The 72,089-nt window shown below is 44.5% G+C and overlaps 1 protein-coding gene across 2 annotated transcripts; it reads right to left on the bottom strand.

Annotated features, from left to right (window-relative positions):
* Positions 1 to 50,154: 50,154 nt before the first annotated feature.
* Positions 50,155 to 69,727, bottom strand: LOC138740778 (cathepsin L-like). 2 transcript variants are annotated; one of them, XM_069893859.1, is made up of 12 exons: positions 69,631 to 69,727; positions 68,830 to 68,980; positions 67,374 to 67,440; positions 66,875 to 66,988; positions 66,326 to 66,489; positions 65,009 to 65,105; positions 64,837 to 64,917; positions 63,409 to 63,528; positions 62,741 to 62,805; positions 58,744 to 58,864; positions 58,206 to 58,264; positions 50,155 to 50,855 (listed from the first exon to the last, which is right to left on the bottom strand). In XM_069893859.1, exons 2-12 carry the CDS (start codon positions 68,941 to 68,943, stop codon positions 50,784 to 50,786), a joined length of 1,074 nt encoding a protein of 357 aa, XP_069749960.1. In that variant the 5' UTR covers positions 68,944 to 68,980; positions 69,631 to 69,727; the 3' UTR covers positions 50,155 to 50,783. The 2 variants fall into 2 exon arrangements, with proteins under 2 accessions (XP_069749960.1, XP_069749961.1); XM_069893860.1 differs by having other exon boundaries at positions 58,774 to 58,864.
* Positions 69,728 to 72,089: the final 2,362 nt, after the last annotated feature.

Below are 72,089 nucleotides of genomic sequence, written 5' to 3'. Positions count from 1 at the left end.
AGCTGGGGTGCACCTACCCCCGTCGTCGGGCACTCTGTCAGTGGAGGGAGTGTGATCCCGGACGAGTCCCCATTTGTTAGAAATAGATGTATCTTCACAGAAATTGCTCAAGACAAAAATTGAGAACAAAGAACATTTATTAAACAACAATGCAAAGTTGGGTGCTTCCTCTTACCATGGGAATAAACACATACGCTGGGGCTCACCCAACTTTTATACAGTTAATTTCAGTATTAGAATACCCCTCCCCCTTACATTCTTCTGTCCCCTGGATGGGTTTGGCATAGGCAATTCTTCCTGCCTACGTGCAGTTTCAGTGGACTTGGAGGACCAGGGGGTATCCTGTCAGTGTCTTCTCATGTCATTATCCCCATTGTCCTTATTCACAACCTTTCCCTTGTCCCCATTCACACCTTTCCAACTCTCAGAGCTACAGTCTCTTCATATGCAGAGTTCGCTAATCCTGTCTAGGGTTTACTAATTTAATATACATAACTTGATAAATCTGTGTATGGCTTACTAATTATATATGTAGAACTTGGTACTTCTGTCTAGGGTTAGGAGACCCTTATCTCATCCAGACTATCTCAACTTCCTACATTCTATTATTCCTTAACCTCTCCTTATCTTATTCATACGGTGGACTCACTGATCCTGTGGAAAAGACTAGGATTCTTATCTTACATAGGCTGACTGTGCTTCCTGCATTCTAATTTCCATGCTTAGCCTGTTCATACTGGTTTAATCCATCACTCCACATGTCTGCACTAGTTTCCCCATCTTTCATATTTTCTGTCAGGTTTCCTCATCTCTCACAGGGCAACCGGAATCCATCCGTGCTGCCCGAGTATTTTTAGACACCAACTTGACAGGCATCAGATAGTGAGTACAAATGAAAATCAGCGGCAAAACATTTTTAGGTTGGCTGAACTCACGCAATGTGTCAGCGTCACGATGCGATTAAAAGTGCTGAATTGGGGACGGGGGAATCCCATGCTCTCACATGCGCACAGCCGGAGGCGGAGGTGGGGGGAAGGGGGTTCAACACGGGTCTCTAGTGCTGGGAGCCAGCGGTACTACCCGTTGCGCTGCAAGAGCATCTTGCCGTTGATGCTGCAACAGCATCTTCTGGGCCCCACATCGAGCTCAGCGGGGCGGGGGTGGGGGGGGGTGTGGGGGTGGTCACCAGTAGTTTCGTTCCTGGATCAGATCCACCGGGGTGGATCTGGATGGAGGGTGTTCGATGACCTGTGAACAGCCGGCGCAGCCAGACAACCCCCTCCCCCCACCCCTCCACTCCCGAAAGGAGATCAGGTTTCCCGATTCATGGTCAGAGAATGTACGTAACGTCACATCAACCCTGAGATTCCAGGCGCGGCGGAATTCCCACTTAAATAAAGTGTTATGCAGCGGAGACATGTCAACGAACAAAGAATTGGAAACGGAGAACGAATGTAAACAAACCGACTGTGTGATGCAGAAAGAACAAAAAATATAGATAAAGTGCACAAGTCAGTTATCTTAAACGAGTGAGTCCCTGATTGAGTTTGTTGTTGAGGAGCCTGATGGTGGAGGGGGAGCCGCTGTTCCTGAACCTGGGAACGCTCACCACGTGGTCACGGTGGAGATTGAGAGGCTTTGGTGTGTCAGGAATGGGACAGGGCAGCCCTTTGGAGATCAAGGTCACATCAGCCTCTGTCTCCTTCAATGAGGAGCAGTTAGGAGGAACCCCATTCTTCTCTCTCACCCCCTTCTTTTCTCCCATTCTCTCTATCTCTCTCTCATCCTCTTTTTTCATTCTCCCTCTCTCTTCTTTTCTCCCATTATCTCCCACTCTCTTTACCTCTCTCTCACCCCATTTTCTCCTCCTTTCTCTCCCCTTCTTTTTCCCATTCTTTCCTTTTCTCTCTTTCCCTTTCTTTTTCTCTCTCCCTCTCCCCCTCCCTCTCTCTTTCTATCTCCCCCTCTCCCTCTCTCTTCCCCTCCTTCCTAGCTTCTCTTTTTCTTTCTCAGCCCCTCCCTCTCCATCCACCCTCATCCTCCCACTGAGTCCAAACACCTCTGAAAAGATCAGGGGTCCTTCAGCACCCGAGGCCCCTTCAGGAGCCCTTCTTGTCATCCACAGGCCAGTGGCCTGCAGCCCGCAGCCTGGTGCCAGTCCCTAGTTGTTCCACTAGCGTAGGCCGCCGCCACACCCATAGGGGCGTTGCCCCTGCATCTCATTCTTAGCATGGGGTTGCTCCCCCGTTTCGGTCTGCTGCTCGTCCTGGAGCCTGCCATTTTGAGTGCAGACCTCCAGGCTTGCCAGATTAAGAAAAGAAAACAGTCGTTTAAAACAAAACCCAGGCCGCTGAAAGCCTGGACAGAGCAGTCGACATCAAAACCAGGTAGTAGGACCCCACAGAGCTGTGCTCTGTTCCCCCGTTCTCCCGGCTCAAAGACACCATTAAAAAATATTATTTTGTGTATTACCACAATATTCTGAGTTGTTTTATTTTCGACAAATCAGGAATAAATTCTGTTGCTTTTCTGAAAGATCCCATTAGAACTGAACTCCTCCATCGAGATCTCCTATTGAGATCACACATGGCAGATTGGAGTACAGATATCTATGCCCGGCAATATTAGCTGATGAGTTTGAGAGGAGGGACCAGGGGTGCCCTTCATGGGGGTCAGAAGGTGGTGATGGAGAGCTCTCCCTCTCTCTCAGATTGGAGGCCTATGACCAGCCATGGGCCCCCAATTTAACCCACCTCCTCCCGCCCCGTCGGGAAGAAGATTCTAGAGGATGTGATCACGCGCCACCTGAACTGGGCTGCAGCCCAGTAAATGACAATAGACGGTCAACTGTACCCTGCTCCCACCTCCGTTGATGACTCTATGCTGCTGTGCTGGGGAAGGATTGACCCATTGGACTGATCACACAACAAACTTCCTCTGACAGTAAACTGGAACGCCAATTGCTCGTAAACCCCGCAACCTCTGTTCTCCGGATTACATTCCTGGACCCCACATTCTTGTCCCATTGTGGTACTCAGCAAAAAAGGAGAGGTAGGACGGGACAGTTTATCCCCAAGCCAATCCACATCACCTCCTTAACCTTTGGGGAAGATCCAAACGTCTCCCAGGGAGACTTTAATATTTTGCCCCTCGCCTTCTCCTCCAGTTTGATGATTGCACCATTTTCAACCGACATTGCTCCAAACGTCTGTGAGTTCTTTCTTTCTTTGCCCAATCTACAGCCCTAACTGCCTTGATCCTTGATAAGATCGAATCTCAATCTTCTCATTATGATTACACGGTTGATCTTGACCCAGCTCCCAACGTAACTCTTTCAGGGCTGGAACCATTCAACTGCTCTCACATGGAGGTCAGGAGGACAAACCCCTCCCCCCCGCACCCAAACCTGATCTCCCGTTCCATAAAGTCCTGGCTAAAACCCCACGGACCAGTTTTGATGTTGGAGAGAGTTCAGAGGGAGGTTCACTGGGATAATTCCGCAAATGGAGGGGTTATCCCACAATGGGCAATTGACGGACCTTGGCAGGTACTCGTTGGATTTAAGAAAACGAGGGGGAATCATTGAAATATTTTTCATGTTGAAAGTGTGGGCAGAGAAGACGTAAAAAGGTTGTTCCACACGGTGGAACAGAGTCTGGGACAAGAGGGCACGACTTCAGGATTCAAAGGATCTGCTGAGAGCAGATATGTGGAAGAATTTCTTCACCCAGAGGGCAGTGAATCTGTGGAATTTGTTGCTGCAAGCGGGTTGAGAGACCGGGTCATTGGGTGGATTTAAGGCAGAGATTGACAGGTTCTTGATTAGCCAGGACATCAAAGGTTACGATGAGAATGATGAGCAGTGGGGCCAAGTGGGGAAATGAATCAACTCATGATGAAATGGTGGGCAAGACTCGATGGGCAGTATGGCCTATTTCTGCTCTGATATAATGCGAGTGTGTACACACACACACACACACACACACACACACACACACACACACACACACACACACTCACACACACTCACACATAGACTCACACACTCACTCACACATAGACCCACACACTCTCTCACACACACACACACATACAGGTCCATGCTGTCACACACACTCTCACATACTCACTCACACATAGGCCCACACAATCACACACACTGTCACATATAGACCCACACACTCTCACACACTCACTCACACATAGACCCACATACTCTCTCACATAGTCACTCACACTCACTCACAAACAAACACACATATATAAGCCCACACAGTCACACACACACCCACTCACACATAGACCCACACACAATATAGGCCCACACAGTTACACATTCACTCATACATAGACCCTCACACACACATAGGACAACACAGTCACACACACTGTCTCACACACACATAGGCCCATACAGTCTCACACACTCACTCACACATAGGCCCACACAGTCACACAATCTCACTCACACATAGACGCTCACACTCACACACACACACACACACACACACACACACACACTCACTCACACATAGTCCCACATACTCTCTCACATAGACCCACACACTCACTTACAAACACACACATATAATCCCACACCATCACACACATGGGTCCCACACACACACATAGGACAACACAATCACACACATTCTCTCAAAACACACACATAGGCCCACACAGTCACACAATCTCACTCACACATCGATGCTCACACTCACAGATAGATGCTCACACTTACACATAGTCCCTCACAAACTCACTCAGACATGAACTCACACACTCATTCACACAAAGACCCATACACTCTCTCACATAGAGATCCACACACTCACTCAAACACACACCCAATAGGCTCACACAGTCACACACACACTCACACCTAGATCCACACATACATATAGGCCCACACAGTCACACACTCACTCATACAGACCACACACACACATAGGACAACAAAGTCACACACACTCTCACATATAGAACCACACAATCTCTAACAAAGACCCACATACTCACTCACACACACATACACACACACACACACACACACACACACACACACACACACACACAGTCACACACACTCTCACACATTCATTCACACATAGAACCACACACTCACTCATACATCGACCCACATGGTCACACACACACACACACACCCAACACACATAGACCCACACACACACACACCCAACACACATAGACCCACACAGTCACACACACATAGACCCAGATAGTCACACACCCTCACACACACATGGACCCACACACTTTCACACATCCTCACACCTAGACCTATACACTATCACACATTCACTCACACCTTGACCCACACACTCACACCTAGAACCACACACTCGCTAACACATATACACACACACACATGCACACACATAGGATCACACACTCACTCACACATAGACCCACACAGTCACACTTAGACCCACACCACAAAGTAAGTTTACATTATGGGATGCATTGAAAGCATATTTAAGAGGACAAATTATTAGTTATACGACTAAACTTAAGAAAAAATATTTGGCGGGCAGTCATAAACTCGAGGAGGAGATTAAAGAATTGGAGAAGGATCTGCAGAGAAATGTGTCGGAAGATAAAAAGATATGACTATCTAATTTGAAAATGCGTTATAATACTTTACAGACATATCATGATGAGAAGTTCATTCAAAGATCGAAGCAATGGTATTATGAGTTGGGAGAAGGAACCCATAAAGAATTAGCTTGGCAATTGAAAACAGAACAGGTTTCTAGGATGATAAGAAGAGTTTCAAAGATCACTAATAAAGCTCAGGAAATTAATGATGAGTTTTGCTCTTTTTATCAGGATTTATATACATCAATGATTGGACAGTCTGGAAAAACAACCAACTGAAAAACCTCACAAAGATAAGCGTATACAGAGCCGTTGTCATACCCACACTCCTGTTCAGCACCGAATCATGGGTCCTCTACCGGCACCACCTACGGCTCCTAGAACGCTTCCACCAGCGTTGTCTCCGCTCCATCCTCAACATCCATTGGAGCGCTCACACCCCTAACGTCGAGGTACTCGAGATGGCAGAGGTCGACAGCATCGAGTCCACGCTGCTGAAGATCCAGCTGCGCTGGATGGGTCACGTCTCCAGAATGGAGGACCATCGCCTTCCCAAGATCGTATTATATGGCGAGCTCTCCACTGGCCACCGTGACAGAGGTGCACCAAAGAAAAGGTACAAGGACTGCCTAAAGAAATCTCTTGGTGCCTGCCACATTGACCACCGCCAGTGGGCTGATAACGCCTCAAACCGTGCATCTTGGCGCCTCACAGTTTGGCGGGCAGCAGCCTCCTTTGAAGAAGACCGCAGAGCCCACCTCACTGACAAAAGGCAAAGGAGGAAAAACCCAACACCCAACCCCAACCAACCAATTTTCCCTTGCAACCGCTGCAATCGTGTCTGCCTGTCCCGCATCGGACTGGTCAGCCACAAACGAGCCTGCAGCTGACGTGGACTTTTTTACCCCCTCCATAAATCTTCGTCCGCGAAGCCAAGCCAAAGAGAAGAAGATACTGACTGAGTAGAATCATTTTTGGCTGGATTAGATATTCTGTTTTTGAATGAATTAGATGTTCAGGAATTAGATTGTTCATTTACAGATTTGGAAATTAAAGAGGTATTACAAACTATGCCATAATAAATAATTTATTACTTCCAGTATTTCGACAGGTATTAATCCAGGCCTCTGAAACACCTTCTCTTCTGGAATCTTTTTATAGAGCCTTGATTACAGTTATTCGAAAAAAAAGATAGGGATCTTTTGAAAGTAGCATCATATAGACCAATTTCTTTGTTGTATGTAGATTATAAAATTGTGGCTAAAGTGTTGGCAAATACGATTGTAAAATATTTGCCAAAGTTGATTCATGTAGATCAAGCAGGTTTTATTAAAAATCGTTATTCAGCTGACAATATTGTTAAGTTGGTTACATTAATTAATGCATCTAAAAATCAACATGATTTACTTTTAATAGCAGCATTGGATGCTGAAAAGGCTTTTGATAGAGTTGAATGGTATTTTTTATTTAAGGTTTTCCAGCATTTTAAATTTGGTCCACTTTTTATTGGGTGGGTAAAAGCTTTATATAATTCTTCAGCTAGAATAGTGACAAATGGATTAATTTCACCATTGTTTAACTTGTCAAGGTCAACTTGACAAGGCTGCCCAGGAGTCACGTGATGGAGTAGTGGCCGGTCAGGGAATTCCAGCCCTCTCCCGAAAAGTTTAAAAAAAAACACACAAAGCACAAAGGTACAAGATTAAAATTTATAATAAAGTAAAAATAAAGGTGAGAAGAAAATGGCAGCGAAGAGAGAAAAGTCAAAAACAACGGGAAGAAAAGAAGAAAGAATGTCGGAAGAAGAAGGTGAAGGCCTTACCTGTCCGAAGAGGCCCGCCGCGGAGAGAGAAGCCCGCTCCCGCAGGTCAGTGGAAGTCCCGGGCTCGGGTCTACAAAAATGGCTCGCAGAGCCGAGTAAATCACATTCCTTTTTCCCTGAACCATGCAGTAAATATACACTTATTAATTAATCATTTATTTCATACTGTTTTAACCCCTAGATTCCAACAGTCCCCCTTTTGGTCTCATGAAAATGAGATCAACCACCTGTTACCTTATTAGACCGAGAGATCAGGAGTTATTGCAAGGACCGGCATCTCTGACCCCTTGTTAAACTTAACCTTACAAACTTGGCCATTATGAACACACTTCAGTCCAGTGGGGGCCCCAACACAGTGTTCAGGAACGTCAGTCCAATCCGCAACATTCATTATGGCCTCCCAGGCTGACCACAAACACTTTGTACAGTTGTTTCCTTCTCCAGATGCTTCAAGGGCTAGGAACAACATCACCCATAGTCCCCACATAGTGTCCATCACAGCCCCCTAAATTCTGTTGACTTCAATATAGAAATATCACTTCAAATACTGAAATACAGTCACCGTAATCCAATAGTCTCTTTAAAGGGACCCGTTCAAAAAGTTCTTATTCCGTAGTTGCTTCACAGGTTCTCAGTCATCTCCATTCAAATCTGTTCCAGTGTCCGTGTAGGTGGGTCCGTTGCTGTACACTGACTCCAATGATACCACGTCTCGCCTTTTCCCTGAAGTCGAACCACGTGGGACGTCCTCTCCACCACTCTGTAGGGTCCTGTCCACCTGGGCTCCGACCACTTTCTTTTGATGACCTTTAGCAGAACCCACTCCGCGACTGAAGGTATCGGTGTTTCCCCTTCTCTGTTGGGACTTGTGACCTGTTGTGAAAAATCTGACACCAGAGCCGTTAGTTTATCATAATAAAGCTTGCATCCCATTGAACTTACCTCATTCTTCGTAGTCTGAATTCCGGATCCCGGTCCCGGAAACTGGTGCCCCGTTTGTAGTTCATATGGAGTAAATCCTGTCACAGAACTTACCGAACTCCTTATTGACATTAATGCCAGGGGCAACGCATCCACCCAATTTAGTTTGGTCCGTGCCTGTACTTTCCCGATCTTACCTTTTATTGTTTGGTTCATCCACTCTACTTTCCCTTGGGATTGTGGATGGTACACCGTTCCAAAGGCATGTTTCAATCCCAACATTGCTTCTACCTCCTGTAGATAGTTATTATTAAAATGACTTCCATTATCGGACCTAATTTTTCTAGGAAATCCGTGTCTCGGAATATACTGGTTGATCAGGAATTTACATACCGTCCTTGCATCTTCTCTTTTGGCAGGGATTGCCTCCGGCCACTCTGTGAACACATCTGCTGCTACTAAGAGGTATCGATAGCCACTTACCCTCTCAATCATGTCCGTATAATCAAGTACGATTTCCTGCCCTGGTAACTTAGGTAACGGGAACTGTCCTTCATGTGGCTTTACAGTCGCCTTGACATTGAAAGTTATACATACCTCACACTCTCTAATATGGTTCTCCACCATCGCCGGCAGGAAGGGGTGCCACCAATGTATCAAGTACCTTATCATCTGCTTCTTTCCACAGTGTGTTAGCCCATGCGCCTCCTCGAGGAGGGGTTTCATGAGTCCAGATAGTAAAACTGGCCTCCCATCTATCGATCTCCATAGTCCTTGATCCTCGGTTGCCCCCCTTTCCTCCCATACCATCCTTTCCTGACGTGATGCCTTTGCTTGTTCCTGTATTATTACTTCTACCCTACATGGTGGTAATAAGTCATGTACTGTTCTGTCTGCCTGTATCATAATAAACTGAGGGCCGTATCCTGCTGCCCTTTTAGCGTCCATGTCCGCTTCCTGATTTCCCCGAGCCACCATCGTATCTGTTCTATCATGTCCTTTACATTTAAGAACTGCTAATGCCCTTGGTTTCAGGAGGGCCTCCGCCAGTTTCCTAACGTCCTTCTCGTGTTTCATTGAGGTCATTGCTGCTGTTAAAAACCCACTTCTAATCCATTGACTAAGCTCAACCTGTATCGTCCCTACCACATATGCCGAGTCTGTATATATATTGACCTCCTTCCCTTCTGCCCATTCTAATGCTGCTATCATTCCCTGTAGTTCTGCGAGTTGTGCTGACTCCTTTCCTCTCACTGTCCCTGTAATGATTTCTTCAAATCCTCCTGTAGTTTTTCGTACCACCGCATAGGCAGCTTTCAATCCATCTGTGGGGTGTCTGTAACAACACCCATCTGTAAACAAGGTTTCATCTGGTTCTCTTAAGGGTGTAGCCTGTAAGTCAGGTCTTATTTTAATATCCTTTACTACCCTCTTGTCACAACAGTGTGGTTCTCCCTCTCCCATATTGTCTGCCATGTTAATGCCTTCATGGGTAAACGTAGCATTTGGAGCATTCAGGATCTTTTCTAGTCTCGTCTGCCTTAGTGAAGTCATTGTAAATGCTGTCGAGCTCACAAATGCTACAATGCTATGTGTTGTTAATACCGTCAGGCCATGTCCCATTACTATGTGTGCCACCTTTTGTAAAATCTTTGCTACTCCCGCTGCATGTCTCGTACATGGTAGGTGTCTGTCTTCCGTTGGGTCTAGTGTGATACTCACATACATGAGCACACATCTTCCACCCCCTTTTTTCTGAAAAAGAACACCATCAATTGTGTGTGCTTTTTCAGAAACATCCAAAAAGAAAGGTAGTTTATAATTTGGAATCGCCAAATCTGTAGCTGTTGTAAGAGCTTGCTTCAATAGAATAAAACTCATCTCAGCCTGTGCAGTCCAATCAAGTGTAGCTCCCAGATTCCTCATCCCCTGCTCATTCACCAAAGTTCGCAGTGGATGTGTCAACTCACCATACGATGGGATAAACTGCCTACTATAACCTGACAAACCCAAAAACGAAAGCATTTCCTTAACTGTCTTTGGTTTTGTATGATGTAGTATCGCTGTTCGATGTGCAGGGGAAATCCCTGTGCCTTTCGCTGAGACCATTCTCCCTAAAAAGGTGACCACCTGCCTGCAGCATTGCAGCTTTGAGCGAGAGACTTTAAAGCCTGCCTTTAACAGCTGCACTAGCAGGAGACAGGTGGCCTCCAAACAGGAAGTATGATCAGGTGCTGCTAATAGGATGTCATCAACATACTGGATCAGAACTACCCCACCTGGCAGTGCTAGCCCCCCCCAGCTATTCTTTCAACACTTGATTGAAAATCCCTGGAGATAAGATAAAGCCCTGCGGAAGACTAGTATACCGCAACTTTCTACCTCTATACGTGAACGAACACATCTCTTAATGGTTCTGCCAGCGGCAAGCAAAAGAAAGCATTCGCTAAATCTATGCAAGAGAACCACTTGTGGTTGGGGGGTTAAAGCAGTCATGGCAGTATATGGGTTTGGTACTGAAACTGTGGGTGTTCTCACAATACCATTGATGTGCCTTAAGTCATGGGCCATCCGATATTTGCCCATGTCTTGTTTAGGAACAGGTAAAATGGGTGTATTCCAACTAGAACGCGAATGTTCCAACACCCCTGAATACATAAGGCAATCAATGGTATCTGCCAAACCTTCCTCAGCTTCAGGTTTGTGGGGATACTGCATCTGCCAATAGGGGTGTAATCTGACAGTTCGAAGGTTATGGGATCAACCTGCTGACAAAAACCCACATCTGCTGATCCCACTGACCACAGGTTCTCAGGGAGAGAATCTAGCGTAGGGGCCGAGTCGGGGTGATCCATCTTCTCTCTACCATGAAAGCGTTCAATCTGTCTATGCTCAAGGAGGACTTGATCATATGTCGAAGACAAAATTCTGTATGCCTGACCAGATGAGGAGAACTGCACTGTCGGTATTTGGATGTCAGACCAGTCACTAAGGGACCTCAAGTTCCGACACATCGGTCCCAAATCTTTTGCCTGGTGAGTAGTGCCAATTGCAAGGGTGACATGAGGAATGGCCTCACCTGCCATCTCGTACCATTCCAGCTGTTCAGATGTCAGTGCCACTGTAGCGGCCATTCCCTCCTTTCCTACCACTATGTAGTCCGAATTAATCTCCCATTGCCTGCCCTCTACCTCTTAATAAAAGGCATGCTGATACATTTCATCCCCAACCCTATCGTAAAAGAGGGTCATATGGGGAGGGTCCGAGGGAGGGGTATACGGGTGTAACGTCTGGATCCACGGCTTCCATTGATTATAAAGCTTTAGCAGCCCTCCCTTCTGTGGGTCCTCTGGTTGCAACAGCCCCCAGTAAATGTCAGCCCATTGTCCCTCAGACGCAGATCCTCCAGCTGCCGCCAACAACATCTGAGAACTGGAATGCAGTGTAGTTACTGAACAGTTCATAGAATATCCATTTGGAAAGGTGACCTCTATTCCGCTGGGTCCACAAAGGATCGATGCTCCGCACTTGACCAACAGGTCTCTGCCCAAGAGATTGGTAGGGCACCTGGCTGACAAAATGTATTGATGTGTAAAAGTCTGTCCCGCCACAGAAGTGACTAGTGGTGTAGAAAACGGCAGATTTTCTGGTGTACCCGAGAACCCTATTAGCTGGACGCAAGAGGATGATGTTTTATCTTGAAACTCAGTGCCAGTGAGTGTTGAAAATCTGGCTCCCGTATCCACTAAAAAGGATACTTCCATGTCCATTACTTTAATCTGCAGGAAAGGGTCTGCCAACCTAGCCTGCTCGTGGGTGCTCGGGCTCCGTCACTGTGGGCAATATTGCTCCTCCTCTGTCAGCAAAGGGAATTGTCTCTTCGGAGCTAGAGCCGCATAGGGTGCCTGATGTACTGGGGGTGGCACTGACAATCTCTGGGGCTGGACCCAATGCTCATTTTGTGGTGGTCCATATCCCCTTCCCCCAGTGTCCCGAGGATCCCAAGCCAGGGGGCAGTCTCTCTTCCAGTGTCCTGGCTGACCGCATACAAAACATACGGCTGGTTGCATTCGTGGAGCACCCCGACCTCTCCCTCTTACTCGGAATCCCCCCATTGGACCTCCCATTCTGGCCACATAGGTGGGACCCGGTGCCCAATATGGGGCCGGGTGCCAACTCATATTATTCCCTTGTGGTGGCTGCGGTGGCTGCTGAATCATCTGGTTCGCACCCTTTGAGGAAATCTTTTTTGCCTCGTTTGCCTTTTTCCTAGCCTCTTCCAATTGAAGCTTAAGGAGTTGCACTTGTGCCGATTCCGTAATTTGTTTGTCCTCCTTTTGCTTAGCCCTGTAACGTTTCATGTGATGGGTCAAATGTTTTTCCCATTGCTCACTCGAGCAGCCAGGAATATCAGGGTTATTGTCTAACGCCTCCCTAACTACAGCTGGCAGTCCACTCGTTACTGCAGCCCTAAAGAGTGTAGTCTGCAAGGGATCTGTGGCTGGGTGTATTCCTGCTTTATCCATCCAACTCTCCTTACACTGACTCAAAAAGTTCGAGATCTCCTCATCCTCCTTTATGGAAAAGGTCAGGGACTTCATGACACCGGGGGGAACGGGAAACTTATCCCGCATTGCCCCACCTACTGCCGTAGCGTGGTTGGCAAATGGCTCGGCAGCGAGGCACCTAGTGATTCCTGCGATCATTTCTACCTGCTGTATCTCCCACTGCCCAAGCTGTTTACCCAATAATGCTCTCCAATCCCCTATGGCTATCTTATGTCCCATCGTATATTGGCAGAACTTTCCCATCCACGCTCCACCTCCCTCAGTCGGAGGTTGCATTTTGTCCAAAATACAATTCATGTCGGTGAATGAGAAGGGTTGATACCTTTCCCCAATTTGCGGACCCTCATAAATTAGCGGCATCTGTCTATACCTTTCTGGAAGCCGTACTTCCTCCCTGTCCCGCAACGCATATCCCAAAGGGGAACGAGGGTTATCCTGACTCTGTCTTCTGTGTGTGATCATGCTTCCCCTGATCGTGACTGGCTGTTCCTCCTCTTCATTCTCAACACTCACACTAGCTAGATCAGTATCCTCGTTCTGCTCTCTCTCCCGTTCCCATCTGACACTCGCTGGGTCATTTCCCTTCCTATTCTCCTCTTGTCCCAGCTCTCTCTCATCTGTACTTCCCAAGCCCCTACTATTTTTCCTTACTGCACATCTATCGTTCTGTACTTCGTGCACCCACTCTTTTGTTTCCTCCACTCTCTCCTGCGCAACTCTCTTCAGTCTCTCCTTCGCCTCATGTAGTTCTGGACCTGTTAACTCAGTGACATTCACTATTCCCTCACTTATCTGCATCGCTGGCATTTGGGGAATAGGATAAGGTGGTGGCAATGTCTCCGGTAACTCTGGATATAACGGGGCTGACGGCTTCACCTCCCCTGTATTCTCCTTAGTGTTATGGGATCCCTTTTTAATATCATGTTGAAGGTTCGCTTCCACAGCCATGCAAGCCAATGTCATAATGTGTAAATCTGCCCTTCTCTGTTCCTTCACTTCTCTCTGTTGTTTAAACCTTCTTCTATTCCATATAGATCCTTGTCCTTTTGCCTCATGTTCCTGTACCTCCTTGGCTGCTTCCCTCTCTGCTTCTCCTAAGTACAGTACCAGCCGGATTTTTTCAAACCCTCGTGGTACCTTCCCCTGACTCTGCAGCTCTCTCCATATCTGTTCGTACCGTGCCATAGCCTGTACCTCCTCTCCCTTCGGTAATCCTCCCAGTAATTGATTCCTTGTTTTTTCCGACTGTCGGTTTACAGATGGGGGAACCCCTCTGTCTCCCCCGAGCTCTTGCCCTACATCCCTATTTACTCCTTCCATCTCCGTTCCGATCTTTAACCCTTTAGACTTCGTACTTCACTGGGTCTCTCCCCTGGTAGGATTTTGACACCCTGTAATCTACTTCGACCATTCTCACGTTATTATAAACACCAGTGGCACACTATACACAATCCTTAAACAAATACTTATTTTTAACTATTATGATACACTATACGATTCCTAAACAGATACTTTTCAACTATAGAAGCAAATAACTATAACACAATACACCTTATACAGATACTGATTATACACTACTATGGTACACGATCCTTAATCAAATACTTATTACACACTATAGAACCAAATAACTATCACAATACATCTTATTCTAATTGGCCAAGTGTCTAAACCTATCTCTCGAGATCTCTACGAGGGGACTCCAACCCCGTTCTACTAGGAGGACTCCAACCCCCTTTTTACTACAGGGGACTCCAACCCCGTTCTACTAGGAGGACTCCAACCCCCTTCTACTACAGGGGACTCCAACCCCGTTCTACTAGGGGGACTCCAACCCCCTTTTGTTTTATTCTTTGGCTTTAACGAGGGCTTTTGCAGAGTAGTGACAACACACAATTTATCTTTGCCAATAGCAGAACTTCGTTAAAACAGGCGTCTGCTTACCTCCCTTTGTAGAATGGTCACTTGTTGTTATCACCACACCACAATCGACCGGTGTTTCGTATCTTTTTCTTCCGTCACTTCTCCATCTTCATCACGTCGGGGTCACCAAATTGTCGGACTCTGGCTTTACCTTACTCTTAATTTAGTCTATGTGTAGTCTGAGTCCAGCGTGTTCTTTGAATGAAGTGATAGGAGAAGGTATTCGGTTCAACAGTCAATTTATTACACAGCACAAGAATAAAACTTAACAGAGCTCTGGGTCACTCATTAGTTCATAGGTCACCTGCACAGTGAGCTACTCCCCAAGACTGACCCCTATTGTCCAGTTGGCTCAGTTTATATAGGTCAACCTTATCATACAGAACAAAAGTTGGCTTCCTTTGCTAGATTTCATTATCATACAGAACAAAAGTTGTCTTCATTTGCTAGATCTTTTTGCATAAGGGTTATCACAAGTCATCTCCTGTTTTGCAGATATCTGGGGTGTAGCACTCCCATCTTAATCCTCCAGGCCAGACTATCCTGTTGTGTTGATCAGAAATTAATTCATCCCCAGATATTTCTAATCACCATTCTGTTCTTGTCTGGCCAATTTCTGCTGTTCTCTTTAACACCTCCTCCTGCCTTAATCTTCCTCCTAGACTGGTTTTCCATTCCCTTTGTTTCTTGCAGGCCATTCTTTGTTCTGATCTGGCCTGTGTCTCCTGTGCTACTCACCACCTCCTTTAGTTTGAGCATTCCTCCTAAATTGTTTTATGCATTTCCTCTCCCTGTATTTTGGAGCAGACAATTTTGCTCAGCCAACTTTGCTCCATGCTGTGATTGCCACTTAATCACATTCCTTTTTCCCTGAACCATGCAGTAAATATACACTTATTAATTAATCATTTATTTCATACTGTTTTAACCCCTAGATTCCAACATATCCGAGAAGAGGCATTGAGAACAAACAATGAGAGGACGTTGAGGAAGCGCGCTAGAGATTGCTACTGGAACTCGGTAAGAGGAATTCTACTTGCCTGTTAGTATGGGAAGTGTGGGTAGTAAGGAAGAGAATCCTAGTGAAGGATGTGAGAATCAGATAACCACGTACAGCCTGTTGGGATTGATGTTATCTGACTGGGGCACTGGAAAGACCCGTTTAAAGAACAAACTGACCGTGGTCAGGTATTGTTGTATAGAATGGGTTAAAAGCCCGATTAAAGGGAGCTCCGTATACTGGCCAAAGTTCAGATCTGATGATGATTGGATGTGTCAAGCCTTGAACATCTGGCTCTATCAAAACCAGAAAGATAATCTTGAGAGCAGGGAATATGCAGCCTGCTGGCTCAGGGAACCGTTCGATCAATTGGTTTTGAATGAGAAAGAATGCAAGGACAAGAGAGATGAGGAACCTTTTGTCCCTGAATCACAAGGATGGGATGTGTTACATTCCCTTCCTCCACCTTATGTTCCTCCTATGTCGGCTCCCACCTTTCCTCTCCCTCCTATGACCTACCCTTCTGCACCTTTCCCTCCTCCCCCACAGCTAGAGAAAAGAGAAGAGAGTAGGAGTGGTATGATGACCCGTTCACAAAGCACTCGATTGCCACCTCTATTGACCAGAGAGGGAGGCGACTTTAATTCAGAACAGTGTGAGACTCTTCAGGAAGGAAGGGCAGAAACCTCTGATTTATTTCCCAGAGAGCAGGAACCTAGACCTAGTAAGCCAGAAACTAACTGGATGAGACCTCTGCGGGAAGTTCCTGTGGGAGAGGGTCTCGGTTTCGTAAATGTACCCCTGATCAGTACAGAAGTGTGTAACTTTAAGAAAGAGCTCATCTCCCTGATAGAAGATCCTCTAGGGTGTGCTGAACAAATAGATCAATTTTTGGGACCAAATGCCTATCCCTGGATGAGTTAACATCTATCTTTAAGACCCTGTTCACTTTGGACGAGCGTGGAATGATTCACTGGGCAGGGATTAGAGTCTGGGATAAGGAACACCAAGGGGGACCCGAGACGATACCCGGAGAAGCTAAATTTCCCTTGACAAAACCAAATTGGGACAAGAATGCTAGTGATGGTCGCACACTAATGGAAGAATATAGGGTTAAATTAATAAGAGGAATCAAGGAATTTGTTCCAAAGGGACAGAATTTTAAGAAAGCCTTGGAGGTTCCCCAAGGTCCCGAGGAAACCCCTTCTGCCTTTCTGAATAGATTGCGCACAGCAATATAGCAATATGGGGGTCTGGACATAGAATCCCCAGCAGGGGAACAACTGGTACTAACAGGTTTCGTTACGAACTCAGCCCCAGACATTAGAAGGAAAGTACAGAAGACTGAGAATTGGCATGAGCAAGGAATAGCCCAGCTTCGACAGATCGCACAAAAAGCATTTGTCCAGAGGTCTGAGGATAAGCAGAAAGGAAAGGCGAAAATTTTAATGCAGGCAGTCAAAGGAGTAGTGGAGGAACAACATGGAAAGGGTAGGGACTGTGTGCCAGCTCCTGGTCGTTGTGAGAGGAGCCAGGGATCGGGAAGTTGGGACCCCAGTAGATGGAGGAGTAGAGGAGGATTCCGGGGATGACGACCATTCCCTGGGCCCTTTAGAAACCCTGGTAAAGATTGGGAAACAGGAGTACTTGTCTGCTATCATTGTAAGAAGGAAGGACACTTTAGGAAAGATTGCCCACTGCGAGCCAGGGAGACGCGATCTTACGCCCTGATGGAAGCAGATTATGAATAGGGGGGTCACGGTTCTCAGTCAATACACATCGTGGGGCTGCACGGAGAACCATTAGTAAATTTAAGCATAGGACCCCACAGTGACAAGATGGCATTTTTAGTTGATTCTGGGGCAGCACGGTCTAGTATTTTACATCAACCCGAGGGTGTTAGGATAGAAGGGACAGTGATAGTTTCGGGAATAGGAGGAAGAAATTTTACAGTCCCTGTATTAAGAGATGTGAGAATTCAAATGGGTGAAAAGATAATCACAGAAGATCTTCTACTAGTTCCCCAAGCTGGAGTTTGTTTGTTAGGACGAGATTTACAGGACCAATTGGCTATCGGCACCAGACCACAAGAATCAGGTGTCGGGGTTCAACTATATGTATTAAGCGAGGAAGGTCGAGAACTTATAAATCCGAAAGTATGGGCAGAAAAAGGCAATAGAGGAGTGTTAGATATTCCTCCCCAGCAAGTTACTCTAAAAGATCCTGAGCAAGTAATTAGACGAAAGCAGTATCCAATTCCGATGGCTGGCCGAAAGGGGCTGCAGCCAGTAATTGACCAGTTGGTGAAAGATGGTATACTCGAACCTTGTATGTCACCTTTTAATACCCCAATTTTACCTGTCCAAAAACCAGACGGTACCTATCGATTAGTGCAGGACTTGAGGGAGCTGAACAAAATTATTCTCACCCGTTACCCGGTTGTACCTAATCCCTATACAATAATGGGTAAAATCGATCCACATAGTAAATGGTTTAGTGTGATTGACCTCAAAGATGCTTTCTGGACCTGCCCATTAGCAACAGAGAGCAGAGACATGTTTGCCTTTGAATGGGAAAATCCTTTTACTGGACACAAGAATCAATATCGGTGGACGGTCCTTCCCCAGGGCTTTACAGAATCACCAAATTTATTCGGTCAGGTCTTAGAACAAATACTAGATGAGGCTCCTTGGAGAGAGAATTGTCAGTTGATACAATATGTTGATGACTTGTTAATTACTGGATTAACTAAATACGATTTAACTAAACAGTTTACTGTTGAACTTTTAAATTTTCTAGAGAATAAGGGTCTTAGAGTGAGCGAATCCAAATTACAATTTGTACAATCAGAAGTTAAATACTTAGGTCATCTGGTGAGTCAGAGAACTAGGAAAATAAGTCCAGAGAGGATATGTGGTATTCTGCAGATTCCCCCTCCCAAGAATGCCCAAGAACTTAGGAAATTCCTTGGTTTAGTGGCTTACTGCACAATCTGGATTGAAAATTATTCTAGCCTGGTCAGATTTCTCTATGATAAACTCGCGATTTTAAGTTACGAAGCTGTTGTCTGGACAAACCAAGAGATTAAATATTTCAACTTCGTGAAACAGAGCCTTATTAGTGCCCCAGTCTTGGCACTACCCTACTTATATAAGCCTTTTGCCTTATGCCATCTCCAATGCGAGAGGAGGTGTAGCCACCGGAGTACTAACCCAAGAGAGGGCAGGCTTTAGACCCCGTTTGTCGTGGATGGCCAGAATGTGTGCAAGCCATTGCAGCCACTGCTATTTTAGTTGAGGAAGGACGAAAGATTACATTTGGTGCCCCGATGATAGTTCACACCCCTCACACAGTCCGCAATATTCTCTTACAGCGTGATGGAAGGTGGCTCATAGACTGTAGAATTTTAAAATATGAAGTGATCCTAATGGATAGGGATGATTTGACCTTGCTTACAACTAAAAACCCAACCTAGCAGCCTTCCTGGTCTCTTCAAATTCTGACGTTACCATTAATGAATTAGAACATGTGTATTTAGAAGTTATAGATCTACAGACCAAAATTAGAGAGGATTTAACTGATCAGCCTTTACAGGAGACCTTGCAGTCTCACCATATGATATGATGTTTGGTCTTCCTTACATGGGATTCCACACTGATACCCCTATCCTATGGCTAATGACCAATATATTTCTAAATTTTTACAGGGGCTGTCTACTTCTCTCCATGAATTAAGACAGAAGGGCTTATTAGCTCAAACGCCGCCCCTGTTCATTCTATTAAACCGGGTGATTGGTTTTATGTCAAATCATGGCAAGATAACCAACTTAAATCTGTCTGGGATGGCCCCTATAGTGTACTTTTAATTACAGACACTGCCGTGCGAATGAAAGAAAAAGGCTGGACCCACATCCAACAAATTAAACCAGCTACTGAACCACAAAATAACAACGTTGATAATCTACCCTCCACCTGACGTGCAGTCCTTCATCCTTCTGATCTCAAAGTTACACTACATCGGGATAAAGTGCCGTAATGTTGTTTCTACCATTTATTGTATTCTTTCTATCATTTACTGTATTATTTAATTGTTGCCTCCCAAGTTATGGGACTCCATTTAATTATTCACTTTGTATTAAGTCCTCCTGGAATAGGGGCAGCAGAGGTCACAATTTTTTACCTTTAGAATGTAGACAGAGCATAGATATAATGTATAGTCATAGTGGGATATGGGTTAACAAGGGATTCCAAGACAGACCAGGGGAACGGAACAGCTTTAGTAGAGTAGATTTAATTTGTATTTTAGCTTACACAGATATTAAAGACAGGAGTTTTAAAAGGTTAGCACAAAGGAGATGGTGGTACAAAGACAGCCAGAATGCTAGTCAGGATTGTACATGTGGCAGAGATAGAGTTAAGACATATGCTAATTTACACAGACAGGCTTGGACTCACAAGTTCAATGATACTTATGCTAATGTTAGCAGACAAGCTGCAACACACAGGTTAAACGATAAGAAACAATCCTCTCCAACTTGGTCTCTTCTCAAACATCCTTTGGGTCTCTCATACATTCAGAATGACAAACACCACCCCGTTAAGGGGAGCACCAGTTACAAACGACGTGAGCTGCTACAGAACTCTAAAGCTGCTTGGCATTTCAATTGTTTAATCAGACTCCAGACAGCCTTGAACATAATCATCAAACGGAGATCGGTGGCCCTGAGTTTTGGGGCTGAAGAGGAACGGCAGATACGAGCCACAATTCAACGGAACCGCCTGGCTCTCGATTACTCGTTGTCTGCTGAAGGCAGCGTTTGTGAAAGATTGACTAAGGACAATGCTCACAACAGTCAGGCGGTTAAAGACATTTCTTCAGGAGTTCGAAAAGCTTCCCATACCCAGGTACAGACTTGGCAACCTTGGTCTGGTGTGGGATGGACGAGACTTTTTATTTGTAACTGGAGTCTGATACCCACAGCCCTTATAGCAGCTGGACTCGCTATTCTGACCATTATGGTGCTCCCCTGTCTAAAGATTTGTGTACTGTTCTTAATTCATCGGCCCTCTCGCCAGAACACAATCACCCAAAGAATGTGTGTTTCCCAACTTTCATCCGAAGATACTGAGACTGCAATCTGTTTATTGACCAGCTGGGAAAAACACCAAGTTGTCAAGTAAGACATTTTCAGTTAAAGACATCAGTAATACTGATCTAAAGGAGAAATGAGGATTGTAAGAGATCAGTAACACTGATCATTGTGAGAGATCAGTATCACTGATCTAAAAGAGAAGTGAGGATTGTGAGAGATGTGGAAACTTGAGATAAAATATGAAAGATGGGAAAACTAGTGCAGACATGTGGAGTGATGGATTAAACCAGTATGAACAGGCTAAGCATGGAAATTAGAATGCAGGAAGCACAGTCAGCCTATGTAAGATAAGAATCTTCTAGTCTTTTCCACAGGATCAGTGAGCCCACTGTATGAATAAGATAATGAGAGGTTAAGGAATAATAGAATGTAGGAAGTTGAGATAGTCTGGATGAGATAAGGGTCTCCTAGCCCTAGACAGAAGTACCAAGTTCTACATATATAATTAGTAAGTCTTACACAGATTTATCAAGTTATGTGTATTAAATTAGTAAACCCTAGACAGGATTAGCGAACTCTGCATATGAAGAGACTGTAGCTCTGAGAGTCGGAAAGGTGTGATCGGGGACAAGGGCAAGGTTGTGAATAAGGACAATGAGGATGATGACATGAGAAGACACTGACAGGATACCCCCTGGTCCTGCAAGTGCACATAAACAGCACGTAGGCAGGCAGGATTACCTAATGCCAAACCTCTCCAGGAGGCAGAAGAATGTAAGGGGGAGGGTATTCCTATACTGAAATTCACTGTATAAAAGTTGGGTGAGCCCCAGTGTATGTGTGTATTCCCATGGTAAGGGGAAGCACACAACTTTGCATTGTTGATTAATAAATGTTCTTTGTTCTCAATTTTTGTCTCGAGCAATTTCTGTGAAGGTACATCTATTTCTAACAGTGACCTCTGTGCTGGGATTTCATGGGTGCACACATTGTGTAACAGAAATGGCCAAATTGCTTCACGCAAGAGCCACACACAACAGATATTTGAGAGCTGCAAGACATGGAAAAAATATCACATACACTTTTTCACTCTTACATGTAAGAGTTAAGGCACAGTAAGGTAGATTTTTGCATCAGGGTGTTAGAAATTAAAGTACCTTTAAAGAAATTGCTCGAGACAAAAATTGAGAACAAAGAACATTTATTACAACAACAATGCAAAGTTGGGTGCCTCCCCTTACCCTGGGAATACACACATATACTGGGGCTCACCCAACTTTTATACAGTCAATTTCAGTATCAGAGTGCCCTCCCCCTTACATTTTTCTGCCCCCTGGATGGGTTTGGCATAGGTAATCCTTCCTGCCTACGTGCAGTTTCAGTACACTTGGAGGACCAGGGGGCATCCTGTGGGTGTCCCATCATGTCATTGTCCTCATTCACACCTTCCTGATTCTCGGGGCTACAATCTCTTGGTATGCAGAGTTGACTCATTCTATCTAGGGTTGGCTAATTTCATATGTATAAATCTGTATATGTTTAGCTAATTAGATATGTAGGACTTGGTACTTCTGTCCAGGGCTAGGAGACCTTTATCTGATCCAGACTACCTCAACTTCCTACATTCTATTGTACCTTACCATTCCTTTTCTTAGTCTTATGGTGGCTCTTGTCACACAGAAGATTCTTATGTTAATCGTGCTGACTCTGCTTTCCTGCATCCTAACCCCCAAGCTTATCCTGTTTGTACTGGTTACAGCCATTAACTGATGAATTTTAGTTTCTTCCATGTTCATAATTTTAGATCAATTTTCCCATTTCTCACAAGGGGATTTAAGGGTCACGAGAGAAAGGTGTAGCTGAGGCCACGGCCAGATCAGCTGCGATCTCACTGAATGTTGGAGCGGACCTTCCCACAAACGAGTATCAACACCATCCATTACCAAGGTTGCAAAGCGTACAAGACCTGCACCTGTTCCAATTAGAAAATCAACTAGAATCCGTAAATAACTTGAGGCTTCAGTATTCATAACATTTCATTATATTTTGATTGCCTTGCAAGTTATTGGTTTATTCTGGCTGTGAGCGAATTCTCAATGCCAAATATGGTATCCATGTATTGCTTGCTTAAGTTTTACCTAGCAGCTGTCCTTTTGATTTTCACCCTTCTTCTGCCAGGGGGAGTGTGTGGTGAATCTCTGCTGAGCTGTCAGTCTTCTCTTTGGCTCGCCTCGCCTTACTAACATTAGCTGTGCATTATCTCTACCGTTAAAGATACTCCCCTTGGGTATAACTGTGTATGCACCCATTGTCTTTCATTGTACCAGAAGTTTCTGCTAATAAAAGCCATGACTATTGTCTGACTGCATCGTCTTTCTCTACTTCATCCACTTTCTTTCCAGTGCAACTTAAGTAACTGAACTCGTACACTAATTTATTTACCCAACTATTTTTCAAGAGTTCTTATCGATGTCGCACTGGCGGCAGTATGTCTCTTTGCCACCTTGTAGGTTTGGCTGCGACCGTTAGTGATGTCGCTTGTTGTGCTTCACCTGACAACTGCTGGGTTGATGTTTCCGTATCAGTGGTTGTGGACTCTTCACCTGATATTGGTGTTGCCGTCTTTGCTAGCTTTCAAGCTCTCTGCTTCATCACGTCTGGTGTCGGCCAGATGCAAATTCTGTTCCTCTTCAGAGGACTAGTGCATATTCAAGAGCCGATGATGAAAACATGGACGCTGGCAAATGTCATCAGAGAAGCTGAGAATCCAAGGTCATACGTCGTCGAGACAGACCCTGGCCATCAGCTGAGGAGGAACAGAATTCTAACTGCATAGTTAGGAATTTAATTTGCGTCCTCATGGCTTCAAAGGCTCTGGCTGTGTCTATAACTTCAAGCTATTCTTCTTGAAAAGAGACTTTTGCACTTCGGGATGGGCCCTCCCTCATCTTAGTTGATCAACTAATCTTTCCTCTCTATCCTTAAATCTGCATTTTGTGGCAACGGGTTTTAGTCCAGTGAGTTTATCAAGTCTCATCAGTCTCTTACATTAAGCCTTGAAATTCATCATGATTAATTCTATGATTAGACCTGGGTTCGAGGTGAGAAGCAAACTTTGCAAATATCTGCTCTGCATCATTTTTCTCCACCTCTGTGAGCTCCCAAATCTCAGAAGGCCTCACTCTCCCATCCAGAGAAGTATATAACTGACCTTCTCCTCTGCTGTTACATTTTTAAAATGGCTTTTGAATGTTGATTTGCTGGAAGCTAATGTGTACCTCTCCCAGTTCTCAAAGGGATGGGGGGAAACCCAGAAGGTAAAGGTCCCATTACTGTTACATCATCCTACATTGAAATGGGCATTTTGCCGTCACGACGAACAGTGGCTGTGACTGAAAGTATCAGAATCCAAATTTATTGTCATTAATTCGATGTTTTGGGGCAACATCACAGAGCAAACATTCATATTATAACCATCTTACAACAATTACTATTAAAAAATTAAATAACTGCATGAAAAGTCAGGCAGTGCCTTCGCTTCATGGATCGTTCGGGAATCTGGTGGTGGCATAGAGTCTAGATTGTACAGTCTAGGGTAGTGGTTCTCGACCTTCCCTTCACACTCACAGACCACTTTTAGCAACCCCTTACTAATCATAGAGCCCCGATGGCAGAGGGATTACCTAAAGTGGGATGTGAGTGGAAAGAAAAAGGTTGAGAACCACTGGTCTAAGACAAACATTTGGCTAAATGAGAACCATATGTACCTGTTCTGACTAACCTACAAATCCGATGTTAAGACAGACTTAGGAATGGATCTCATTTGTAACCCGGGGACTGCTTGTACAGAAACAGGCCCCTTCGGCCCTTCACGTCTGTGCCAAACCTTTTTCTGCCTAGTCCCACTGACCGCTACCTCTCTCGATCTTGGGAGATAAACTACCCACACTGATATCTTTGACATGCCCACTGAATCCCACAGTATTTGACAGTGTTGTGTAGTGAGTGCATGGGTGAAAGAGACCCGGGTTCGAATCCCACGCTGTCTGCCTGCATGGGTTTTCTCCAGGGTCCACCAGGTCCATCCAAACGTTCGAAACGGACCTGGGTTAAAGGTGAATTCGACAGTATGGGCTCATGGACAGGAAGGGCCAGTACGTCCAAATGTAAAAAGTTTAAATTCTCACAGAGGGAGGTAAATCTCTGGAATACTCTGTCGCCAGAGGGTGGTGGGGGCTGGGAGTTTGAAGGAGGAGGGGTGTAACTCTGGTGTTAACAGGGGGTGTGATGAGCAGCAGTGACTATCCATACATGGGCATGAAGGGGAGGTGCAGGTTCAGTCGCTAAAGATGTGTTGGCAGTATCATATCCGTTTGGATTATGCCAGCCAATGAGTACGGTGAGTGGCGGAGCCTCCCTGGGGCAGAAGGGCAGTTTTGAGATGGGTGAAGTGGGGGCATCAGTAACAGCATGACTTCCACTACCTTCCACTCCCTCCCCATCCCCCACCCACTCCAAACCATGCTGGGGGCCAATGAACGGCAAAAGTTCTTGGCCCAGTCAATGTAGGGACAGCACATTCAGGGTAGGGACAGGACATTCAGTGTAGGGACAGGACATTCAATGTAGGGACAGGATATTCAATGTTGGGACAGCACACTCAGTGTTGGGATAGGACATTAAGTGCACGGACAGCACATTCAGTGTTGGGACAGTAAATTTGGACTGTTGCCGTGCTGGGTGTCTAAATCTAAATATTCGGGGGCCAATGGACGAGATAGGTTGGTGGGAGAAGGGATGAATGGCCTTGTCTCACCTCTCTGCCATGCTCTTTCCTGTCTCACCTCTCTACCATGCTCTTTCCTGCCTCTCCTCCAGAAATAGTGAAATGGGTGGCAACGAGAGGTCCAGTCATTGTCAGGATTAATGACTGGATTTTGAGGGTAAGCACCCCTCCATTATTCAATCACCGTTGGACTTTCCCCACCCCCCCCCAGCACAAATGATCCCATCGAAAGGGGACACCAGAGGCAGATAGGTATCCCTGGAAGCTAATGTGTACCTCTCCCGGTTCTCAAAGGGATGGGGGGAAACCCAGAAGGTAAAGGTCCCATTACTGTTACATCATCCTACATTGAGAATGTAAAATACATGAAAATCTTTAACATTGTCCACCCATAAGGAGTCGCCAGTTTGTCCAGCGCCTGTCACAGAAATGAGGTCCCAGCAATGAACCCCTAGCTTACAAGAACAGTGCTGGCTGCTTTTCCACAGATACCACCTGAAAAACTGGGTGTTTCCTGTTTCTATCTCCTGTTGGCTCAGGGTCAGTCAACACACAAAAGGTCCTTCACCTCCTCGTGGACCAATTTGGCCTTTGGTCTCGTCCCATATTCTTCTGAATCTTTTAACCATGGTTCATGTAACACGGTTCGTTTATTGACCCAGTAATATTTCAGGAAATTCCCGCTCATCTGCCATAAGGCTCCCCTTACAGTCCGAGGCAGAGAAGCAAATGAGAGCCTCCCACCCCCGAGATATTGACCGTCCGTGGATTAGACTTCAGCTCTCCGAAAGCCACTCAGCCTTCAGTCCAAACCATTAGCAACCTGCACTCCAGATGCGCACCTCTGCCACGATCAGGAAGGCTCCATCTCGCGTCCCTTCTCAATCTTTACCATCTCTACCTGAAAACTATGCCCTCTAGTTCTAACCTCCCCTACCCTTGGGTGGAGCAAACTGTGACCATCCACCTTATCAATGCTGAGTCTCAACATGGACAAGATGAAGGAGGTGATCGTGGACTTCAGGAGGACCAGGAACGAGCGCCCCCACTACACTTGGGCAACACTGTCGCAGAGAGAGGGGAGAGCGCCAGGTTTCTTGGAGGTCATTGAACCAGTGACCTATTGTGAACGCTCAGCATCTCCTCCCTGGTCAGGAGGGTGCAACAGGGGCTGCACTTCCTGAGAGGACTGAAGTGGGCGAGGCCACCGGCCGCCGTCACGTCAACCTCTATCGAGAGTGTCCTGGCCGGCTGCATCATGGTGTGGGTACGGTCGCTGCAGAGAAACAGATTGGAGGTCAATCTGCAGGACCACGAGAGTGGCAGAGAGGACCACTGGAATCTCCCTTCCCCCCGCCACCCACCCAGATCGTTGTCTGAAGAGGGCGCGCAAATATCTTCCACCCCCACACACGGCCACTTTCAGCTCCTCCAGTCGGGGTAAGAGATACAGGGGTATCAGAGCCAGCACCACCAGGACGAGGAACAATTTCTTCCCGCGGGCAGCGAGAATGAGCAAAGGAACTGCTCACGCTGACCCTCCGAGACTCTCATATCCATGAAACGACTATTATGCATTTATTTGTCTGGATGAACCCTTGTTCTGCATGTGTATTGTTTGTCTGTATGTGTTATGTCTGGTTGTGTTTCTGCGTGTAGAGCACTGAGGACCAGAGAACCCTTGCAATCAGATTTCAATCAACGATTACTTTTCCGTAAACTTGTCCAAGGTCCCCTCTCACCTTCTTTCAGTCCAGCCTTTCCTTATAACTCAAGTCCTGGTGATGTCCTCGTTAATCTTCACCTTCCGACTGTAATCACATCCTGCCTATAGTACGTAGTTCGACACATACTCCCAACCTTCCCACCTTACAATAAACTAACGTGCCACTCCCAGTTCTGGAGGAGCATTAATACCAGTTCTGTCGCTCCAATCGTTACCTTCTGCAACGCGCCACGGTGTATTTCGGCAGTTCGTATTAGAAACAGGCAGTAATCGGCCATCTGCCCTGTCAAGCCAGCTCCGCCGTTCACTGAGATCGCAGCTGATCTGAGGACAGGCTCGTCTCCATCTCCCTTCATTTCCCCCGACGATGCAAAAATCTACCCAATCTTGTCTTGAATAGGTTTGCTGAGTTCACTTCAATGGGCAGCAAATTCCCTCCCATAAAAGCAGTTCCTCCTCATCTCCGTCCTCAATCGACTGCCCTGGATCTTGAGGCTGTGTCCCCTCGTGCTGGTCTCCCCCACCCATGGAAGCAGCTTACCCACCTCTACCTTATCGATTTCTCTAAGATTTCTCTCACTCTTCTAAATTCCAGTGAGTACAGCGTTATGAGCCCACAGGACCCCAAAACCCAGCAGCAATAGATATTCACCAAGACAAATGGTTACTTAAAGAAAAGTTGCTTTTAATTATCTTTAAACCCGAAAATAGAATCAAACTTTAACTTACCATTAATATACTTAACCCAAATTAATCCCCTTCTAAGTGCACATGTGTGTAATGCATGTGTAAGTTCAGAAAAGTTATTTGGTTCACTGTCCAATCTCACTTCTCATTCCTCTAAGTCCACTGGTTGCTGGCAATTCTTATACTGTGAACAGAATTTAACATGTATAAAGTTTACCAGGCTTTGTTGCTCGAAAGGTAAATGGTTACCGCTCAGGAAGGTTCTTGTCAGTTTTCAGAGAGAGATTTGTTGTTCCAGGACATCCACAAATGATGTACCTCAGTGTCCTGCTGACGAAATTTGCCCCTTCAGGGTTCTCCAGATAATCACCTCTTTCTTTCGGTCACCACAGAGTTTCTTTCTGTTTCTATTCCAAGTGAAACATTAGACAGCCAGTCCTCTCCTCTTGCATGAACCACAAGGTCTTTCACCAGGCTGTCATCCAAATAGGCTGTGGACAAGCTTGTCAGCTTGTCCTGTTCCAGTCCCAGCTACTTCTGCTGCCTGTAACACTGTCAAGTGATCTCTGCTTCTCTCTCCGCTGTCTCAGAGAGAAAGCCTGTTTGACTCTCTTTGCTTGCAAAGCAACACGACCCTCTTACAACAGCCTGCTCTTTCATCTGTTGCCTTTGGTAAACAACAATCCATTAGTGTAGCCTCTCGAATACTCTAGAAAGCTCTTGCAAAAGTTGTGGAGCCGATATATCTACCAGGGGGCAGAGCTCCAGTATTTCAAACTTTGTATGTGACCTACTCTAACAAACCTTTCACAATTTATCTCCCAAAGACATATCCATATACTCTGTCACAACAGTTCCAGAGGGCTCAATCTTCCCTCATTGGCTAACTCCCTCATCTCTGGATTCAACCTGGTGACCTCTTTTGTGTTTACATTAACATCTCTGGTTCAATCGGCTCCTAGATCCTCTCCGGACCCACTTCAGACATGCTTTCACCACCACCCCACCCCCGATCTGCCAACCCCGACACCCCAGCGCTCTTGGGACAACACCCCATGGCATTCGGGAAGGCCCCGTCAAAAGACGGGGCTGAGGTTGAAGCAATTCTGGTGCCAGGCAGTTGAAGCCGAACCCTGTCGTTACATCTCCTCAGAGGTACGTGAGAGGAATTATCGGCCCTAACTTCTACAACTGTCCAGGCTGGGTGCAGAATCATGCAGTGACAATCGTGGGATACAGAGTCAGTGAGTACCCACCCCGAGCTGAGAAAGAGTCACACAGAGAAGCCGGCCCTTCCACCTTGCCCACGCCAGTCCCAGCGACAAGCACGGTCGGTACCCTTCTGTGCGTTGGTGACTCAAGTGCCCATCCAGGCACTGCACAGACTGACGGGTTGGAAGGGAGGGGGATGGTGTGCTGGGCTTCATAAACCATGGGATCCATGAGGTGACGTTGCAGCTGCACGAGACTTTGGTTAAGCCCCCCCCCCAACTTGGAGTATTGGGTTCAGCCCACTACAGGAAGGATGGGGAGGCTGCAGAGAGGGCACAGAAGAGATTCACAAGAACCGATGCCCGGATTGGCAGGCGCACCTTGTGAGGATGGGTCTTTTCTCCTGAGAGTGACGAAGGGTGAGGGTGGTGTACAAGACAATGAGAGGCTTTGATTGTGTGGACGGACCCCAGGGGCTGAAATGGCGGAGATAGTTTTAAGGTGCTCGGGCGCAAGTACAAGGGGTGTTATATAGTCAGGATAATGTAACTGCATAAGAATATACCCTTCTGACTGTAGTGTCCCACTGTGGGGTGTATGCATATGAGTGGGTGTGAAGTTTCCTGAGATAGTGAAAGGCATCAGTAAGTAAAGCCTCTTCTGTCATTTGAATCTTGCATCTCTAAGTTATTTAAGAAGTCTCCCAAGTCACAGAGAGACATAACGGGGGGAGGGGGGGGGATATGCAAGAGGGGTGGGTGCACGGCATGTGTTGCCGGCAATTGGTGGGGTAGGATGGGGAAATTGGATCTTGGAACTGAGAAAAGTGGAGAGCTGCGCAGTCAGGAAATTCTAGGCCATGGCTCGAGTAGGTATTAGGCTCGTAAAACACTGTGGGCTGAAGGGGCTGGACTGTGCTGTGGATTTTGAGAATCCGCGATGCGCAGACATGGGAACTGTGTTCCGGATCCCAACTGCTTTCTGGGCGGTGACTTGAGAACTCGCACCATAAAGGGACGCCAGGTGAAGGCGCTCGGCGGAGTGCATCATGGTGTGGGGTACGGTCGCTGCAGAGAAATAGAGAAGCTGCTCCGCCCAAGGCTGCGAGAGAGCGGTGAACGGCCCTCTCTCAAGTTCGCCTGCAAATCCTGCTGTCCTGCCAAAGTTGCTGACACGCGAAAGGACCATCGCATGCTCTCTGGGTGGTCACATGCTCTCCATTCCCTCCCATCGGGCAGAAGGTACACGCCCTTGAAAGCCGACAGGTGCAAGGTGGACTTGCTTAGGCAGCGCTCCCAGAACATAGAAATCTACAGCACACGCGCAGGCCCGTCGGCCCTCAGTGTGGTGCTGGCCTGATACCCTTCCCTACCAACCACCACACGGTTGGTGAGGCAGTTAGCGCCACGCTGTTACAGCGCCAGCGACCAGGGTTCGAATCCCGCCCTGACTGCGTTCTTCCCCTGGGGTGGGGTTCCGGTTTCCTCCCAACCTTCAAAATTGTACCGGTGCGGGGGCGGGGGCGGGGGCGTTGTTGCAGGTCATTTGGGTGTAACTGAGCGTTCCAGAAGGGCCTGTCACCCTGACAAATTAACATAAAATCTGAAAAATCTTTTAAAAACCCTCAATTTTACTCAGTTCCACATTGCCCGGGCAATTATTATCATGAACAAGGCATGAAATTCGGTGTTTTGCGGCAAAACGTTCATATTATAACCATCTTGCAACATAACTATAAAAATAATAGTGCACAAAGAGTCAGACAGGCTCTGTGGTTCATTGATCATTCGGGAATCTGATGGCAGTGGCGAAGAAGCTGCCCTTGTGCTCGTCTTCAGGCTCCTGGACCTTTTTTCCCTGATAGGAGCAGAGTGAAGAGGGGAGGGCCTGGCCAGGGTGGGGGGGGAGGAGTCTTTGTGGATAGAGGCTGCTTTTTGAAGACCCCGCCTCATGTCAATGACCTCGATGGAGTGGAGTCTGGTGCCTGTGACGTCTCAGTCCTAGTTAATGACCCTCTGGGTCCTGAGATTTGGCATCTTTATCCCAGGCTGTGATGCAACCGGCCAGAGCATCTTTCTCGTCGACTTTTTCGATCCTGTCGACAACTGTGGTGTCATCAACACTGGAGTTGTTCCTGGCCCCACAGTCGTGGGTGTATTATGTGTAGGGCAGTGGGTTGATGACGAATATCTGTCTGGCAAAATGGAATTTTGTGTAATGTTACATATTATTTGTTTTGAAAACCTTATTTATAATCAATAATAGATAATACATACAAATTGCAATGTAATGCATCTTTTATCCCATAAAAACCCCTCCCCCATCCCTCCCCACCCCCTACTAGTCAACCCACAAAAAAAAAAGATAGATGGAGGAGAATAATTAAAACAATACATTTAAACTTGTCACGGGTTGGGACCACACCACCCATGTATGGGAAAATATTTTAACAGTACGCATGCAATCCACATACGGTCTCTAAACCTTAACCAAAAAAAGGATAATTACCTTGTAAATTATGCATTATCTCTAAAGGAACACATGACCTCATCTCTGCCTGACCATCGTTGAATATTCAACTGAATCTCAATCCTCCATGCAACTGCAAGACTGCTCAGGCCAACCACAAAAAGGCAATTGGAGATTTAGTGAATTTCAGTTCTAAATGCGATGATTTAATATCACCCAATAAAAATATCGTAGGGTCAAATGAAATTTTAAATTTAAACATGACTTCCAAAATCTCTTCAATTTTATTCCAAAAGTGTTTAACCGTCTCACATAAACAAATTGAGTGTAAGAAGGTTCCTACTTCCTTATGACATCTAAAGCTGAAGTGACATATTTAAATTTCTTTAATTTCTCAAGAGTTAAATATAATTGATGAATAAAATTATAGTGAACCAGTCTATACCTCACGTTCACAATCTTAGTCATACTATCTTTACATATCGACGTCCACTCTTCTGGGGGGTGGGTGGGATGGATATCCCCAAGTCTTTCTCCCATTTCACACTAATCTTATCTGCATCTGGCTTGGGGGTTTTACCCTGCAATAAATTATACATATTCGATATGAAACCCTTCCAGTAATTAAACTCTCAAATTTAGATCTTCTCAGAAGACACAAGGTACACCCAAAGTTTTCTATCAATAAAGCTTTTTAACTTGATAATAAGTAAAAACAAAAGAACTCAAAGGTATATCATATATTTCTCTCTCATTCTTAGAAAAGAAATAAAATGTCCTGCCTCATAGAAATCTTCCACCAATTTCACTCCTTTTTGTTCCCATTAACTTCAATAATCGATTATTAACCGTGAAAGGTAAAGGCTTATTTTGAAATAAAGGCGTCTTAGCTAAGATTTTACCTTTTGAACCTGAAAGCTCATTCTTATTTATCCATAACTCAAGCAGATGCTTCAACACCGGGAAGTTATAACTGCATAATAACTGAGAATTCCATCGATAGATAAATTGGTCCATCCTCTTCTCACCAATCTGAGATAATTCAATAGTGGCCTAAACTAAAGGAGTCACCACTTGAAACATTTTATTTATAAATTTTAATTGAGCTGATTCATAGTAGTGCTGAAGGTTCGGTAAACCACCCAATGCATATTTCCATGTTAATTTTTGTAATGAAACTCTCGCCATTTTGTCGTTCCATCAAAACATTCTTATCAATGAATTAATATCCTTTATAAGGTATCTTACATGGAATGGATTGAAACAAATATTGAATTTGAGGAAAAATATTCATCTTAATATAATTCACTCATCCTATTGGTAAGTTCTTCAACCTATTCAAATCATCTTTAATTCTAGTCAATAATGGTAAATAATTCAATGTAAATAAAAGATCATGATTATTATCAATAATAATACCCAAATATTTAATACGATCAGACCATCTAAACTTCACAATCTGTCTACATGATGAATAATCCATCTCTGCCAAAGGCATAATTTCACTCTTCTCCCAATTTGCTTTATAACCAGATAACACTCCATAATGTTGCAAATGCTCATGTTAGGTCGGAGAAATAATGTTTTTTTAAAATTTTTTTATTTTTCACACTATAAACCACATTGATCAAGATACATACATTTTCCTTTTCAAATATATACAGTGTCGTTTTCTCCCCCCCTTCCCATCCCACCCTCCCTACCTCCCCTCCCATTCATTTAAAGTTCAGAATCTAAGATACATTAAACCCGTCAAACAATGTTGTCACTCAATAAAAATAAACAAGAAATTCCACTGAGCCATTCTTTTCAGTTATATTGTATCATACGTAACCTCATATTTATTGTATTTCTCATAGTTCCTGAGCAGAACTTCTCCCATGTTTCATTCTTTATCTTTATGTTTAGATCTTGTTCCCATTTTTGTTTAGTTTTGCCATTTGTTTCCTCATTCTCCTTTTCTTGTAGTTTAATATACATGATTGTTATAAATTTTTTGATTATCATTGTGTCTGTAATCACATATTCAAAATTACTTCCCTTTGGTAACCTCAGACTGCTTCCTAATTTGTCCTTCAAGTAGGATTTCAGTTGGTAGTATGCCAACACTGTATTGTGAGTTATATTATATTTCTTTTCATTTGTTCAAAGGATAATAATTTATTTCCTGAAAAACAATTTTCTATTCTTTTGATCCCTTTTTTCTCCCATTCTCTAAAGGAAAGGTTATTTATTGTCAAAGGGATTAGCTGATTTTGCATCAGTATTAATTTTGGTAGTTGGTAATTTGTTTTATTCCTTTCTACATGAATCTTCTTCCAAATATTGAGCAGATGATGTAATACTGGAGAATTCCTATGTTGTACCAATTTTTCATCCCATTTATATAATATATGTTCAGGTATCTTCTCCCCTATTTTACCTAGTTCTAATCTAGTCCAATCTGGCTTTTCCCTTGTTTGATAAAAATCTGATAGGTATCTTAATTGTGCGGCTCTATAATAATTTTTAAAGTTTGGCAGTTGTAAGCCTCCTTGTTTATACCATTTTGTTAATTTATCTAGTGCTATCCTCGGTTTCCCCCCTTTCCATAAAAATTTCCTTATTATTTTCTTTAACTCCTTGAAGAATTTCTCCGTCAAGTGTATTGGCAATGCCTGAAATAGATATTATATCCTTGGAAAAATGTTCATTTTAATACAGTTTATCCTTCCTATTAGTGTTAGTGGTAAGTCTTTCCAATGCTCTAAGTTGTCCTGTAATTTTTTCATTAGTGGATAATAATTGAGTTTATATAGATGGCCGAGGTTTTTATTTATTTGTATACCTAGGTATCGTATTGCATGCATTTGCCATATGTATGGTGATTCTTTCTTAAATTTTGAGAAATCCGCATTATTCATTGGCATTGCTTCACTTTTATTTGTGTTAATCTTGTATCCCGACACTTCTCCATATTCCTTCAATTTCTTACGTAATTCTTTTATTGATATTTCTGGTTCTGTTAAGTATACTATAACGTCATCTGCAAATAAACTGATTTTATATTCCTTGTCTTTTATTTTTATCCCTTTTATTTTATTTTCTGTTTTTATCAGTTCTGCTAGTGGTTCTATAGCTAACGTGAACAGTGAGGGAGATAGTGGGCATCCCTGCTTTGTTGATCTGCTTAAGTTAAAATGTTTTGATACATATCCATTTACTGTCACTTTCGCCAATGGCCCCTTATATAATGCTTTAATCCAATTAATATATTTCTCTGGTAAACTGAATTTTTGTAGTACCTTGAATAAATAATTCCATTCTACTCTGTCAAAGGCCTTCTCTGCGTCTAAAGCAAACGCTACTGTTGGAGCTTTATTTCCTTCTACTGCATGAATTAAGTTAATAAACTTACAAATATTATCTGTTGTTCGTCTTTTTTTAATAAATCCATTTTGGTCTAGATTTACTATTTTTGGTACATAGTCAGCTAATCTGATTGCTAATAGTTTAGTTATTATCTTATAATCTGTGTTAAGTCAAGATATTGGTCTATATGACGCTGGTGCAAGTGGATCTTTCCCTGTCTTTGGTATTACTGTAATTATTGCAGTTTTGCATGAATCTGGTAAGCTTTGTGTTTTATCTATCTGGTTGATTACTTCCAGGAGGGGAGGAATAAATAAATCTTCAAATGTTTTATAGAATTCTATTGGGAATCCATCCTCTCCTGGTGTTTTATTATTCGGTAGTTTTTTTTAATTATCTCTTGTATTTCTACTATTTGAAATGGTTCTATTAATTTATTTTGTTCATCTATTTGTAATTTTGGTAGTTCAATTTTAGTTAAAAAATCATCTATTTTGGCTTCTTTCCCTTCGTTTTCAGTTTGGTATAATTGTTCGTAGAATTCTCTGAAGTTTTCATTAATCTCCGTTGGATTATATGTGATTTGTTTGTCTTTTTCCTTGATGCCAATACCATTCTCTTAGTTTGTTCTGTCTTAAGCTGCCATGGTAGAATTTTGTGCATTTTTTCTCCTAGTTCATAATATTTCTGTTTTGTCTTCATTGTTCTTCTCCACCTTATATGTTTGTAATGTTTCATATTTTATTTTTTTATCTGCCAATTCTCTTCTTTTAGTTGTGTCTTCCTTCATTGCTAATTCTTTTTCTATATTTACTATTTCCCTTTCCAACTGCTCTGTTTCCTGATTGTAGTCCTTCTTCATCTTGGTTACATAACATTATTTGCCCTCTGATGAACTCTTTCATTGCGTCCCATAGTATAAACTTATCTTTCACTGATACCGTATTTATTTCAAAGTACATTTTAATTTGTCTTTCAATGAATTCTCTAAAATCCTGCCTTTTAAGTTGCATGGAGTTTAATCTCCATCTATACATTCTTGGAGGGATGTCCTCTAACTCTATTGTCAATATCAGGGGTGAGTGGTCCGATAATATTCTAGCTTTATATTCCTTTTTTCTAACTCTGTCTTGCATGTGAGCTGATAACAGGAATAGGTCTATTCTTAAGTATGTTTTATGTCTACCCGAATAATATGAATATTCCTTTTCCTTTGGGTGTTGGTTCCTCCATATATCCAAAAGTTGCATTTCTTGCATCGATTTAATTATATATTTGGTTACTTTGTTCTTTCTGATAATTTTTTTCCCAGTTTTATGCATGTTTGAATCCAAATTAAGGTTGAAATCCCCTCCTTTTAGTATGTTCCCTTGCGTGTCTGCTATCTTCAAAAAAATATCTTGCATAAATTTTTGATCTTCTTCGTTAGGTGAATATACATTGAGTAAATTCCAAAACTCCGAATATATTTGACATTTTATCATTACCTCTTCTATTTTAATTGGTACATTTTTACTGATTAATATAGCTACTCCTCTAGCTTTTGAATTATATGACGCTGCTGTTACATGTCCTATCCAATCTCTCTTTAATTTCTTGTGTTCCATTTCAGTTAAGTGTGTTTCTTGCACAAATGCTATATCAATTTTTTCTTTTTTCAGTAAATTTAGCAGTTTCTTCCTTTTGATTTGGTTATGTACTCCGTTAATATTTAAAGTCATATAGTTCAACATAGCCATTTCATACTTTGTTTATCTTTCCTTTCCGCTTCCTCATCATCACCTTTCCTTCTTATCCATTTCTGCTTTCTTGTTTTGAACACATTATAAGACAACATTTCTAAAACATCAAACTTTTCCCTTATTCTCCTATCTAAAATTTCTTTAACCCCACTTTCCCCTCCCCTTCCTGAGTTGCCCTTTATCCCTTGTCGGGCAACCACATCTCCCCTCTCCATTTGGATTTGCGAATTCACTCGCAAGCGTCAACTGATTTTGCAGTGACCATAACTCCTCCCCACCCAGCCCCCCCAGAAAAGATTTTAATTTTCATATATAACAAAGGTCACTCTCTTAATTCCCTCCTTACTTCCTCACTTCCCTTTCTTTCCCTTATTAATTCTTATCTATACTCTATATATTTTCTTTTAAATACGCAATACTCATGTACACACATATATACATACACACACACACACACACACACACACACACACACATCTATATATATATATATATATATATACCCATATACACACATACATATAGTTCGTGGTCATTTTTGCTCTCGTTACATGTCTTCATCTCTCTGTTTGTTTTGTAGTTGTTCTGCAAATTTTAGTGCTTCCTCCGGATCCGAGAATAATCTGTTTTGCTGCCCTGGAATAACTATTTTAAGTACCGCTGGGTACTTTAGAATAAATTTATATCCTTTTTTCCATAGGATCGCTTTTGCTGTATTAAACTCCTTTCTCTTCTTCAGGAGTTCAAAACTTATGTCTGGATAGAAAAAAAATTTTTGACCTTTGTATTCCAGTGGCTTTTTGTCTTCTCTTATTTTCTTCATTGCTTTCTCCAATATATTTTCTCTTGTTGTATATCTTAGGAATTTTACTAAACTGGATCTTGGTTTTTGTTGTGGCTGTGGTTTCGGGGCTAATGTTCTATGTGCCCTTTCTATTTCCATTTCTTCCTGTAATTCTGGTCTTCCTAGGACCCTGGGGATCCAATCTTTTATAAATTCTCTCATATTCTTGCCTTCTTCATCTTCCTTAAGGCCCACTATCTTTATATTATTTCTTCTATTATAATTTTCCATTCTATCTATCTTCTGAGCTAACAGCTCTTGTGTCTCTAACTTTTTTATTAGATTCTTCTAATTTCTTTTTTTAAGTCCTCTACTTCCATTTCTACGGCTGTTTCTCATTCTTCCACCTTGTCCACTCTTTTTCCTATATCTGACATGACCATCTCTAATCTATTCATTTTTTCTTCTGTACTTTTAATTCTTCTTTTTATTTCACTAAATTCTTGTGATTGCCAATCTTTTACTGATTCCATATATTCTTTAAAAAAAATATATCCATTGTCTTGCCCTTCCCTTCTTCTTCCATTTCTCTATGTTCTTCTTCTTCTTCTGGGTTGGTCATCTGTTGTTTCCTTGATTTCTTTTTACTCTCTTCTTTCTTGTTCTCATTGTTTTCTATGTTCTCTTCTTGTTGTTGTGCTGTAGCTGTCATTCTCAGCTGTGGAGATCGACTCCTCAGCTGGTCCCCCCTCCCGTCAGTGTTCTTTTTGTCATGCGCGGTTGCGCACTTTTACTTGGCTCCGCGAGCCATTTTTGTAGTCCCGAGCTCGGGACTTCCACTGACTTTAGGGAGCGGGCTTCTCTCCCCGCGGCGGGCCTCCTCGGACAGGTAAGGCCTTCACTTTCTTCTTCCGATGTCTTTTCTTCTTCTCTTCTTCCCGTTGCTTTCGACTTTTCTCTCTTCGCTGCCATTTTCTTCCCACCTTTATTTTCACTTTATTTTAGTTTTTGTGTTTGTGGCTTTGTTTTTTCTCTGTTTTTTTAAAACTTTTCCGGAGAGGGCTGGAGTTCCCCGACTGGCCACTACTTCATCACGTGACTCCTCCCCGGAGAAATAATGTTAAGGTACTCGGTCTTCTGGAGGACTTTGAGGGACTGGATCCAGTCTAGTTTTTTCAAAAATGGATTTCGGATGTCTTGGGATCAACGTATTTCCCAGATGGACTGGAACTGGACAGAAGTCACAGAGCGATACGGAGGAAGCTGTTTCCTGGACAACCACCATGGTCTATTTTGATACGTTGTTTGTGTTATGAGGACAGAGAATGGTTTTGAGACTTGCGGTGCAAAGTGCGGAAAATGATCAGGGGCCTTTGCTTGTTAAAAATAACAGGGTCTTTTTTTAACGCAGATTTGAGTCAAACGGTGATTAAACGTCGTAAAGAATTTAATTCGGCTAAAGCTGTTCTTTGGAGGAAAGGGTATATATTTCTTTTCGATATCCTGCAACCTTAAAAAATGTTTATGGGGAGTATCAGTCTCAATTTTTTTCAGATGATGCAGAGGCTTTGGAATTTGCTAATTCTTTTACCTGATAACAAGCAGGGTTAGAATTCGAATAAATATTCCCAGCAGCTTGTGGTTACTCCCAAGAGGAGAAATGGTAAATGAGAGATGGAATCTCGGCAGTTGTTTGATGTTCGCACTGATGATGATGAAGTGAATCCTGATTTGGAAGAAGAGTTTCAGACTTGAGATGAAAATATGTATTTTAAAATTCTGTTTGGGGGGGGGGGGTGTTGTCCAACTGCGGATTCTTTCAAAGTTGTCAGCACTTTGAGGCATCTGTCACTCCCGCATGATTGAGGGAGGTAATACCGTTGGGTATTCTTTTTTTATATATTTTGGTTTTTTTTAAATTATGGGTTTACTCTTTTCTTTCTACCTCTCTTGGAGGAGAAGTTTAATTTTTTGTGTATGGATATTGTGGGGAGGCACTTCTCCATTTGTCGTCGGGGGGGAGGAAATGAAGAATCTTTAAATGGCTAATTTATATTTTGTTACTTTTAATGTAAACTGGATAAATAATCCTATTAAAAGAAAGAGGGTAATGGCATACCTTAGAAAATTGAAGGTAGGGGGGGGAGTCACGTGATGGAGTAATGGCCGGACGGTGAACTCCAGCCCTCTCTTGAAAAGTCAGAAAAAGCAAAGGAAAACACAAAGGCACAGAAATAAAAGTTAAAGAAAAGTGAGTATAAAGGTGGAAAGAAGATGGCGACAAAAAAAGAAAAATCGAAATCAACGGTAAGAAGAGAGGAAGAGAAGACAACGGAGGAAGAAGGAGAAGGCCTTACCTGTTCGAAGAGGCCCGCGGTGGAGAGAGAAACCCGCTCCCGCAGGTCGGTAGAAAGTGGACTACAAAAATGGCTCGTTGAGCCGAGTAAAAGTGCGCAACCGCGCATGAAAAAAAACACAATGACGGGAGGGGTGACCAGCTGGGGAGTCGATCTCCACAGCCGGCAACGACAGCTGCAGAACACCTGCAGCAAGAAGAGAACACAGAAGACAATGAAAACAAGAAAGAAGAGAAGAAAAGGGCAACAAAGAAACAACAGATGGCCAACCCAGAGGAAGAAGAAGAGGAAGAGGAAGAATACAGTGAAATAGAAGAAGAAGGGAAAGGCAAGATAAAGGATATACTTTCTCTTATTAAAGAATATATGGAGTCATTTAAAGAATGGCAAACACAGGAATTTAATGATTTAAGAAGAAGAATAAACAACACAGAAGAGAAAATGAATAAAATAGATAAATGGACAAGATGGAAGAGCGGGAAGCAGCAGTAGAAATGGAGGTAGAGGACTTAAAAAAGAAATTAGAGGAATCTAATAAAAAAGTTATAGAGACACAAGAACTGTTAGCTCAGAAAATAGATATAATGGAAAATTATAACAGAAGAAATAACATAAAGATAGTGGGCCTTAAGGAAGACGAAGAAGGCAAGAATATGAGAGAGTTTATAAAAGATTGGATCCCTAGGATCCTAGGATGTCCAGAACTACAGCAAGAAATGGAAATAGAAAGGGCACATAGAGCATTGGCCTTTAAACCACAACCACAACAAAAGCCAAGATCTATTTTAGTAAAATTCCCAAGATATACTACAAGAGAAAAGGTACTGGAGAAGACAATGGAAAAAGTAAGAGATGGCAACAAGCCACTGGAGTAAAAAGGGCAAAAAATCTTCATTTATCCAGATATAAGTTTTGAACTCCTAAAGAAGAGAAAGGAGTTTAATACAGCAAAGGCGATTTTATGGAAGAAAGGGTATAAATTTATACTAAAGCATCCAGCGGTATTGAAAATATTTATTCCAGGACAACAAAACAGACTATTCTCGGACCCAGAAGGAGCACGAAAATTTGCAGAACAATTACAAAATAGACTGAGGGATGAAGACGTGTAAAGAGAAAAAAATGACCACGATTTATATGCATGTGGGTAAAGAGGTATAAGTGTGTATATGTATAATGTGCATACGTGAATGTATCCGTATTTAGAGGAAAATATAGATAGTATAGACAAGAATTAATAAGGGAAGAAAATGGAATAGAGGGAATAAGGAGGGAACTAAAAGAGTGACCATTGTTACACATGAAAAGTGAAATCTTGTCTGGGGGGGGCTGGGTGGAGAGGAGTTGTGGTCACTGCAAAATCAGCTGACGCTTGTGAGTGAATTCGCAAACCCAAATGGAGAGGGGAGATGTGGTTGTCCGACAAGGGATAAAGGACAACTCAGGAGGGGAAGGGGAGATTGGGGCTAAAGAAGTTTTAAATAGGAGAATAAGGAAAATGTTTGATGTTTTAGGAATGTTGTCTTATAAAGGGTTTAAAATAAGAAAACAGAAATAGAAAAGGAGGAAAGGTAATGATGGAAAAACGGAAAGGGAAGATAAACAAAGTATAAAATGGCTACGTTGAACTATATGACTTTAAATATTAATGGAATACATAACCAAATTAAAAGGAAGAAACTGCTAAATTTACTGAAAAAAGAAAAAATTGATATAGCATTTGTGCAAGAAACACACTTAACTGAATTGGAGCACAAGAAATTAAAGAGAGATTGGGTAGGACATGTAACAGCAGCATCGTATAATTCAAAAGCAAGAGGAGTGGCTATATTAATTAGTAAAAATGTGCCATTTAAAATAGAAGAGGAAATAGTAGATCCAGCAGGGAGATATGTAATGATAAAATGTCAGATATATTTGGAGTTTTGGAATCTACTCAATGTATACTCACCTAACGAAGAAGATCAAAAGTTTATGCAAGATATCTTTTTGAAGGTAGCAAATACGCAAGGGAACATATTAATAGGAGGGGATTTCAACCTGAATTTGGATTCAAATATGGATAAAACTGGGGAAAAAATTAACAGAAAGAACAAAGTAACCAAATTTATAATTAAATCAATGGAAGAAATGTAACTTTTGGATATATGGAGGAAACAACACTCAAAAGAAAAGGAATATTCATATTACTCGGCTAGACATAAAACATACTCAAGAATAGACCTATTTTTGTTATCAGCTAGTATGCAATATAGAGTTAGGAAAACAGAATATAAAGCTAGAATACTATCGGACCATTCACCCTTAATATTGACAGTAAAGCTAGAGGACATCCCTCCAAGAATGTATAGATGGAGATTAAACCCCATGTTACTTAAAAGGCAGGATTTTAGAGAATTTATTGAAAAACAAATAAAAATGTATTTTGAAATAAATACGGAATCAGTGGAAGATAAGTTTATACTATGGGATGCAATGAAAGCATTCATTAGAGGGCAAATAATAACTTATGTAACCAAGATGAAGAAGGACTATAATCAGGAAACAGAGCAGTTGGAAAGGGAAATAGTAAATATAGAAAAAAAATTAGCAATGAAGGAAGATACAACTAAAAGAAGAGAATTGGCGGATAAAAAAATAAAATATGAAATACTACAAACATATAAGGTGGAGAAGAATATAATGAAGACAAAACAGAAATATTATGAACTGGGTGAAAAAACGCACAAAATCCTAGCATGGCAGCTTAAGACAGAACAAGCTAAGAAAATGGTATTGGCATCAAGGAAAAAAGACAAACAAATTACATATAATCCAAAAGAAATTAAGGAAAACTTTAGAGAATTCTATGAACAATTATACCGAACTGAAAACGAAGGGAAAGAAGGGAAAATAGATGAATTTCTGACTAAAATTGAGCTACCAAAACTACAAATAGAGGAACAAAATAAATTAACAGAACCGAACCATTTGGAATAGTAGAAATACAAGAGATAATAAAAAAATTACCAAATAATAAGACACGAGGAGAGGATGGATTCCCAATAGAATTCGACAAAACATTTAAAGACTTATTAATTCCGCCCCTCCTGGATGTAATCAACCAGATTGATGAAACACAAAGCTTACCAGATTCATGTAAAACAGCAATAATTACAGTAATACTAAAGCAAGGGAAAGATCCACTCTCACCAGCGTCATATAGACCAATATCTTTACTAAACACAGATTATAAGATAATAGCTAAACTATTAGCAAACAGATTAGCAGAGCATGTACCGAAAATGGTAAATTTAGACCAAACTGGATTTATCAAAAAAAGACGCACAACAGACAATATTTGTAAATTTATTAACTTAATTCATGCAGTAGAAGGAAATAAAGGACCTACAGTAGCAGTTGCTTTAGACGCAGAGAAGACCTTTGACAGAGTAGAATGGAATTATTTGTTCAAAGTATTGCAAAAATTCAGTTTACCGGAGAAGTATATTAATTGGATTAAAGCATTATATAAGGGACCATTAGCGAAAGTGACAGTAAATGGACATGTATCAAAGCAATTTATCTTAAGCAGGTCAACGCGGTAGGGATGCCCACTATCACCTTTATTGTTTGCGTTAGCTATAGAACCATTAGCAGAATTGATAAGAATAGATAATAATATAAAAGGAATAAAAATAAAAGACAAGGAATATAAAATCAGTCTATTTGTGGATGATGTTATAGTGTACTTAACAGAACCAGAACTATCAATAAAAGAATTATATAAGAAATTGAAGAAATATGGAGAAGTGTCGGGTTACAAGATAAACGTAAATAAAAGTGAAGCAATGCCTATGAATAATGCGGATTTCTCAAAATTTAAGAAGGAATCTCCATTTAGATGGCAAATGCAGGCAATAAGATACCTAGGTGTACAAATAAATAAAAATCTCGGCCAACTATATAAACTCAATTATTATCCACTAATGAAAAAAATTACAGGACGATTTAGAGCATTGGAAAGATTTACCACTAACACTAATAGGAAGGATAAACTGTATTAAAATGAACATTTTTCCAAGGATATTATACTTATTTCAGGCATTGCCAATACAACTGACAGAAAAATTCTTCAAGGAGTTAAAGAAAATAATAAGGAAATTTTTATGGAGAGGGGGGAAACCGAGGATAGCACTAGATAAATTAACAGAATGGTATAAACAAGGAGGCTTACAACTGCCAAACTTTAAAAATTATTATAGAGCCACACAATTAAGATACCTATCAGATTTTTATCAAACAAGGGAAAAATCAGACTGGACTAGATTAGAATTAGATAAAATAGGGGAAAAGATACCTGAACACATATTATATAAATGGGATGAAAAATTGGTACAACATAGAAGTTCTCCAGTATTACATCATCTCCTCAATATTTGGAAGAAGATTCATGTAGAAAGAAATAAAACAAATTATCAATTACCAAAACTAATATTGACGCAAAACAAGTTACTCCCTTTTACAATAGATAACCTTTCCTTTAGAGAATGGGAAAAAAAAGGGATTAAAAGAATAGAAAATTGTTTTTCAGGAAATAGATTCTTATCCTTTGAACAAATGAAAGATAAGTACAATATAACTCAAGATATAGCGCTGGCATATTACCAATTGAGATCCTACTTGAAGGACAAATTAGGAAGCAGTTTGAGTTTGCCAGAGGCAAGTAACCTTGAATATGTGATTACAGATACAATGATAATCAAAAGATTTATAACAAATATGTATATTAAACTGTAAGAAAAGGAGAATGAGGAAACAAATGGTAAAACTAAACAAAAATGGGAACAAGATTTAAATATAAAATAAAAAAGGAAACATGGGAGAAATTATGTTCCGGAACGATGAGAAATACAATAAATACGAGGCTACGTATCATACAATATAACTGGATACACAGACTATACATTACACCTCAAAAGTTAAATAAATGGGACCCAACAGTATCTGATAGATGTTTTCGATGTAAAAAAGAAATGGGAACAACAATTCATGCAATCTGGACATGTGAGAAAGTAGAAAAATTTTGGGAAGATCTCAATCAGATATTAAATAAAATAACAGAAAACAATATACCAAAGAATCCAGAGATCTTCCTCCTAAGTAACATAAAAAACAAAGAATTTGGAATTGATTTGGAGGATGCACAAAAAAGATTTGTTAAGATAGCTCTAGCCGTAGCAAAAAAATGTATTATGTCAACCTGGAAATTGGAAGATAATTTGAAAATACAGCAATGGTATATAGAAATGAATAAATGTATTCCATTAGAAAAAATAACATTTAGTTTAAGAAATAATATTGAAATATTTGAACAAATATGGGAGCCTTACATTAAATACAATAGCGAAAACCTACTGGGGACAATCATTACCTAAGTTGATGGAAGGAGAAGGAAAGAAAAGAATGGACTCAGTAGAATTTCTGGTGTATTTTTGTTGAGTGACAACATTGTCTGACTGGTTTAATGTATCCTAGATTGTATACCTTAAATGGATGGGAGGGGGGTGGGGGGGGGGGGTGTGGGTTGGGAGGAGGGAGGGGTGGGGGAGAAAATGTCACTGTATATGTGTGGAAAGGAAAAATTGTGTATCATGGCTAATGTGATTTATGGTGTGAAAAATAAATAAATTAATTAAAAGAAAATTGAAGGTAAACGTGGCTTTTTTGCAGGAATCTTATTTGACTGAGAAAGAGCATCATAACTTGAAAAGAGATTTGGTCGGGCAGGTAGTATCATCTCTTCATTCTAAAGCAAGAGGGGTCGCTACTTTGGTTAATAAGAAATTATCTTTTAAATTGGAATCAGTTTTTGAAGCGGCTGGTAGACCTTTGATTGTTAATTGTACAAGTTTTTCAGAATCTTAGACTTTAATGAATGATTATGCTCCAAATGTTGATGACAAACAATTTATGGTGGATTCCTTTCTTAATTTGAATTAGGCTTATGATAGAATTATGATAGGAGGTGACTTTAATTGTTGTTACGATCCATTATTGGATAAATCTCCTAAAATGATAATTAGATCTAAGATGGCTAAACAGTCGATGGTCTTAATGAAGGAGTTGAATTTAGTAGATATATGGAGGAAATTAAATCCTAAAGGAAAAGAATTTTCATTTTACTCATTTCGGCTTGATTCTTTTTCAAGAATAGATTTGATTTTAGTGTTAGTGCAATTGCAAGGTTAAATTATGGAAGCTGTGAACAAATGGAGGATATTCTCTGATCACTCCTTGTTATTAATTACTTGTAGTGTTTCAGAGAGGATGGAAAATGTGCACAGGTCACGTTTTAATTAATTCTTACTTAAAGATCTGAAATTTTGTAAGTTTACATGGGATCACATCTAAAGTTTTTTGAAGATAAATGTGGGCTCAGTTGATTCTAAATTTGTCTTATGGGACTGTTTGAAAGCTTATTTACGGGGACAAATTATTAGTTACACAGTTAAAGTTGAGAACCAGTGAATGGCTGAAGCTGACAAGTTGCAGAAGGAGACCGAAGTTCTGGAGAAAGATTTACAATTAGTAAATTAAAAACTGCAGTATAATTCGTTGCAAACATAAATTTGAAAGGCTTTTACAGAGGACTAATCAATGTTATTATGAGTTAGGGGAGAGAGTGCATAAAGTGTGAGCATGGCAGTTAAAGGCCTTAATTTCCTGCATCTCAGTATATCACATCTACTTGTTCACCCTTTAAAAAATATATAAAACCAATATTTCAAACATAATCCAAAGAGATGTGGTATTTTACGTATAACCATTTACAACATAGAAACAGGCCAGTTTGGCGATTCTAGTCCGTCCTGAACAACCTCTCCCACCTGGTCCCACTGGCCATTCATTCGGCCCATAACCTCTCCTGTCCATATACCTATCCAACCGTTCCGTGAATATTAGCATCCATCTCACTTCTACCGTCACTGCTGGAAGTTCATTCCACACCTCACCACCCTTTGCATGAAGAAATTCTCCCTCACGTTTCCCCTTTTACTCTCAATCCGTGCCTCCTTGTTTGAATCTTCCCCACTCTCAGTGGAAAGAGCCCGTCCATGTTGACTCCATCCGTCCCCCTTATCATTTTGAATACCTCAACCTTCTACACTCCAGGGAATAAAGTCCCAGCCTCCTCAACCCCCCCCTGTAACTCGAACCCTGAAATCCCAGCAATATTCTCGTAAACCTCTCTCTCTACTGTTAATGTCCTCCCTTTAACTTGGTAACCAAAACTGCACACAATATTCCAAATTTGGTCTCACCAATGCCTTATACAAATTCAACATAACATCCCAACTCCTGTGTTCAATACTCTGATTTATGAAAGCCAACATACTAAATTGCCTTCTTGACTCCTAAATCCCTTAGTTTTACTGCATTCTTCATTTCTCTACCATTTAACGTGTATTTTGATTAGTCCAACCAAAATGTAGCACCTCACATTTATCAGTATTAAATTCCATCTGCCATCTTCCAGCCCACGCTTCTAACTGTCCGATATCACCCTGTAAGCTTTGATAATCTTCCTCGATGTCCACAATACTACCAACCTTTGGATCATCTGCAAATTTACTAATCCAAATTGCCACCCTCTCATCTCGATCGTTAATATATATGACAAATAGCAGTGGATCTAGCACCGATCCCCGAGGTACTCCGCTCGTCACCGACCTCCAGTCTGAGAAGCAATCATCCACTACTCGCTGGCTTCCCCATCCAGCCATTGTTTAATCTGGTTCGCTACGTCACCACAGATAGCCAGCGCCTGAACCTTCCTGGCTGACCTCCCACGTGGGACCTTGTCAGCGGCCTCACTCAAGATATTGTGAGGTGAACTGAACGCAGAAGGCGGGATGTTATTCCTCAATACGTCAGTTGTACATGGTATGGGTCAGACCACATCGGTGTGACAATATTCTTGAACGATACTTGAAATAAGGGAAGGTCGACCAGGCTGAGCTTGTATCCTGTGGAATTTAGATGATGGGGGTGGGGGTGGAGGGGAGGCTGTCCTGGTTGAGAGCTTGCCGGCATGGGGAGCAGTGCTGATGGCGTAAGCCAGCGTGTCCCCAAAATGTGTACTAAAAAATAAAAATTTAAAAACTTGTTTTTATTTAATTTGAATTACTTTTTACCTGTGTTTCTAAACAGTGGCCTTGACGCGAACAAAACAAAATGGCGTCCGGCCGCGATGGGACTTGGATTTCTTTAAGCATGAGGCTGGCCACATTTATAAAATTTAAAATGACTCCCTCCCTCGCCTACTTGATCACTCCCTCCCTCTCTCACTTCCACCCTCCCTCCCCCTCGCTTGCTCCCTCCTCCCTCTCACCCACCCACCTCCCTCTTGCACTCTCACTTCCTCCCACCCCCCTCCATCACCCCCTTTCTTGCTCCCTCCCTCTGACCCTCCCGCTCGCTCGCTCACTCTCCCACTCCCTACCTCCCACCTCTCCCCATTAACTTTTGTCTGGTGTCAGGCTGCCCCTTTGTCCAGCCTCTCACAGACACCCACCGCCCCTGGTGTTCCTGGGTGGTCTCCCCTCCAATTACTGACCACGCCTTAGCCCGCTTAGCTTCCGACGTCTGACAATCTCGGGTGTATTGATTTATTGGCTGGTGTTTCTCCCAGGCCTTTTAAACTGGAAATGACGATTGGGGTTCTGCAATTTCCAAGTGCTCCCCAAAGGGTTCCGTGAGTTAAGAGGTTTGAGAAGCCCAGACGTCAACGATTCGGGTGGAAGAGCGCGCGTGCCAAGGGTGTGTTAAGCCTCAGTCTGCGGGTGATGGATTTCGGAAGCGGGGGGAGGAGGAGAGTGAGAGCATCAGGGTCCCCCATCTGGCGGTGAGCCGATGAGATGGGAGGTGTGTGGGGGGTTGAAGAATGCAATGCTAGGTCCAGTGAATAGTAAAGGGAATTAACCACAACAGGGACCAGTGGAAAAGGAACGCGGTCTGAACGCTGGTGTCAGGGACGTCATTTCACGCTGAGGATTTACTGCCTCTACCTCCCCCACCCCCATCCCGCCGGGGTGCTGGTAAAACCAGTGGGAAAGCGACAGCAGAAAGTCGCCCGCTTCCCGTTGGAAGGTCGAACACTCCGATCCCCGGGGCTGAACTGTGTTGCGGAAAAGCAATTAGGTTGGGCCCAGTGAAAATGGCGCAAGGTGTCTCAGGACCCCACACGGCCAATTAACTGGGGCGCCAGAGGTAAGGGGGCCAGAAAGTGGGCTGCTGGAATAAATGAGTGAGGGGGTTCTTGACTTGTTTGTAAGCCGTTCCAGAGCGAAGGAAGGGATTCATCGGAACGATACTTGAAATAAGAGACTTCGTACAGGACGAGCTTGTACCCCCTGGATTTTAGATGAGGGGGAGAGGAGGTGATTCTTACGTGCAAGGTCCTGAGGGGGCCTGCATATGGAGAGGACATTTCCTCCTGCTGGAGAATTTAGAGCCAGGTTTAACACGAGGACACCATCCGTTTAAGGCAGAGATGAGGTGAAATGTGGTTCCATCAGAGGTTTGATGGTTTATGGGACAAGGCGGAGATGAGGTGAAATGTGTTTCCATCAGAGGTTTGATGGTTTATGGAACAAGGCGGAGATGAGGTGAAATGTGTTTCCATCAGAGGTTTGATGGTTTATGGAACAAGGCAGAGATGAGATGAAATGTGTTTCCACCAGAGGCTTGATGGTTTATGGAACAATGCAGAGATGAGGTGAAATGTGTTTCCATCAGAGGTTTGACGGTTTATGCAACAAGGTGCTGACTGTGGACCCATGCTGATGCAGGCAGCAGCAGGTTCTCCAGGACTGATGGGAGTGCGGAGCTGAGGTTGCGAAAGTCCCTGGCCAGTCTTGAATGGCCCGTTCCTGCGCCCGTATCTACCAGGGTGAAGGTGGAAGGATGAGAGTATGCCCAGGATTGCCGCTGGCGGTGGTACTCCCAGGAAAATGACACAGCCCAAGGTCAGGGTGGGGGGTGATGATCTACCCCCAAATCTGATGGACGTGCAGTGGGACTGCTGGAGACATCACTCATGAAACACAGAAACAATATTGAACAAGCTGCTTTATTGAGCAATTGCAATGCCCTTCAGGCACCATCTGGTACAGTCACCGCCTTGCCATTCAGGGCCACAGGGAAATGGACCAATCCCTCCCCCACGAAAAACCAGCCCAGTGGATCAATCCCTTCCCAATACGTTCTAACGAATCAACCCATTCCCAGTGGGAACTATTCGACCTGGCCCATCCCAATTGTTGCTACAAACTAATGAAAGTTGCCTTTGACCTCATGCCTTCCCCATGGGCCAGAATTCCAAAGGAACTTTGCCTTTGGTGCCTCATCAGTGTGGCAACAACAAGGGGTCATATTAGCTGAGGTGGAGTGGTCTCCCAGTACCTCGGACCAGACTAATATGGGGTGTGGGTTCGTTCCAGGGAGGCAGGTTTCAACATTGCCCCGTGTCCCCAAGTGACTGATGGGGTTGCCACCGTTGTTGAACTGGGGTGGGGGGGGGGCGGGTGATGGTGAGCTGAGATAGGAGTGACCCACAGGGTTGGAAACACCGTGCTAAGCTATAAACATGTAGGGTGGATGGAGTGTGTGTGTCTTCCATCCATCGCAACGCCGCCTCGAGACAACCGGGGTTGTCGGCAGTCCGCGTCAGCTGTTCCCGACTAGATGATGGCAGAGGTAGGGTACTTGTTTATACCACAAGCCTTCTCGTTGCGGGCTATCCGGAAATATCCCTGTCAGGAGACAGAACAGCCAGTGATTCCTGCCTTTTGACGGGGACAGTGGTGGTGGTGGGGGGTGGGGGGTGCCAAGGTCATTTCCTTGGGCCACTTAAGGGACGTTGGACTGAGCTGGATCAGATTCAGAGAGACGGGGTCAGTGGAGAGTAGCAACTGTGGGGAAATGGAGTGGAGTGAAACACGACAGCCTGGAGTAAAATCACGCAAAAATGCTGGAGGAACTTAGCCGGGCTCGCAGCGTCCACAGGAGATAAAGGTGTCCGACTGAAATCTCAGGCCTGAGCCCCTTCCTCAAGGTATAAGATGTAAGAGAGAAAGGGAGGGGGAGGTGTCCAGACCAGCAGCCAAAAGGTGTTAAATGGATATTAAAACTGAGTATATCGAGGTGTTGGGGAGATAAATTGGAAAAAGTTTGTTAGAGCAGGTCACACACAAACACTTAAAAACACAGAGATTTTGCAGGAGTGTTTGCAAGTGCTCACGGAATCATGACGGACTGTCCTTTGCAAAAGGCAACAAATGTGACAACAGGCAGTAGCAGCTTTGTCTGGAAAACAGGACTCTGTCTGCAGGGTCATGTGATCTTTGCAGGCAGAGAGCAGAGAAAAAAAAGCAGGCTTTGATCTCAGAGAGGAGGGAGTGAGAAAGAGAGAGAGGAGAGGCACAGACATCGGTTCCAGAGGGACAAGTTGGCAAGCTTTGGAAGACGGCCTGGTCAAAGGAGAGGACTGGCTGTCCGGTGTTTCTCTTGGAATAGGAGAAACAAAACGGAACTCTGGGGTGACCTGAAACAAGAAAAACTCTCTCCCTCAAGACCAACAAGAACCCTTCTGAGTGGTGAAAAATCGAAACCAACGGTAAGAAGAGAGGAAGAGAAGACAACGTAAGAAGAAGGAGAAGGCCTTACCTGTTCGAAGAGGCCCGCGGTGGAGAGAGAAACCCGCTCCCTCAGGTCGGTAGAAAGTGGACTACAAAAATGGCCCGCTGAGCCGAGTAAAAGTGCGCAACCACGCATGCAAAAAAACACACCGACGGGAGGGCTGACAAGCTGGGGAGTCGATCTCCACAGCCGGCAACGACAGCTGCAGAACAGCAGCAGCAAGAGGAGAACACAGAAGACAACGAAAACAAGAAAGAAGAGAAGAAAAGGACAACAAAGGAACAACAGATGGCCAACCCAGAGGAAGAAGAAGAGGAAGAGTACAGTGAAATAGAAGAAGAAGGGAAAGGCAAGACAAAGGATATACTTTCTCTTATTAAAGAATACATGGAGTCATTTAAAGAATGGCAAGCGCAAGAATTTAATGATTTAAGAAGAAGAATAAACAATACAGAAGAGAAAATGAATAAAATAGATATGACCTTATCAGAAATGGGAAAAAGAATGGACAAGGTGGAAGAACGAGAAGCAGCAGTAGAAATGGAGGTAGAGGACTTAAAAAAGAAATTAGAGGAATCTAATAAAAAAGTTAAAGAGACACAAGAGCTGTTAGCTCAGAAAATAGATATAATGGAAAATTATAACAGAAGAAATAACATAAAGATAGTGGGCCTTAAGGAAGATGAAGAAGGCAAGAATATGAGAGAGTTTATAAAAGATTGGATCCCTAGGTTCCTAGGATGTCCAGAACTACAGCAAGAAATGGAAATAGAAAGGGCACATAGAGCATTGGCCTTTAAACCACAACCACAACAAAAGCCAAGATCTATTTTAGTAAAATTCCTAAGATATACTACAAGAGCAAATGTACTGGAGAAAACAATGGAAAAAGTAAGAGAGGACAACAAGCCATTGGAGTACAAAGGGCGAAAAATCTTCATTTATCCAGATATAAGTTTTGAACTCCTGAAGAAGAGGAAGGAGTTCAATACAGCGAAAACAATCTTATGGACAAAAACTATTCTCGGATCCAGAGGAAGCAAGGAAATTTGCAGAACAACTACAAAACAAACAGAGAAATGAAGACATGTAATAAGAGTAAAAATGACCACTATTTATATGTATGTGGGTAAAGAGGTATATGTGTGTATATGTATAGTGTGCATACATGAATGCATCCGTATTTAGAGGAAAATATAGAGAGTATAGACAAGAATTAATAAGGGAAGGAAATGGAATAGAGGGAATAAGGAGGGAATTAAAAGAGTGACCTTTGTTACATATGAAAAGTGAAATCTTTTCTGGGGGGGCGGGGTGGGGAGGAGTTATGGTCACTAAAAAAATCAGCTGACGTTTGCGAGTGAATTCGCAAATCCAAATGGAGAGGGGAGATGTGGTTGTCCAACAAGGGATAAAGGACAACTCAGGAGGGGAAGGGGAGATTGGGGCTAAAGAAGTTTTAAATAGGAGAATAAGGAAAATGTTTGATGTTTTAGGAATGTTGTCTTATAAAGGGTTCAAAACAAGAAAACAGAAATGGATAAGAAGGAAAGGTAATGATGGAGAAACGGAAAGGGAAGATAAACAAAGTATAAAATGACTACGTTGAACTATATGACTTTAAATATTAATGGAATACATAACCAAATTAAAAGGAAGAAACTGCTAAATTTACTGAAAAAAGAAAAAATTGATATAGCATTTGTGCAAGAAACACATTTAACTGAATTGGAGCACAAGAAATTAAAGAGAGATTGGGTAGGACACGTAACAGCAGCATCGTATAATTCAAAAGCAAGAGGAGTAGCTATATTAATTTGTAAAAATGTGCCATTTAACATAGAAGAGGAAATGATAGATCCAGCAGGGAGATACGCAAGGGAACATATTAATAGGAGGGGATTTCAACCTGAATTTGGATTCAAATATGGACAAAACTGGGAAAATAATTAACAGAAAGAACAAAGTAACCAAATTTATATAATTAAATCGATGGAAGAAATGCAACTTTGGATATATGGAGGAAACAACACCCAAAGGAAAAGGAATATTCATATTACTCGGCTAGACATAAAACATACTCAAGAATAGACCTATTTTTGTTATCAGCTCGTATGCAAGATAGAGTAAGAAAAACAGAATATAAAGCTAGAATACTATCGGACCATTCACCCTTAATATTGACAGTAAAGTTAGAGGACATCCCTCCAAGAATGTATAGATGGAGATTAAACCCCATGTTACTTAAAAGGCAGGATTTTAGAGAATTTATTGAAAGTCAAATTAAAATGTATTTTGAAATAAATACGAAATCAGTGAAAGATAAGTTTATACTATGGGATGCAATGAAAGCATTCATTAGAGGGCAAATAATAAGTTATGTAACCAAGATGAAAAAAGACTATAATCAGGAAACAGAGCAGTTGAAAAGGGAAATAGTAAATATAGAAAAAGAATTAGCAATGAAGGAAGATACAACTAAAAGAAGAGAATTGGCGGATAAAAAAATAAAATATGAAACACTACAAACATATAAGGTGGAGAAGAATATAATGACAAAACAGAAATATTATGAACTAGGTGAAAAAACGCACAAAATCCGAGCATGGCAGCTTAAGACAGAAAAAGCTAAGAAAATGGTATTGGCATCAAGGAAAAAAGACAAACAAATTACATATAATCCAAAAGAAATTAAGGAAAACTTTAGAGAATTCTATGAACAATTATACCGAACTGAAAACGAAGGGAAAGAAGGGAAAATAGATGAATTTCTAACTAAAATTGAACTACCAAAACTACAAATAGAGGAACAAAATAAATTAACAGAGCCATTTGGAATAGTAGAAATACAAGAGATAATAAAAAAATTACCAAATAATAAGACACCAGGAGAGGATGGATTCCCAATAGAATTCTATAAAACATTTAAAGACTTATTAATTCCGCCCCTCCTGGAAATAATCAACCAGATTGATAAAACACAAAGCTTACCAGATTCATGTAAAACAGCAATAATTACAGTAATACTAAAGTAAGGGAAAGATCCACTCACACCAGCGTCATATCGACCAATATCTTTACTTAACACAGATTATAAGATAATAGCTAAACTATTAGCAAACAGATTAGCAGACAATGTACCGAAAATGGTAAATCTAGACCAAACTGGATTTGTCAAAAAAAGACGCACAACAGACAATATTTGTAAATTTATTAACTTAATTCATGCAGTAGAAGGGAATAAAGCACCAACAGTAGCAGTTGCTTTAGACGCAGAGAAGGCCTTTGACAGAGTAGAATGGAATTATTTGTTCAAAGTATTGCAAAAATTCAGTTTACCGGAGAAGTATATTAATTGGATTAAAGCATTATATAAGGGACCATTAGCGAAAGTGACAGTAAATGGACATGTATCAAAGCAATTTAACGTAAGCAGGTCAACACGGGAGGGATGCCCACTATCACCTTTATTGTTTGCGTTAGCTATAGAACCATTAGCAGAATTGATAAGAACAGAAAATAATATAAAAGGGATAAAAATAAAAGACAAGGAATATAAAATCAGTTTATTTGCGGATGATGTTATAGTATACTTAACAGAACCAGAACTATCAATAAAAGAATTATATAAGAAATTGAAGGAATATGGAGAAGTGTCGGGTTACAAGATAAACGTAAATAAAAGTGAAGCAATGCCTATGAAAAATGCGGATTTCTCAAAATTTAAGAAGGAATCACCATTTAGATGGCAAATGCAAGCAATAAGATACCTAGGTGTGCAAATAAATAAAAATCTCGGCCAACTCTCTAAACTCAATTATTATCCACTAATGAAAAAATTACAGGACGATTTAGAGCATTGGAAAGATTTACCACTAACACTAATAGGAAGGATAAACTGTATTAAAATGAACATTTTTCCAAGGATATTATACCTATTTCAGGCATTGCCAATACAACTGACAGAGAAATTCTTCAAGGAGTTAAAGAAAATAATAAGGAAATTTTTATGGAAAGGGGGGAAACCGAGGATAGCACTAGATAAATTAACAGAATGGTATAAACAAGGAGGCTTACAACTGCCAAACTTTAAAAATTATTATAGAGCCGCACAATTAAGATACCTATCAGATTTTTATCAAACAAGGGAAAAGCCAGATTGGACTAGATTAGAATTAGATAAAATAGGGGAAAAGATACCTGAACACATATTATATAAATGGGATGAAAAATTGGTACAACATAGAAGTTCTCCAGTATTACATCATCTACTCAATATTTGGAAGAAGATTCATGTAGAAAGAAATAAAACAAATTATCAATTACCAAAACTAATATTGACGCAAAACAAGTTACTCCCTTTTACAATAGATAACCTTTCCTTTAGAGAATGGGAGAAAAAAGGGATTAAAAGAATAGAAAATTGTTTTTCAGGAAATAGATTCTTATCCTTTGAACAAATGAAAGATAAATACAATATAACTCAAGATACAGTGCTGGCATATTACCAATTGAGATCCTACTTGAAGGATAAATTAGGAAGCAGTCTGAGTTTGCCAGAGGGAAGTAACTTTGAATATGTGATTACAGATACAATGATAATCAAAAGATTTATAACAAATATGTATATTAAACTGCAAGAAAAGGAGAATGAGGAAACAAATGGTAAAACTAAACAAAAATGGGAACAAGGTTTAAATATAAAGATAAAGAAGGAAACATGGGAGAAGTTCTGCTCTGGAACAATGAGAAATACAATAAACACGAGGTTACGTATGATACAATATAACTGGATACACAGGCTATACATTACACCTCAAAAGTTAAATAAATGGGACCCAACAGTATCTGATAGATGTTTTCGATGTAAAAAAGAAATGGGAACAACAATTCATGGGAACAACAATTCATGCAATCTGGATATGTGAGAAAGTAGAAAAATTTTGGGAAGATCTAAATCAGATATTAAATAACAGAAAACAATATACCAAAGAATCCAGAGATCTTTAACATAAAAAACAAAGAATTTGGAATTGATTTGGAGGATGCACAAAAAAGATTTGTTAAGATAGCTCTAGCCGTAGCAAAAAAATGTATTATGTCAACCTGGAAATTGGAAGATAATTTGAAAATACAACAATGGTATATAGAAATGAATAAATGTATTCGATTAGAAAAAATAACATATAGTTTAAAAAATAATATTGAAATATTCAAACAAATATGGGAGCCTTACATGAAACACAATAGCGAAAACAATCACTACCTAAGTTAACGGAAGGAAAAGGAAATGAAAATAATGGACTCAGTGGAATTTCTGGTGTATTTTTATTGAATGACAACATTGTCTGACTGGTTTAATGTATCCTAGATTTTGTACCTTAAATGGACGGGAGGGGGGAGGTAGGGAGGGTGGGATGGGAGTTGGGGGGGAGTGACAAAATGGCACTGTATATGTGTGAAAAGGAAAAAGTGTGTATCATGGTTAATGTGATTTATGGTGTGAAAAATAAAAAATTTAAAAAAAAACCCTTCTGAGTGGTAACTATTTGCCTGTTAAGCACCAAAGCCTGGTGAACTTTATTAATGTTAACTTCTGTGCACAGTACAAGAATTGCCTGCAACCCGTGAGATTGGACTGTGAACCAAAGAACTTACACACACACGTGCGCTTAGAATTAGAAGGGGATAAAGTGAGTCAATAGTGATAAGTTAACGTTTGATTCCATTTCCATGTTTAAAGATAATTAAAAGCAACTTTCATTTAAGTAACCCTTTGTCGTGGTGCATATCTATTGCTGCTAGGATTTGGGGTAGTCTGGACTCGTAACAATATAAGATAAAGGTGAGGATTGATTTTGGCTCTGGGGAAGAAAGACAAGGGGTGGGGGAGAGAGGGAGAACCAGAGGGAAGGGGACAGAGAAGGGCACCCGGACGGAAGGTGAGGGTTTGTTCCTCCAATTTGCGGGTATCTGGCAGTGCATGAGACCCTGGACAGACACGGAAGCGAGGGAATGGGGGCGGGGTTACCGAAATAGGTAGCCGCCGGGTGTTCCAGGCGGAATGGAGCCGAGGTGCGTGGTGAAGCGATCTCCCAGCCCACGCCGGTCTCTCCGACGCAGCGGGAGCGCCTCATGCAGTGGACGACCCCCCTCCCCCCAGCAGATGCGCAAGTGAGGCGTCGCTTCGCTCGGGTAGGACTGTTTGGGGGCCCCAAATTGACGGCGAGGGAGGAGGGGGCGGGCATAGTGGAGCATCTCTTGCCGTCCCCGGTTGGGGAGAGGGAGGGAGGAGTGGACAGGGGAGTCAGTCCATCGAGAAGTCCTGACCCACAGGGAACCGAGTCAGAACTGGGTCGGAGAAAAAAACGTAATGTTCTTTTAAGGCCAACATGGATAGGATGGAGTGAATGGCCTCTCAGCCGACACCCTTTATTTTTGTATCTGTAATGGAAAGCACTTACATTCTCTCCCCAGTTCTTTCCCCAGCAGTTCTTTAAAGTCCAGTACGGAATATTTCTTCCTGAAACAGGAGAAGAACAGAGTAACCCTTTCCCTTTTCAACCCCCTCCCCTCCACCATTCTCACCTGACCCCAATCCCTGCAGCTGGGTGACGCGGGGCGTGGGACGGCCCCGGTAAATGCAGAGATAGGGGAGACGAAGCTAAGCTTGGACACTGGGAAGGGGAGGGGGTGTGAAACGTCGAAAAGGGGAGAAGGTTTCAAATGCAGGCACCAGTTTAACATTTAAGAAGACTTTGGATAGGTGTGCGGACGGGCTGGGCGCAGATCAGTGGGACTGGGCTCGGCACAGACCAGAAGGGCCGAAGGGACTTATCAGTGTGCTGCAACGTTCTATTTCCAATTCCAACATGAACGATTGCAGGGAGCCAAGCCCACAGCGCGGTGTCGGCCCTGGGGATGGAAGGTGAATACTCACGGACCCCTGGGGATGGAAGGTGAATACGCCCGGGCCCCGGGGGATGGAAGGTGAATACTCACCCGCCCCAGGGATGGAAGGTGAATACTCACGGACCCCGTATCCCACGACCATCAACACGTGATTCATTTTGCTAGACGGACAGTTGTACTGATTAGGGCGGATAATCCCTCGCTTGTAGCCCTGAGAAGACGCAATGAGAAGATTAGGCTCCTTCCTTCCGGTACCAGATTCCGTGGCTCCCCCCTCCGCTCCCCTCCCCTCCCCTCCCCTCCCCTCCCACTACCTTGCTCCTCATTGCGAGCCACGCTCCCGCTCCCGGCAGCGGGGGTCGGGGGGCAGTGGGAGAGTGAACAGAGATTCGCCAAATGGCTCTCAGGGCGCAGAAAGCCGCGGGAAGATGTCAGCTGGACTTCGTTGGTGGGCAAGCTGGCTTTGTTCCATCTGGAGGAGGTCGAGCGGAGTGCTACGGGGGTGGGTGGGTGGGGGGGCGGTGTTCACAAGTGTTGGTGACCGACTCCAGTGGTCGACTCCGTGATTTAAAGGCAACGCATTCTCCCTCTCAATTGACTCTGCCATTTGCTGGTCGACTTCTCGGTCGTTCCAAGAGGAGTTGCAACGCGATGAAAAACTCTGCTCCAAGTGAAAGGGACGGAGATCGAGATGGAGAGGAAAGGCCCAAACTCGACTACTTTAGCAAGGGGGTGTTTTCCAGCGTCTTATTTAATGGAGAGTGGCCTCAGTGCCGTTAGTGACTTACGAGAAGAGGGACCGACTGGAAATGACAAAACGTGGAGATTTAAGGGTGAAACGGACAAAATTAATCCCTCGAATCCAAAAATAATCAGGGGCAAGGTTCCCACTGATGGGTGAACGTGTGTTTGAGAGGGGTGACGAGTCGTTGAATATGAAATGTGTGTTCCTGACCTTAATTGCATTGAAATACACTTGCAGTAAATGATTTCATTCAACCTTCTTTGGAAGATATAACTTTTTTCCTCTTATGGTGGGGAGAAAGATTTTTTTTCCTGAAAATTATAGTGTGGCTTGTGGCAAGAAAAGGTTGAGAAGCACTGCATTGAGGCACGATTGGGGAAACTCAACAGTTCGGACCGCATGTAGCAAAAATACATCACCGACGTTTTCAGGCATCCGAACCAAAGGGGGGAGAGGTGGTCGCAAAGGCAGGAGGAGAGAAGGAAGGGAGGGAGGGGACAGCAGCGAGCAAGGGAGATGAGATGGCCGGGTGAAGGGGGAAGGAGAGTTGCAGGGGGGAACAGGTCAGCGGAAATCAGAAATGTCGATTTTAATGCCACTCGGCTGGAGGGCGGCTAGACGGAAAATCGGGTGCCGTTCCTTCAATCTACCGGTGGTCTTGGTACACAAGGGCATGGAATATGAGCATAGGAGTGGGGCGCAGAACAGAAATGGTTGGCCACTGTCACTGGAGTGATGTAGAGAAGGACGCAAATGGAGCACCTGATGCAAGTAGCCCTGACATTAAGGGACGGAAAGACTTGAGAGATCTGGGCCACATTTGGGCAAGTGGGACTACTTCTGGTCGGTGACTTGAATGGGCTGAAGGGCCTGTTTCTGATCAGGATCGTTGGCAATAGCTAAGTCAAGAAAGCTTCATGAGAAATGCCCATTAAACGAACACGTCTGGCGGAATGAGTGGTCACCAGAAGTTGGGCGGAATTGCCTTCGACACGACAGGCTAAGAATAATTGAACCAGTCGAAGCGAGGTGACCAAAACTCTGGAAACACTCAGAAGGTCAGTTTGCGTCTGTGAAAAAAGAAACGGTCAATGTTTCAAATGGGGACATGTTGGCAAACCCATACAAGCAGGATTGGAGCATCTGTCTGCGAGGCTATCGGCCACTGTTTATATCGGCTTTCTACAGGAGCCTTTATTGATGCCGGCCGCATCATGGTGCGGGAACGGTTGCTGCAGAGAAATGGGAAGTCAATCCACAGAATCGGCAGAGAGGAGCCCCCCTCCCCTATCGTCGTGATATACCTGAATAGGGTGCGCAAAATCTTTCAGCTGCTCCCGTCGGGGGGTAGGGGAGAGATGCAGGAGTATCAGAGCCAACACCACCAGGCCGAGGAACAGCTTCTTCCCGCGAGCAACGAGAACGACGCTCCGAGACTCTTGTAGTCACCGAACCGTTTCTATTTATTTATTTGTAGGCATGAATACTTGTACTGCATGTGTATTGTGTGCGCGTGTGTGTGCTATGTCAGGTTGTGTGTCTGCGTGTGTTACACCGAGGACCGGAGGACACTGTTTCGTGGGGTTGGACCAGATGGCAATTACATTGACTTGATCTGCAACGTGGCAAATGCTGTGGATAACACGTTCAGTGAGTTAGTTACACTGTACTTCACAGAAAACATCCATAAATGAAGGTTGACATTTTGGGAGCAAAGTCTGAGTTACAGCAAATAGGTGTTTCCCTAGCTGAAAATCAGCGGTACGAAGAGTAATTTGGACTGAGAGCAGTATATCACAGTTGGCTGATAGAACCGTACAGAAACAGGCCCCTTCGGCCCTTCTGCTACGGCCTGAACCTCGTCCCACGGATCTGCACCCAGCCCGGTGCCTTTTGTACCTCTCTTATCCTTGTACCTGTCTAAATGTTAAAATCGAGCCCTCAGCCGGCAGCTCGTTCCACACTCCCACCACTCTCTGTGTGAAGAAGTTCAGACTTTTCCCTGTTTACCCTTAAAAGGTAAAGGTTCCATTGTTGTCATGTAATAACTACATTCAGAATGTAACCGACATGAAATTCTTTAACGTTGTCCACCGTAAGGCAGGCAGAGAGTCGCCACTTTGTCCAGCGCCCCTCACTGAAATGAGGCCCAAGCGAGGAATGAACTCGTGACCCCTGGTAAAACATGTTGCATTCGTCCTAAACTCTTCCCCTTAACCCTATCGACATTTATTCTATCTCACCCTCTCATAAGTATCAAATCTCCCCTCTTTCTGCTACGCTCCAGGGAATAAAGCCTGAGACTGTAACGCCCTGTAACTCAGTCCCTGAAGACTAGGCAACTTCCTAGTAAAACTTCTTGGTCCTCTTTAAATCTTATTGATATCCTTCCTGAAGTTCAGTGACCAAAACTGCAAACAATACTCCAAATTTAGCTTCACCAACGTCTTATACAGCTTTACCATAACACCCCAACTCCGATAAATTAACTTTACCGTAACATCCCAACTCAGATAACATAACTTTACCGCAACATCCCAACTCTGATAACATAATTTTATCGTAACATCACAACTCCGATAACATAACTTTATCGTAACATCCTGGAGAAGCCGACCCGTGGGGACAGTGACCACGGCAGCGGTCCAGTGTGGGGGTGGGGGGGAGGGCTCTGCGACTGAGGGACCAGCGCTCGCAGCTGGGCTGCTGGTGACCCGTGGAAGCCGTGGGCCGCTGGCGACTGCTGCTGGGAGACTCGCGCCGGGCTGCGGACTGGGCTTGGGAAAGCTAGGAGGGGTACCAGGTATCGGAACCGAGAGGCGAGGAGGTGCCGAGGGCCCTTGAAGGGTCCCTGACCGTGTTGGAGGTTTGGATCTGGAGCTCGTGTTCCTGATGGTTTGGACTGTGTGGCTGCCGTGGGGGTTGTGGGGCTTAGGCTAATCGACGGACACTCGGTGACTCCGTGGGGGGGGGGGGGGGGGGAATCCCTCTCTCTGAGAGTAAGAGGCGCTTAGACAATTCCTGCCGGTGGTAAATCAAAAGGGCATTTCATGTAATCTGACCCTGTTCCATTACTACGATAATAAATGGAATCTTGAAGCCTCCAGTCTGCGAGTTATGTGACAGAACTTACCTTTGTTCTGCTTATAAGGCAACAGTCCCATAATCCTTTGCATTCTACGTTGGCCAACATTGACAGCAATAGTCCCTGAATCCTTTGCAATGCTATTAAATAATGTTAAATTGCCCATAAATTTTAACAACAATATCAGGGGCCACTTCATGCCCCATCCTACACGGTCGGTAAGTTCCTCGGGGACAGGATGAAGGGGGAGGACCTACTTTCAGGGCTGCAGCGTTCATGGTGATGACAATTGGCCCATTGGTCGCCACCCAGTGCTTCATATCTGAAAGAGAAGAACGTTGCAAGGGGGTGAGACAAGGCTATTCTGCCCATTCTTTGGCCATCATGCAGCCCGTTCCGCTCAGCTCCCCCACCCACATGAAAGGGGCATGAAGACTTGCATGTCTTTGGGGTGTGGGAGGAAACCAGGTGGCCAGCAGGGGGAGGGGGTCGGGTGGCGGGTGGTGAGGGAGATAAACGACAGCCAGACCCCAAAGAGAGAGGCTTGCGACTGAACCCAGTCTCCGGGGCCGCGGGATGCGGCTTCTCGACCCACTGCGTTGGCATCCCAGCCAGCGGGCAAGCGGCGCGGGCTCACCCCTTCGACGGGCAAACCTCCCCACCGCCTCCATCACTCTCTCTTTGTGGGACCTTGCCGTGCGTCGGGGGAAGTCCTTCTTCTCTGGGGCGCCCCACCCACCAGAGGGACCTTCCAAAATCTCTGAGCGGGGTTTCGGACTGGGGAGGTGTGGCGGAAGGAGCGAGGCGGGGAAGACTCCACACCGTGGCTGATAACCCCCCTCCCCTCACTCTTCCCCTCTCTCTCTCCCTCTCCCAAAAGCACAAACCCCAGCCTCTTTGACCCGCGACTGGCTCAGTGACTTACAACACTCGTGAGGCCTCAAGTTTCGATAGGATTGGATCTTTGCTACACACCGACGACGTCGAAACCTGCATGAACCTTTTCTGGCCCTGTACCTGTAGGCTCTCTCGGACATCATACCCCCTGTTAATGCAAAAACCGGAGTTCAGACTTTCCGATTTACTGTCAGAGCAGCCACACGATATCACGACATCACATATAACCCCGAGATTCCCTTTTTCCCGTGAGGCGCGGCAGAATCACCACTCATTGGTAGTGGAAAGAATAAACTGTACACAGCGTAAAATGTGTAAACAGACCACAAATCTAAACAAACTGACTGTGCAATATAGATTGTAAAAATTATCAATAAAACCCCATTATTCTTATTTACAACGCGCTCGATCCCCGGGGGTTTCCCCAACCGTTCCCGGTTCTGGGCCCCTCGCAGACCGCGCGCTCCCGCTCCAACATCGCAAGGGCCCCGGAGGTCACCCCGAACTAGGGGGGCCAGGCAGTCAGCTCGACCCATGAGTAGCCGGCGCGGCCAGAAAACCTCCCGAAAGGAGGTCCGATTTTCCAATTGACTGTCCGAGCGTGTGCACGACATCACACACAACCTGGAGATTCCTTTTCCATGCGGACGGGGCAAAATTACTCCCTAATGGGTAGTGCAAAAAAAAAACCGTACACAGTGTAAAACATGTAAACAAATTAATGAACTGCAAACAGTAACGAATGTAAACAGACTGACGGTGCGATACGGAGAGAGCGAAGTAAATCAATAAAGTGTGCACGTCAGCGTCCTTAAATGAGCCTCTGATTGAGTTTGAAATTGAGGAGTCTGGTAGAGCGGCTGTTCCTGAACCTGATGGTACGAGTATTGTGACGCTGAGACCTCTTTCCCGACGGCAGCAGCGAGAACCGAGAGCCCGTGCATCCCTTGAGGACTGCCCAGGCTCTCCGCCGGCTGCGTTCCTGGTCGATCGGGCGACGTGGGCCGAAATGGCCTGTTACCCGTGCTGTATGTCCAATTTTCAATAGGCTAACCCCCTCAGCTCCAGAATCAACTGTAGGAGAACACATCAGAGGGGCTGAATGGTCTCCCCTTGCTCATTTTATCCGGGGTTCTATAGATTATACTGGAGGTGACCATTCAATGGTGTCCCTGAGTGACTGTATTTCCACCCCCGATCTAACGTTTCAGGCCACTGACCTGATGGAGGTGCGTGGGGATGGAGCAGGCATAAGGAGTATTTTGGGGGTTGGGGGGGGGGGGTGGCGGCAGGTGACTTCCTCCTCATGCTTTTAACGGACACCTCTCTGGTCAGGGTTTTGCCTTTACGGCGTTACAACAAAGAGGGGCGCTCGAAATTCCCGGGTCTCGACATGAGCTGCCCCACCGTGGCCCTGTCCTCGCGCGTCCGACCGAGGGGAGAGGAGTTCGCTTACCCAACTTAATGAGGCTGGAAAATGCACTGTAGGGGTACCCCCCCTTGCAGGCCTTGTCGTAAGTGTCGCAGTCGAGGAGTTCTGCGGAAGTCAATGAGGAGAGAGGTCAAATACCGGGAAGGAACCCAGAGATGGTCTCTCACACTGAGGGTGGTGGGATGGTCACCGTTACCTTGCTCTGACATTGAAATCAGCCTCTTGGTCTTCAGGGCCCACAGGGACTCAACGTTGGCAGTGACACCGAAGGCCCAACAGGAACCACACCTCCTCTGAGAAGACATTGTGGACACGTTCAGAGTCGAAGAGAAATAAAACGTGCCAACAGGACACTTGGGCCATCACCAGCCGACAAGCGTGCATTTAGAAAGAGCCCCAGACTTACAATGATCCCACTTACGATTTGATTTGGTTACAATGGTTTGAATTCGTACTGCACGTCGATTTATCAGTGTCTCACCGCTGCCCTGCATAAGTCCCCACACTGATCCCACTTGCCCGCTCTCTCCCCTCAGCCCTGTATCAGTCCCTACACTGATCCCACTTCCCCGCTCTCTCCCCACATCTCTATATCAGTCCCCACACTGATCCCACAGCCCCGCTCTCTCCCCACATCTCTGTATCAGTCCCCACACTGATTCCACAGCCCCGCTCTCTCCACACAGCCTTGTATCAGTTCCCACACTGATCTCACTGCCCTGCTCTCTCTCCACAGCTCGGTGACGGACCCCACACTGATCTCATTGCCCCGCTCTCTCCCCATAGCCCTGTATCAATCTCCACACTGATCCCACTGCCCTGCTCTTGCCCACAGCCCCGTGTCAGTCCCCTGGCAGGTGAAAGCAAATTCTGTGGAATATTTAACTGTCATTACATGGCAATAAGCGGAATGTTGAGAATAGTGTTTAAAAAGCTTTTAGATTGATGCATGGACTGGAGGGAAATGTATGTTGGAGAAGTAGCAGAGTTTTAGTGACACTGCGGCATTGTGTTCGATGCAGACATTGTGCCCCGAAGGGCCTGGTCCTGTGCTCGACTTGTGTGGCGTGGATTGCAGCGGATTGGGTCACGTAACCTCCTCTTCGGAACCTGGTTGGAGTGGGGACTGTGTAAGGTCATGTGACCTCTCGAACCTGGTAGGAGTGGGGATTCTGTAGGGTCACGTGACCCTGGGGCATTGTATTCGGACATTGTACCCCGAAGGGCCTGGTCCTGTGCTCGACTTGTGTCGAATGGATTGCAGGGGATGTGGGTCACGTGACCTCCTGCTCGGAATCTGGGAGAAGTGGCGATCATGGGGAGTCATGTGACCTCCTCCTTTGAAACCTGGTGGGAGTGGCGATCGTGGTGGGGTGGGTGGTGTCACACGATTTCTCCGCCAGGAACCTGCTCGGAAACCTCCTCACCTGCCCACACGTCCCTTCCCTCCGGCGGATCCCAGCCCCACAATCCCGTCACGTGGGCGAGATCTGGATCGAAGGGCGGGAGGTACCTGATTTTTGACAGGGGTCACTATCCCCATCCTCCGCCAATTCCAGCATCTGGGCACGGAACGGTTGGCCAGGGGTGCATCCTCCGGATCCCAGTCGTGCTCCTGCGGCCAGGACGAGTTGCTCATTATCAGAGGGTTGAGGTAAAATTGGTCAAATTCCTCATCTGAGTAGGAAGGGAAGGGAGAGAACTGCCTTTCAAATCACTGAACAGCGGCTGGGGTCAGACCACCGTGGGGGGGGGGGGGTGGTGGGTGTCGGAGAGACCAGGGGGACGAGGGAAGTGGGGTGGGGGGGGACACCAGATAAAGTCAGTTTTCCTCTTCCGGACACGGTCGACTCTATTTGATCTTGGCCCGGGAGTGACTGAATCCTCAGAGGCCCGAAGGAGACCATTGTGCCCATTTGCTTTGTGCTAGCCCTGCCGCATCTGTCCGGTTCCCTTCCTCCGCCAATGGAGGGAGAATTAATTGGGATGGGGGGAGGCTGTTGGACAGATCCCATAAAAGAGGCCACTGTAACGCCATGGTTGCCGCACGGGGCGCTGGTACCTGACATGTCACTGAATTTGTTGACGCCATACACGGCCGTCCCTCTGTCCTCCTGCTGCCACTTCCGAGCCCTCACCAGGTTCTCCTCGAAGATCCGGAAACGATTCTCCTCCTCTGCCGGTGAAGGACAGAGACAGTGTGTGTGTGAGAGGAGGAAAGGGAGGTAGATGTGTGAGGAGAGGGGCAGAGAGAGTGAGGGGGAGGGAGTATGAAAAGAAGAAAAAGAGCGAGATGGTGCACGAGGAGAGAGAATGAATGTGTGAGGAAGAGGAGGGAGAGTAAGAGAGGAGGACTGAGGGAGAGTGAGAGAGGGTAAAGGGATGGAAGTAATTTTAAAGTAGCAGCTGACAAGGGTGCAGGCAGGATACCTCGTTCCCGGCCCCTCTGTCCCCTTACCCTCTATCCTGTCGCTCCAGCCCCTATCTCGTCATCGCCACCACCTCCCCCCCACCCCCATTCCCGACCCTTCCTAGGTTGGCAGGGTCCGGACGTCCCTTACCTTCTTCTCCATCGTAGAGCTTCTTGTAGGTCACTTTAAATTTCTCAAACTCCGCGCGGAGCAGCTCCTGGGGAGGGGGGGGGGGGGGGGAGGGGGGGGCGATGAGAGAGAAACTGTGAGTCTGGAACCCAGCCCCCGACCTGTGACTCTGTCGGCATGAAGCACTGACCGTTACATTACACCCCTCCCCAACAGTGACGAGAATACCCCCAGGCCCTGGCCAGGTAAACACCACCCTTATTCACTCCCGCCCCCCAAAACGGGGTCCCCTCCTTCCTGCGGCCTGGAGGCTACAGCTGGATCCAGTCCTGCAGATGTGGCACAACCAGGCTCTCGGCAGTTCCAGCTGCCCCCCTCCCCGCCGCTCTCGTTCCCAGTGGAGGCCAACGACTCGTGTGCCTTCCCCCCCCCCCCCCAGGTCCCATTGCCCTCAGGGACATCTGGTGCCCCTCCCTCTGTTCCCCCACACTCCCATTCACCAGTCCACGCTCTCTCATCCCCACATCTTCATATCATTGATTATTTATCGCAGAGGAGGTCGTTCAACCCATCTATGTCAGCTCTCCGATCAACCCCATTGGTCACTCTCCCCCCGCCTCAGAATTGATTCTCCCCCACACTACCATTAACTCATCGGTGAAGGGGGCGGGGGGTGCGTTTTACAGTGGTCGTTTACACTGGACGACAAAGATTTGCTTCCAGAACACTTTGGAGCGTATTTTATGGATTTTGCGCTGCTGATCGTGAAAATCACCTGAAAATTTTCCTATCACGTGTCGTTTTTTATATTTAACCTATTTTTGTGATTTCCTGTCTTCTTCAAGCATCCAAAACCGTGAAGTGCAACGTGTGGTTGGGTATTCATTTCCCGCATTCGCCCATGGAAGTCTTCCCTGCCGATCTTCGTCCAGTCGGTGACGAACACGGTGAAAGGTTTCACTAGGACGTTGCGACCGCGGAAAAGCGGTATCGGGGCAACCGGAATCTATCAGTTCTGCCCGAGTATTTTTAGACACCAACATGACAGGCTTCAGATGCCGAGGACAAATGAAAATTAGCGGCCAAACATTTTTAGGTTGGCTGAACTCACGCAATGTGTCAGCGTCACGATGCGATTAAACGTGCTGAATTGGGGACGGGGGAATCCCATGCTCTCACATGCGCACAGCCGGCGGCGGAGGTGGGGGGGAAGGAGGTTCAACACGGGTCTCTAGTGCTGGGAGCCAGCGGCACGACCCGTTGCGCTGCAAGAGCATCTTGCGGTTGATGCTGCAACAGCATCTTCTGGGCCCCACATCGACCTCACCGGGGCGGGGCGGGGTGTGGTGTGGGGGTGGTCACCAGTACCTTCGTTCCTGGATTCAGATTCCTGGATCAGATCCATGGGGGTGGATCTGGATGGAGGGTGTTCGATCCCCGGGCGATCCCACCCCCTCCACCCGGTACCATCGCTCACCATGTCTTCGTCCTCGTCCTCGACCAACTCATCCGGGAGTGATCCGGAGAGGCTGCCCTGCGACCGGAGAAGGTGGGCAGCGAGCAGGCAGGCGACAGCGAGCAGCCGAGACATTCCGTGATTTGTAGCTGAGAACGGACAACTCAGGAACCTGTCGGCAGGGGATCGGAGACGGTGATTGCGGTGGCCGGACCAACCCCTTCACCTGTACCGGACTTTATCCACCCCACCCACCTCCGCCTGGGTCCGAGGGGCGGGAGAGGGATTCTCATCCCACCCCTCAATCACAGGGTCGTGGGGTGAGAACAGAAACTCAGCCCCAAGTGCTGGACAGAGAGGCCAGCCTGGCTAGGGAGTGGTGCTCTCATCAGGCATCAGTCCTGCACGTTGGTCATTCAGGGAACCGCCCTCTCCATCACCTCTCCCATAATGTGGAGCTCCCTCACTGACTCTCACTCATTGTGGAGCTCCTTCACTGACCCTCTCTCAGTGTGGAACTCCTTCACTGACCCTCCCTCAGGGTGAAGCTCCCTCGCCACCCTTCCCTCTGATGGAGCTCCCTCACCGTCCCCCATTCATCAGCGAGGCTGAACAGAGCTGGAGGGAGTCTCGAACCCTTCACCTCTCTATGAGATGGAGAGGATGATCAACCCCCATTTCCCACGAACCCCCCCCCCTTTCCGTTCACCCACTGGACCCCAGCATGTCCCTGGATAACAGTGTGTAGCAGAACGCTGGCTGAAGACCCCTCCCCCCCACCACGGCTCCTCCATGCCCGTCCCTGATGCCCCGTCCTCTCACCCTCTCTCCTGCCGGATCCCAGCAGCTCTCGTGGAGCAAAGGGCCCCCACGCGTGTTATAGTCCCCGTCTCTCCACCCCCCCCCACCCCGTCCCACCCCGATACTAATCAGCCCCCGTCCAACGGACTCCCACCATCCACTGCCCACACAGATAAAGTCCGCAGTGATGTTCCAACCTCACTTCCCCATTTGAACCAACCGTCTCCCATTCACCCCCAACCCGACTTCCCTATTATTTAACAAATCATTTATTTCAACTAAACACAAAACAATATCGAATAAACGATCTACATTCACAGAGGGGACGAGGTCAGCCAAACCAACTCCTCCCACCTTACATTTCAAATTAAAACCCCATTATTCTTATTTATGAATAAGTATGCGATCCCATGGGTGGGCTCCCGGGACCGGGCCCCTCGGTGACCGCGCGCTCCTGCTCCAACGTCGCAAGGATCCCGGACGTAACCCCAATCGGGGAGGGGCGGGGGGCAGGCAGCCCGCTTGACCTGTGAACAGCAGGCGCAGCCAGACAACCCCCTCCCCCCACCCCCCCACTCCCGAAAGGAGATCAGGTTTCCCGATTCATGGTCAGAGAATGTACGTAACGTCACATCAACCCTGAGATTCCAGGCGCGGCGGAATTCCCACTTAAATAAAGTGTTATGCAGCGGAGACATGTCAACGAACAAAGAATTGGAAACGGAGAACGAATGTAAACAAACCGACTGTGTGATGCAGAAAGAACAAAAAATATAGATAAAGTGCACAAGTCAGAGTTCTTAAACGCGTCCCTGATTGAGTTTGTTGTTGAGAAGCCTGATGGTGGAGGGGGAGCCGCTGTCCCTGAACCTGGGAACACTCACCACGTGGTCACGGTGGAGATCGGGAGGCTTTGATGTGTCAGGAATGGGACAGGGCAGCCCTTTGGAGATCAAAGTCACATCAGCCTCTGTCTCCTTCAATGAGGAGCAGTCAGGAGGAACCCCATTCTTCTCTCTCACCCCCTTCTTTTCTCCCATTCTCTCTATCTCTCTCTCATCCTCTTTTTTCTCACATTCTCCCTCTCTCTCTGTCTCTCTCTCTCTCCTTTTCTCCCATTATGTCCCTCTCTCTTTCCCTCTCTCTCACTCCATTTCTCCCGCTCTCTCTCCCCTTCTTTTTCCCATTCTCTCCTTTTCTCTCTTTCCCTTTCTTTTTCTCTCTCCCTCTCCCCCTCCCTCTCTCTTTCTATCTCCCCCCTCTCCCTCTCTCTTCCCCTCTTTCCTGGCTTCTCTTTTTCTTTCTCAGCCCCTCCCTCTCCATCCACCCTCATCCTCCCACTGAATCCAAACACCTCTGAAACGATCAGGGGTCCTTCAGCACCTGAGGCCCCTTCAGGGGCCCTTCTTGCCATCCACAGGCCAGTGGCCTGCAGCCCGCAGCCTGGTGCCGGTCCCTAGTTGTTCCGCTAGCGTAGGCCGCCGCCACACCCATAGGGGCATTGCCCCTGCATCTCGTTCTTAGCGTGGGGTTTCTCCCCCGTTTCTGGTGCCCTGCCCCGGTCTGCTGCTCCCCACGGAGCCTACCATTTTGAGTGCAGACCTCCAGGCTTGCCGGATTAATAAAAGAAAACAGTCGTTTAAAAAAAATCCCAGGCCGCCGAAAGCCTGTACAGAGCAGTCGGCGTCAAAACCAGGCAGTAGGACCCCAGAGAGCTGTGCTCTGTTCCCCCGTTCTCCCGTCTCAAATACACCATTTAAAAAAATAATTTTGTGTATTACCACAATATTCTGAGTTGTTTTATTTTCAACAAATCAGGAATAAATTCTGTTGCTTTTCTGAAAGTTCCCATTAGAACTGAACTCCTCCATCGAGATCCCCTGTTGAGATCACACATGACAGATTGGAGTACAGATATCTATGCCCGGCAATATTAGCTGATGAGTTTGAGAGGAGGGACCAGGGGTGCCCTTCATGGGGGTCAGAAGGTGGTGATGGAGAGCTCTCCCTCTCTCTCAGATTGGAGGCCTACGACCAGCCATGGGCCCCCAATTTAACCCACCTCCTCCCGCCCCGTCGGGAAGAAGATTCTAGAGGATGTGATCACGCTCCACCTGAACTAGGCTGCAGTCCAGTAAATGACAATAGACGGTCATCTGTACCCTGCTCCCACCTCCGTTGGTGACTCTACACTGCTGTGCTGGGAAAGGGTTGACCCATTGGACTGATCACACAACAAACTTCCTCTGACAGTAAACTGGAACGCCAATTGCTCGTAAACCCCGCAACCTCTGGTCTCCGGATTACACTCCTGGTCCCCACATTCCTGTCCCATTGTGGTATTCAGCAAAAAAGGAGAGGTAGGATGGGATGGTTTATCCCCAAGCCAATCCGCCTCACCTCCTTAACCTTTTGGGAAGATCCAATCATCTCCCAGGGAGACTTTAATATTTTACCCCTTGCCTTCTCCTCCAATTTGA

This window comes from Narcine bancroftii, chromosome 8, assembly GCF_036971445.1.
Source record: "Narcine bancroftii isolate sNarBan1 chromosome 8, sNarBan1.hap1, whole genome shotgun sequence".
NCBI lineage: Eukaryota > Metazoa > Chordata > Chondrichthyes > Torpediniformes > Narcinidae > Narcine > Narcine bancroftii.
The sequence above is the reverse complement of the archived record's forward strand: the minus strand, read 5'-3'. Positions and strand labels throughout refer to the sequence as shown.

Bases quoted from the DNA above. Each gene is read 5' to 3' on its own strand.
- LOC138740778 (XM_069893859.1), bottom strand. From the start codon at position 68,943: ATGTCTCGGCTGCTCGCTGTCGCCTGCCTGCTCGCTGCCCACCTTCTC. The intron at 67,441-68,829 runs GTGAGCGATGGT...CCCCCTCCCCAG, and splicing joins AGGACGAGGACGAAGACATG to GAGCTGCTCCGCGCGGAGTT. The intron at 65,106-66,325 runs GTACCTCCCGCC...ATGTCTTCTCAG, and splicing joins TGACCCCTGTCAAAAATCAG to AGGAGGTGTGGTTCCTGTTG.